The sequence below is a fragment of the Enoplosus armatus genome, chromosome 7 (assembly GCF_043641665.1).
Source record: "Enoplosus armatus isolate fEnoArm2 chromosome 7, fEnoArm2.hap1, whole genome shotgun sequence".
In the NCBI taxonomy this organism is placed as follows: Eukaryota; Metazoa; Chordata; class Actinopteri; order Centrarchiformes; family Enoplosidae; genus Enoplosus; species Enoplosus armatus.
The window spans coordinates 4778019-4850107 of NC_092186.1; the positions used below are offsets into that span (position 1 = coordinate 4778019).

Genomic DNA, 72089 nt, shown 5'->3' on the forward strand with positions numbered 1-72089 from the left:
ACAAAGAGGCAACATGGACATCGAGTGGAAACTGTACAAACTGTGAAGTGCAGATATGAGTCCCCTACGCAGGCTGCTAACAGTGCTGCGATGGTCCAGATAGGAAAAGTGAAACGTTTTTGTCCGTAATGGTGAAAATGTCATCCCAGACCCCCAAACTGCGTCCCGCCGTGTGACTACACGCGGTACGTCAAGTCCAGTCCTGATGGGCTTTGAGCTTTAAGTTTTGGGAGATATGGCTCGGGGGGAGGGGGTGCGGGGATGGAGGAAGTTGGGGGAGGCAGAGGACGGAGGAGGGAGAGGGTGGAGGATCAGTTGGAGGTGTCAGAGTGAACGCTTCCGGGTCCTTCTGTGGGTGAAGTCACTGACGAGGGGGTCGGAGCATCCTGCCAGCCACCGTTTGCCTGAGAGGAAAAGTAAAAGAGAGAAAGAGTTGAGGATTGAGGGGGGCTGAGTGGGTACAGTCTATTTCTTTCACATTCATTACTCAATGCAGCTGGGTCAAACACAGAGAGATACAACGAATGGAAGTCCCGAGGGCAAAGAAGTGTAAGAATGTGGCATGGAGCTATTCACCACAGTCGCACACAGCCTTAAGCCAAGTTGCCTCCTGGATTGGAGGAGAAGCTAACCTAGCTCAAATTACAGCTAATATTTCAGAATAAGACTGACATCAAAATATAATAAAATCATGTTTTCAACCGAGCAGAAATGGAGTGAATTACAGCCACTACCCCATCATACACCGCGCACTCAAATTCATATAATGAAGAAAACACACAGAAGGAACGTCGAGCCGTACGAGATTCTGTCTTGAAATAAACGCCTGTCACTGTCTTTTGAAATAATATGAATAATATATGTAAATTGTATGAAAAGACCTCTGAAACAAAACAAGTACAATCAGCGTCACGTGCACTAATTATGACGCTGACAGCAGGAATTAACATACAACAAGAGCTATGGAGGGCCTTTCCGCTAGCAGAGACGTGCCTGTTAAAGAGCATTTAGGATATTAATAGCAAATTTAAAGCCATCGGAAAAACTGGAAATGGTCCACGACAGCCTTTCATTTCAAAGCCTGTTATTTAGGGCGGCAGACAGTGGTGTGTAATCAAAAGTGGAAGGGGTCAGATTGTGGAATGTCTGACTTTGGTGGCGCTCTGCCTGTTTAAGAACGGTAATTACGGCTGTAATCATCCACAGCATGCATTATGTATCTGCTCAGTCATTATCCAGTCCTTGTATTTCAGATAAGATGTTTCCTTTAACTCTCTCATCATCTTCTAATATTTGGTAAACTGTTTTCTTGGATACAGGGTGTGTTTAATTAAGAATAAACATGTAACACAGAAATTAGCTGTTTCTGGTCTCCCACACACCTTTTTAGTTTTAAAAACAACAAAAAATACCTTTAAAATCTATGATTTTTAAAGCTATTCTGTGCTTTGAATTTTGGGACCTAACACAGGCCAGAAAAGGTTGAGAAACAATGATACCATATAGTGTAAAACATACAAGCTTAAAAACTTCAACAGAAAATACCACCATTTGGAAAAATATATATCAAACAAGTAAAAAACAGCCAGAATTCCTAACTTACTAGCCTTAGCTCCATAAATCACAGGCAAACAGCCTGGCAGACAGATATCCTGCTCTTACATTATGCATTGCGGGGCTTCTTCACAGGGTATAAAAAGTGAATAACACAGCATATTGTGGCAGTGTAAGATGTGGTAGAGCAAGCAGGCGTCCAAGGAGAACCGTATCTGTGGGGTCAAAGGACTGAGAAAGAACAGGGCCTGAATACGTTAGTGGCCTCTCAGGGTTAGCACAGCTGGCTGCGGGATGCGCTCGGAGCGGCCAGAAAGCCCATTTGAATACACATACATGTTTTTTTTTTATATGGGAGACATTTCATCTGATTATCATATGGCCACTGAGGCACGACGACGACAGCGGAGGAACCCAGCCGCGGCTGTGACCGTCCTCGTCCTCTCAGCGCGGCTCGCTGTCAGGGCCATTAGTGTGGCAGGAACATGATCTGAGCAATGCGCTTGGATTGCTGTCCCAAGTCCACACTCTGCTCTCCTTGTGTCTGTCTTATCGATTTTCCCCTTTACGACACGGCTTGTCGCTGTGAATTTCCCTACTGTTTGCAGCCGCCAGCAAGCGTCCCCCCCACCCCCACCCCCCCCCCACAACCCCCACTTCTATACCCGAACTCTGCTGCAAAATAAGACAAACACGAGGGGAACGCGCCCCTATGGCAGATGAGGAGTTGTTTCCGGCGGTGTGAGATTTTATTTTTAGCAGGACAGCAGCGTTGTCTCCTAGGTGGCTTTAATGGGAGCTTCTGGCCCCCGGGGGCCGCTAATCACGGGTCAGGTGGTCAGAGGGATTTGAAGTCCAGCGCAGGAGGTGTCACCTGTTTGTGCAGTTCGCTCCCGGCTGACGGTACGCGGCTGCAGGTGCTACGCCAGACCTGATCGAACATGACAGGCTCAGACGGCGGCTCCGCATGTGTGTGGCCGGCCCCACGCCTGCGTACGTCGGGGCCAGCGTGCTGCCCGTGGCGCGAACTATACAGAAGCAATCAACTAGGTGACCATGGAGCAGAGACAAGTCCTACTAAGTGGCATTCTGAGCCCTATGGCTTTGAAATAATTGGTTGGGAGAGAAAGGAAAAAAAAAAAGGATCCTTACATTGATGGCCTGCGGACTGTACATCTGGTTGGCTGTGAGTCCTTCACTGTATCCGCCTGTCTGACTGATAACATGGCGAAGGGTATCCACCTGAAACATTCAGAAACAACAAACAAAGCAAGGTCAGAGTCAACACAAGAGAAAAGGGAGGGATGACAAGACAACAAGAGACACAACAGGAGTACGCTGCTGCAAGTATATCCTTGGAGACAACAAGGTCCAATCAAACAAAAAGGATTTTTTTTTTGCTTTTTGCCAGTTGAAATAAAAAGTATTCACATGGTGAACACAAAGCAAATATTCTGCCCTTGAGACTGTGAGGAAGCTCTACAGTGGAGCCAGTATAAGCCTGTATAGTCCTTTTCACAACTGGCATTTTGAATTGTCATAGCAGGAAAAACACAGGTACAATTAATAACATATAATGATGGCTCTGTTCCATTTAGGTCCAAGTAAGCTAGTGGTTTTCAAACTGTTGCGTCGGCTCCCGCTGGGAGGACGTGGACGTACTGCAATGAGGGTGGGCAGTACGTTGTGGAAATGAAGTTGAATAAACCTGCTTCATGTGGGAACAACAAACAAACAAGGGGCCGGTTATGCTAGCAAGGCTTGCAATATTTGGGTTTGCGAGACATTTTTAGGTAGCAAAGCGAAATGAATAAAACAACAACTTGGGAGCGTTCACGCACTGTTCCAACATGGTTAGCACCATTGCTAGCCTTGCAGTCACACCATATTCAGTGAATGAATTACCTTGATTAATGTGTTAAATTTGTAGTGGTTGTTAATACGTTTAAACCAAATGCTAACAAACTGTGCACCTTCATAACTATCAGATTCGACTGAAGTAGAGTTAAGTTAAGAGTTATAATGTTAGTAGTTACACCTGTGTATGACAAGTCAAAACGTCTGCTGTTAGAAAGGTCATTTGGGGAAGTGAGGTGGGTCTGGCCCTGTATTATCTGCTGCGCTGCTCACGGCCCTACCTGTGACTGCACGTTGGCTCCCACCTGAGCCCCCTGGTACGAGTCCCCATTGAGAGACTGCACGTTCATGAACAAGTCCCCGGAGTTTGACATGTTAAAAGAGCCAGCAGAACCTGAGAGGAGAGAGGGAGCAGTCGAATCACAGAGAGACAGAGAGCAAGCAGGCCAAGCAAGTCGGCCGGTCCAGGCGGCAAGCCCGGAGGAGCACCATGCAGAGGTTAGCGAGCAGCCAGAGAGGCTCTGTTAGATGAGAGGAACGGAGCCAAGAGGAGACTAATGAACACGAGGACAGAGGAGATACAGCTGTGACCCGACACAAGACGTGTTTGTGTCAAGCATGTTTTTGTATATTCGTGCTTTTAAGAGGTAATTCATGGCTAAGCTACAACCAGGAAAAAAGAAGAATTGAAAAAGCAGCAAATGCCCTTTCTTGCTTTCTTACTTAAGGTCAGATTATCGATATAATTTCATTCAAGTTTCAGTTAAGTACAGAAGTGGGCTCAGGATATGTTTAGCCTAGCTTAGCACCAGCACTAGACGTAGGGGGAAACTGGGCCTAGCTCTGTAAAATGTGACAAAATGTATGGCACTTTTGAATTTATTTGGTGCCTACTTGGTACAACAGGATACAACATGTAAATAAATCAGTTTTGGAAAGGTTTAAGTGTATATGTTTTTAACTTTTTACTTGTTCTATGCTAGGCTAAACATGTTTCCCATCTTGACCTACTGGTACTTTCTCAAAATAATGGGCTGTGGCTTCAAAAGATATGGCTAGCATTATTCTATTCTTATTTTATTATTTTATTGTCAACCAATCTTATAAAAAGACCCAAAACGAATGATTTGGTAGAAAAGTGTAATTCACCGCACTTAGTGGACTCACTGCCATAGAAAGACAGCTAACCAGGCAGCTAAACTAAGAGGGCTACATCAACTGAAAGCTAGCTTCTGAGATAGAAGTTTAGTTATTGATTTTCCCTTATAAATGAAAAATATCCATTTTGATGAACTGACATTTTGGATATTCAGTTTGTTATTCCACATAATTAGATAAGACAGCAGCTAAATCAATTCATGATGGAGGAGGGGGGAAAAAACAGCTAAACTCCTGCTAAAGATAGCTAGCTTAGCAGATCTCAGTAGCTGCGATTACATTTTTTTGACTGAATTTCTTGTGATTTGGTCGTTAAGCATTCTTAAAATTCATTCTTCAATGTATTAAATTGAAAATGAATGTGTTATATTAATTTCGATCTAAATATTAACAGTTCTCGGACAGATAGCAAAACAAAACAAACACAGAAACCCTTGATTCCTGAAAGTTAATTTTCTTAAACAAACACTAGTTCTGGATAAGAAAGCTGAAGATTGTAGTATCTGCATTTCTTTAGCTATGGCAGTGAATTTTGGGGGTAAAATAATCCGCCTAAAAAGACCTAAAATGAAAGCAATACAACCTTTCTGTCTGTGTCACAGTTTGCCATCCATCCTGAAACTTCAAATCTTTTTTCTCTACTTTACTGCTTCTATAGTTACGGCTCTCTGCCTTTGTAGGGCAGTATGGCACAGAGGTATAAGATATACCAGGCAGTGCTTGTTAGTAGATTCAATGCATTGTTGGCTTTGTCTTTTTATGTGAGTTGGTGACAATAAGAAAGACGTATAGAATATCAGCAGGCCTATCCTTTGAATGTCAGTACAGCAGAACATGATGGATACAGAGTTAAATAGTCATACATGAAGAATGTGATTAATTGAGATGAAGACAAAAAGGACAGTAAGCATAGGGAGACTTGGCATGGGGCTCAGGTTGGCTAATCTCTGACACAGCTTTGCTCTAGAACGGTAGTTGTACTTGTTAAGGGGAAATGTTGAACCTGTTCAATATAATAATGGTGCATTACCAGGTGATAGGCATGTTCCTTGTACAAGAACTGCCTTTTTGTTAGTCCTAATTCTTTCATTCCTTACAAATCACCAGCACCAGCATTGAAATAGCCTCAGACCGATATACTGCAATAGTTGCTTAGTTATAGTAATGCACAGAGAGGAGGTACATGTCTAATAGCTGAGCAGAGCCAGGGACTTCCTGTCTCACCTGCAGAGTTTGGAGTTGAGGGTGAATTTGCTTGGCTTCCATGTGAGGATGCATTAGCCGCATTCACGGCAGTTCTCGCAGCGTACATGTTGGCTTCTTCTTGGAACTTACCAATGTTTTTCTTGTATCTGATTCTTTTATTCCCAAACCAGTTGGAAACCTGAGCAGACAAACAAGAGAATGTAGTTTAATTCTCATGACATCTCAACACACAGAGCCTCTCCACATTTGAGGGCAAGCATTCCGAGAAATCAGGGTAGTCTTTAGCTTGCATGGCCTTAATGGCACGTGTAACACTGCAGAGAGCCTCTGTCAGAGGTAGGGGCTACATAGACTGGTGCTGTGAATCTGCATTAGTGCCAGAATGGAATGATTGCCAATAACAGTCTCATTATGTCACCATGACTGCAGCTATCATCAGAACTCACGCAAGCACCAATCAGTCAACATCCGCTAACACCCATTACTGCTAATGGACTCCCAGATGAAGCCAGGGGGGTAATCCCAGCGCTAATGATAAACAACATTAAAATGAAAACCAAATCAATCCTGCAAAGTTTCCAATACACTGAGTAGGTAAACATTCTCCTTTATTATGGCCAAGAAACGGAAACTCTACAAATCATTCAGCCGCCGAGCAGCTTCCACAATCAGGCCCAGATGCATCCTCAAATCACTTGGTATAAATTAATGAAACCAATTGAGAAAACAATCCATTCCCAAATGATGGATTCAAAACACAAACTGCTGTTTACCTTGGCGTTGTCATTGCTTTCCTTATTATCAATTCTCACAGGATTGAAACAACTTGAGCGCTAGAATGCAAAGATGAAAAAAAAACAAGGTGCCTAAATATTTTGCTGTTTTTTGCTCGTCAGCAGCATTGGCACAAACATCTAAGGTGTCTTTAGATGTTTGGTAAATTACTGTAAGCTTTATAGTACATCATCATTGCACTGCACATGCCTCAAATGACAGCAGAGCTACATTTTCAGAGGCTAATGGTCCTGCTAATTACTTCCATGAAACTATTATTTTCACTATTTATCTTTTTTAGTAGTCAATTAATAGTTTTGTCCATTTTTTTCCATTTTACAATGATATGAAACAAAGAAAATCAAAGTGTAGTATGAATAGAATCAATTATCAAGAGAAGTTATTACATATATATCCATTGTATCCATTTTTGTGTCCCAGTACACAGAAGTACTTTTTTTGTGCGTTATAAGAAAACTTCCACTGTATGATAAGATAATATGACAGCACTCTTGTCTTTAGCTTGCGTTACATCAATAGATACAAACAGTCATTGGTCAAAAATAGCTTTGTTTGGTTGGAATCACAAGACAACAAACTTATGACACGGCATATTTATACTCCGAGTCCTTTGTTGTCTCAATGAAAGGTAGCGCTAAAAGATTAGAGGAGCTGTCTGTACACATGACAGTCACAAAACGTATTATTAGGTTACTTGCCAAGACGCTCGCAGCTTCAGATTAGAAATCGAGTTCGTCCCACTGTTCTATGTACAGTAGTTTTCCTACAGGTGGTGTGGTGTTGGGGTGGCACTGATCTGTGTTGTACCTGGGCAACTGTGATGGCACACTTCTTTGCCAGCTCTTCTTTAGCTTCCTCGCTGGGGTAGGGATTACTGAGGTGTGAGTAAAAATACTCATTCAGGATCTCTGTCGCCTGCTTGTTGAAGTTTCGTCTTTTCCGTCTGCAAGAAAGAGCATCAGAGGTTAAAGCATGTTTATGTTTATGTTGATCATAACAACACAGAGTGGATAGTGGATAGCATTGCAATATACTACCACGAGGAGTCACTAAAGTCAGAAATTCAGAAAAACTCATGGGGGCTTTAGTTTGATTGATCCACAAAGTTTGATTCATCAACATCTACATGGCCCGAGTTTGACCCTGCTCAACATTTGTTGTTTTGTTGCTGAAGAAGTGGTTGTTTTTTTTAACCAACATTCGAGATGTTAGCTTGATGGTGTCTTGGTCTTCAATTAATGTGGTCTCTTTAGGTCTCCCTGGTCTTGCTTTGGATGGACATTACTAAGCTGTTTTGCTTTGAGACACTTTGTCAGGACTCAAGAGAACAATTTTGCCCAGAACTGCTTCACTACAGCTTTATTTATGAGCGACTGAAAAAAAGAATTAGCCGAAACAAAAATAGCACAGAGGGCCATTGTAATCTACTCAAAATCCACTATTAGTTGTTGAAAAACTGAAACAATTCATAGTCTGTAAGTTAACATTTGAGACAGGTTTCATAGCAATATGTGCCAATTAGATGATCGCATATATAAAAAACTGAGTTATAAAAAAACAATACGAGGAATGAACTGAGTTTTTGATAAACAGTGAAAACAGTATCAAACCATAATACTTCATTCAGTACTGAATGAAATGTATCCGTATCAGCAAGTACTGAAAAGTCAAGTACGTGCGGTTTGCATCAAATGTCTGGTCAGATTTGTAATCTTTGTTCTTGATCAGATGGTTTTAAATTTAATAATAAACAATTTTGCTAATTTTAGAATGGATTTTAGGCAAAGTTCTTTTGGTACTTAAAGTACCTTGTGGCTACACAAAGAAGTCTGGCTTCTTTTGTTGAACAAAATTGTTTTTCTTTACGTTGTTTATATTCTTTAAACTTGCAATTTTTTAGGCCACTAGGGGGCAGTGCAACAATCTGTAAACACAACATTGACATCTGAACTAAACAAAATTAGCATTCATTTGAGCCGAAAGACGCTAAAAGGTTCCATACAGCTGAGGAAACTGTAGACTCAGGTTATAATTCTCTGTGGGTTTGTCACTACGAGCGACACCTTTCACATTATATATAGTCATTTGATCCATTGTTACTATAAACATGTTAATTAGAGCGGTTTTAAAGCATATCATATTGACATTAGTATCACTAATGGTTACTCCTAGTGTGTTATAGAAGAAATTTGAGTTCAAAGATACAGAATCACTGCGTCTCATAGTAAACACACGATAATCCAAGAAGAAAGTATCCCAGCATGAACATACCCTGTGAAAGCCCCCTGCACAACACCTTAAAGCAGACAGATATCATATGCTGATGCCCATGAGTTGACTGACCCTCTATCTCCTGCACCTATCAGGTCACGTCTGCATGTGCCACATCTAAAGGGGGCTTTGCATAAGCTGGAGGGGAACCCTGTAAAAATCTCTATGCATGCATCCACCGGTGAGGAGATTTGTGCTAAAATCTCTGTCCCGCACTCCAAAAGCCTGCTTGAGAATATGTAAATGTGCGCAGCATGGGCTCCAGCAGCCAGTAGATTAATCAGCGGAGCCGAGCATGGCAGTGCCTCTCAACCAGTGAAAGCTTCCCTCTTCCTCTCCCTTCCCCTTTCCCTCGCTGCTGCACCACCACCACAATAATTTGCAAGAGAATAGATAGGGAGCTTTGTAAGGGAGCGCATGCCTCATTTAAATGTTATGCCTCCAACTCAGACTTTGAGCGACATTTATCCTTGGAGAAATGTATGCAAATCCGAGGCACGCATCAAAAGGAACAAGCGATTACATTAAAAAAGGGAAACAGTTAGCGTCATGGAGCACGCAGGGAACTCTTATTGGCCAGTGTTGCTGGGTATGTTGGTCCAAATGGCATCCATAGATGCACACCAGCCCAGTGTGTGTGGTAAGTGGCAAAACAGCATGTGTTACAGCGTGTTTATAGCATGATAGGCCTCCTACATCAGCCATTCATATGGATATCAGGCTGCGAGGGAAGCACATGATGATTTGCACTGTTGTTAAACTGGGAGGTTATTTGCGGCACGGTGTGTGCACTCACGCACTGCGTACAAGGACACACACCTGGCATCGAGGAAGCGGGAGCGCAGGATCATCACGGCCTCGCAGGTGCTCTGTTTGAGCTGCATCTGGATGGAGCTGAACTTGCGGTGGATGATGTTCACCATGCGCTCGATCTCTTTGGGCGAAATGGGCCGTGTGCGTGACTGCTCCCGCAACAGGTTCATCACGTGGGTGGTGAACTCGTTACATGCCTGTAAGGAGGATATACACACACACACACACACACACATACACACACACAGAGGAATGAATAAAACAAAGCAGATACAAAAACGCTTCCCCTAAGGTCAACAAAACTGTGAACACGACTTTAATTTGTCAATGCGGCCTTGTCAAATTCACCATTGCAGGAACACGCACACTGACATACAGTATTTTAAAATTCACAGATGAAAGAAATCCAGAAAAAAAAAAAAAATCCAGCTGTTTGCTTAATGTAGTTCTGGGGCGAGCTTTCTCACAGAGCCGAGGGGGAATATGAGCGCTGATATATTTCATATTTCATATTTAACACAAGTGGTGATGGCAGTGTGTTGAGAGGAACCAATGACAGCTGTTCCCTTCTCAGGCACACACTTTCACAGCATAGCCACCCTGAGAGACGAACATGCCACGACGTTTCATTCATCCCCCCCCCCCCCCACTCCCACCCCCTTGTGTGACACCAGGCGTGAATCTGCCACGATATTACACTCCGGCTCTGTGTCTCTTACTGTCTCCTCTTCTTTATTTCTTCTCCTCCCGTCGATCCTCTCTCTGGATTTAGCCGTGTCAGGCTTTGTCTGTGTCTGTCTATCTGCGTGTTCATCTGTCTTACTCACATTCATCTGAGCGGGATGCTATTGTCATGGATGCATCGGTTATCAAGGCAATCAGAGGAAATCACACCCCCCCCCCACCCCCCCACCCCCAGCAAACTTTCAAGACTATACTTGGAATACACACAGACACACAACATACTGCATGTGCTGGACTATTCTGGGGTGAAAACACAAGCTAAAGGGAATTCTTACGGAGAGTGATATATATTGAGCAAACATTTGAGTCTACGGTTGCCACCTGATTCAAGGCTGATGTTCGCCTCAGTGAAGAATAAAGTATAAAAAAAGAGAGTGAAGAGTGAATGTGTGAAAGTGGGAAGATGGAGCAGCTCAGTAATGATATAAACAGTCTGTGGAATCCATGTTAACGCAGCCATTAATTGACTTTAAATATTGGCAAAACATTTGCCAAAATGTCACTGGAAATAGTGAAAGAACGACCATCACAATTCTCAAAACTTTCTGACTAATTGTTTCAGATCAGGCCGCAGATTTTAGACATCAAGTTTACTTTTAACTTTATGGTTTACATATCAAGGACACTTGTTGTTTTACGTATTGATGTATGTCTTGTTGTATCCTGTGAGACAAATGTCCACTACGGTTGGCAAATTAAGTTGAATTATTTGAATTGTAATTAGTAAGAGTGCCACTCTGCAATCCAGTTGCATTATGGAAAATGTAGGCTTCCAGTGTTCATGGGTAATGAGCTTAATGTAATGTTACTTCATTAAGTCCAAAACTAGATTGTTGGAGTACTCTTGTTGTTGTGGGGAGGAGGGCAATGTTGTGGTCTGAATGCTTTAATTGCAGAATCTCATAAAATATGTTGAGACAAACATCAGTAAGCAGTGTTACAGCTTCCTCTAGCACTTTTAACAAGCTTAACTTCAAAAATATAACCTCTCTGTAAAGCCCTTCTTTGGAAAAGCACTATATAAATGAGGATTACTATTACTATTAATATTATTATTACAGTTGTGAGATCTGAGTCAATAAATGAAACGTCTGGTGTTGATGTATCCAGTCAGGTCTGCTGCTCTCACCTGTTCATACTTCTCCAGCTCTGTGTGGTAGATCTGTCTGATCTGGGACAGCTTGGCCCTGTAGTCAGAGTGCTCTGCGGAGTTGTCCGCCCCGGCTCCCCCCGAGGCCGCCGCAGCAGCTGCCGCCGCCGCAGAGCCTCCGCCTTTCTCCGGGCCGGACACGCCCTCCGCCAGCAGCATGTTGTCCAGCCGCATGAGCTGCGGATCAGGGGGCTCCTCCTCCTGAGCGCCGCGGATACTCAGCACTGCAATGACAGGAGAAGGTCGGAGGTCAGCCTTAAAAGGTCACACCTACGGTGGCGTGATGCACTGTAACAAGCTGTCAGCTGCACGGCTGACACCGCTGAGCTGCACCCACACGTCCAGCAGCCCAGTGTGTGAGTGATGCAGTATGTTGTAGCAAAGAGACACACAGGCAGGAGTGTCAAGGAATAACTAGAGATGGCTAAATACATAAACAACACTACAGAGATTTGTTTATCCCGTGTTAAATGACATCTAAAGGGGGAAAAAATGTCAGTTTCCATAACTTCCTCCAGAAATGCAGCTCGACACCATTTTAGCAATGAATGTTAGCAACAAATTAGCTGTGTCTGTGTTGTGCGACTGCTTCGCTGCTACACCGGGCTGGGAGGCTGATTTAGACCATGATGACAATGAGTGGGAAGAAGTTTGAAGTTATGCAGGTAAAATTTTAACGCACGTTTTATTTTTGCCCACATGTAATAGCATTAGGCTCAGTACTTAACCCTTCTCCAGGTTTATATAATTGTCAATTGAATATCTTCGGATTTTGGACAAAACAAGACATTTGAAGACGTCATTTGGGGTTTTATGAAACTGTGATTTCTTCACTATTTTCTGACATTATTAAACACTCTGTAAAGCCCTTCTTTGGAAAAGCAAATGAGGATTACTATTATCATTATTTTATACACCAGGCAATTAACTGCTTAGTCGAGAAAATAAGCAGCAGATTAATTTATTATGAAAATAATAGCAACAACTGTCTAGTTTGAGTTACCTTCATCTTTTATTAAACATAAGTAAATAAGTAGATATTTGGGGATGACAAGGCAGACAAATGTTTATTTGTTCTTTCTCTCATCTCTCCCTTCTTAAAGCTCAATTTATCTTCTTTATCTCTTTTTTCCTTCTTTCCATCTCCTTTATTATTATTCATATTATTATTCATATTATTATTATTACTATAGTTACATTACTATTTTTATTATCTATTCTATATGGTACTCTTTTAGCTGCCAGGGTTGTTGTTGTTGGTTTAGGTGTAGTGTGTATGTGATCCTTGTGGACGAAGGAATAAGTAAAATAATAAAACAAAACTGCTTTGTGTATATTAAATACACACGTACATTTCATTAACATATGGCAGCTAATAAATGTGGAAAAATACAAAATGGACAGAGAAAGAGGGGATGGTTGTGAGCTGGGTTCACAGCTAAAACAGCGCAGTAACACAGTCTAATGACTAATATCAAGTGACCTGATGTGAACTGATGAAACAATCGTTATCGTTGTTTTATATAACATTACTTTAACATTCCAGTGGACATCTTTGCAGTTTGCAGTGTTGCACAGTACAAATCTTGAGATTCTTCAACAGTAATCCGGACGGATGCCTCTGCCTTCCACTAGAGGTCTCCCTTGCCATTCTTTAAAAGATTCAAGTCCCACCTTCCATTTTCTGAGGTGAAAGCACTCCCAGGCTCTGACTCTTCTTCCTCCATCCATTTCCATATAAAACACCTTCTCCTCTGTGGAGAGAGGAGCCAAATTGATCCCAACGTGGACATCGAAAGTGCATCGATGGCAGCCGGCGTTATCGTCACAGGGCCTCGGCCACGACGCTAACGCGAGCTCTGACTCGGGTGACTTTACGCCCTGCACGTGTCGATAGCCATTTAAAACGTTACCATTCGTCATTTGTCTCATTGTCATTGAATGAGAAGGGACAGGCAGGGAGCACTTCATTAATTCAGAGACAATGGGAGTGCTTGGTGCATTAACCCCAGACTGCTGTCCGGGTTGGTAGGCCTGAGCAGGGGGTCACTGGGATGAGAATGAGGCCTGCTGTACTAGCAAGAGGAAGAGGAGGGGGCTCCCTCTGTCAAAACCCCCCCCCAGCCTTTAAGTGGACTGGAAATGCAAATATGGCAACTGTTGGCGAGTGGAAGAGGTCAGGGGTTCAGGCCACAGGCTCAGCGGGAGGTAGATTGAGTGTGGGAGGAGTGTTGGAGGAGGAAGGGGGGGTGGGTCTCTTGGGACGGCAGGACTGTACAAACATCCTGTCTCATTACCCAGACTCCTTCATCACTCCTGTAATGTATGAAAGAGCTCGGAGGGGAAAATCTCGGATGGCTTCACACCCGCCTCAGCTCCGCACCGCCGCGACTGCAGCCGCGTTATGACCCGATCAAACCTGCTCCATCAGAAACTCTAGACCCGCCTGTCCGCTTTAGTTAACGTACATCAGCAGAGGCCCCCACCGCTCCTCGGCTCCTGAACACTCACCAGCACGGAGAGCCAGTGTTTCTCTATAGTTACCACCTCATAAATACCAGACTAAAGTGGGTGTTAAAATGAGAGCACACCACAATATCCCGTGGAGGAAAATGAGCTGCACTCTCTGGAAGTAATTTTCAGTACAAAAACAACTCATAGCAGTACATACTTAAAGAAGAAGAAAGCGAACTGACACAATAACTACATCCAGTATTCCTGGGTGGATTGATAATGAGTTACGAAATTCTGTAATGTGTTACAAAACGTCTCTTTTTCCAATTTTTCCAGTTTCTAAATTCGTCCTATGGCTTTGGACAACTCACCTGACCCTGCAACTTGAATACATAGAACAAAATACTGAGTAAAAGCACTATTCAAAAAGCACCAGCACACAAATGTAAGGGAGGAAGCTCTTCTTAGATGTTTCTACCGAAAAGAGGCCAGATGTCTTCCCGAACTCATAAAACGTCTAGACTGTCAAATGAAAATGGAACATAAAAATTCCCCGCGTCCACAGAAATGATTCAATTCACGTCTGCCAAGTTCCAGCTTAACATTCATGAAGTGTTTATTTTACTTGGCTTCAAGCACCTCCAACATCGGTCTTCTAAGAGTGGCTGTTGTGGAGAAGGTCATTTCTTAGGAGATCTCTTGGAAGGCAGAGAGAAAAAAAAAACACTCGTGGGCTGACTTTTGTATTTTTAGAAAGATGGAATACGAAAGGTTCCCGGACAAACGGAAAGCCAACGACTACTTTAACAGGGCTGGGGATTCAAAGCCGAGCGTTGTGCTCAAAATAAATAGGTAAACGTGTCTTAAACTGACAATTAACACACGCTCCGAAGTGATCCCCAGGCCTTGCTTGTTGACACGTGTATACCCTCGCTAATCAGCAGCACATCACATCCTCTGCTCGTACGCAGCCCAGATCCCGGCTCCATTCTTGCTGCTGATCCAGCTGTCTTGGAGAGCATCTGTCAGGAGGGACCCAGGAAGGAACAATGCATTACGCCATGTTGGCTGTGTACTGTCATCCCTCATTGACAGCACATTGTCACACTTACACAGTGTCCTCTGAGCTGGGAACAAGCTAAGTAGCTGCCGCCTATATTATCAGCTCTTCCTGCCGCCTCTTATCGTGCAATCTGATGGGAACCTGCTCCGATTGGGGTTAATGTGGATTCCTGCGAAAAAAAGGGTGCGATGGTGTTCTTTTTTAATTCAAGCAACTAATCAGTGTGACCCTTATAATGATGACAGTAACAATGTCTTGAGATGGGAGACCTGCAGCGTTCAGAGGTGTCGGAAGCGAATGATGATTTATTTATTCCACCCTGAACCTAAAGCACATAATTAAAACCATGGAGGGATTATCTCAAACAAATAAAATTAATAAAGAAAAGAAAGGGATAATGCGCCGCCATAAAATTGGCTTTGCTGTGGGTCATAATTACACGACTCAGTGAGGGCCACTTTATTGGCTAATGGCAGCCTAATTGATTCATCCTAATGTTTTTTCGAGCCTTGGGTCTGCTGGGCACTCCCTGTCCAATAGTGCTGGTGAACTTACTTAGCCACCCGCAGACAAACATTGAAGGTTCTCCCAGGGATAAAGAATTATCTGTGTGTGTGTCAGTCTGTGTGATTCTGACCCCCCCCCCCCCTCCTTCAGTGAACACACATTTTCTGTATGTCTCTAATGGATGCCATTTCCCTCTTGGAGGCGTTTCAAAGATGGCTTGTTGTCAGACGATGCCTTATTCCTCCCTGCTGTTGTTGACAAGCAATTCTCACAAGGAGGCATGCACTGGGATTTATTGCTTTGCTTTATTTTTGTGCGTTAATGCGAACAAAAACGCGGGATTCTTACATTGGCTCTGGTTTCTGATGAATTTACTAATAACATGCAGAACGCAGGATTTTGGTGCTAACATCTACATGTGTTTACTGTGTAAATGCATCTCTGCAATGGATGGACCGGGTCAGCATTCGCATGCACTGGTCCTTGGTTTTTACTGCTCTGTATACACACAGCAAGAGAAAATGTCACTGGCTCAGAAGACAAGAAAAGTAAACTGGAATGGAAGAACATGACATTTATTTAACCCCGCAGCATCTGGCCTTTTACAAATCAAATCGATATTTAATAAAAGCCCGAGGCAATTGGCTTTTGGAGAGGTGGATGTTTAACTGTCTGGTTGTTTATCTGTAAATATTTATTTCATTTCCACACAGCTGAGGGAAAAAAAAGCTTTTGGTCTTTTAGAATAAGCTCGAAATATCATGCTCGGAGATGATTTACGTCCCTATTTGGGGGAGAACAGCTTGCCTAAACCCCCTTCGCCCCTCCTCGTTGCTTGTTTTCAGCAAGCACATGTGTAACATTCTCTGTTCCCCATATATTAGTCATTCGAGAAGATTGGCTCACGGCCTCGTATGAAGATGAGTGTGGGTATTAAAATATTAATTGAACTACTAGAAACGGAGCTACATCATTTTCAGAGCAGCTCTCAGTTTGGGGTGAGTCTTAATTGAACAAAGACCAGAGAATAAACTCCGTCTTCTCTCTGAAGGGGAATGAACCGTGGCAAAACAACAGTGGGTTGGCGGCCCGGGGCTAGCATCACAACTAGCTTCTTTGGAGGAATGTCATCACTGGGGAAGGACACAGGTCCGTTACAGACTGTCACATCATCTCGCCATACATGACAGGGGTTCATAAATGTGAGAAATATTAAAATTGACAGCAAATACAAGCAAGATCCAGGTCTAAAAATACACTTTTGAGTCAGTGACAATATTTGGGAAAGTATCAAAAGCTTGTCAGGGGATTAAGATTTCTTCCAGGACACTGCTTGCATCTTCAAAATGATTCAGTTTTTTTTCATGGCACAACAATATCAGACTCAAAGAGTTACAGCACACCATGCTCTGCAGTCCAGATATCTTATCCTATCAGATTAACGGAAGCAAATAGCGAGCTGTCAAAAACTATTACCATATGTAATCCCCTTCTAGATTTCGGAGGCATGTCGACAGGGACTGTTGGCATGGCAGCCTGTCATGGCGATCGGGTGATTGGGGGAAAGCCTGATGTTTAATTAATGACGTTGGGCTGTTCTGTCACAGTTAGCGAGATGGACGGTCAAACATAAAGGCCTCTGACAGAGATTGGGTGCCTTGGTTCAAACTGGCGGACGCCTTTGGAGGCCCCTCCGTTCTCCACCCAGATGCTGAAATGTGATCCGCAGTGTTACATCACGGGTAACAGCAAAGGAAGAGGTGGCCAAAAGTGACACGCGATGCCAGTCAGGTGACAGCGTGTCCAGGGAGATCAACAACCGCCTGGCTTGACATTTCTAAGAGAGCTGTGATTAGAAAGGTGAGGGGCACAAGACTTTAAAGTCACAACCTGTGATGTTTTCATCACTTTTCTTCAGTTTTTTTTCTGTTCTGTTGCTGAGCAATATCAGCAAATAGTAATTCAGCTCATACACATTAAAATTTTTGCTGTGTCAGGTTGGTTTTTATTGAGAAAAAAGAGAAGAAGTAAGTTGTTGCATCAGCAGCAACCAACATAACGGCTAAAAAGAAAGACATTACGAGTACCCAATAGGTCAGTAACTTTTATTTGGAATTCAAAGTAATGTTCAAACATGGGAACATTTTTATATTCTATCTGTAATGCTCTGTTTGACGTCGAACTTTATAGTATACAGGCAAGGCTATTGTTGTTGTCTTTGCTAACGCAACAATGGTGAACATATATATATATATATATATATATATATATATATATATATATATATATACATATATCAATGAAATCAGCATATGATTAAAATGAATGTGTCTAATCTCAAATGTTTTCAATGATATTCAGCATGTGCCACAAAATAGAGCTGTGACGTAATCTTGCCGCGTATAATCAGCCCATCCTTAAAAACTTGACTTGAAAGCCAAATACTTTTGCATAATTAACCCTTTCTGGTCAGGCTGTGGTCGGCCTGTCTGCTTGAATTTACAGTGACAGCCCTGGCCCTATTTGTTTGCATTGGTGCTTCAGTGGGCACACTTCATTGTGGCTTCAGCAGTTAATAAATCACAGTAGAAGCCCCCTCTCTCGACACCAGCCTGTGCTACGGTGGTCCTGTCACAAGGCAGGCACCAGCGCTGAAGCGACAGCTACATGCTAATTCAACATCGGCATAATTCATTATACAGTCGCAAGTGTACTGGAATGGAAAGAGAACCAACATATACCAGGAGGAAGACGACAGGCATCAAACTGTTAAATCCTGCTCCCCTTAAGTCCCCTCTGTTTGCCTTTGTAAAGACTCAAGCCTTTAAACTCCTGCCAGCAATATAAAATTATACCTCACTTATAAGCTATGCACAAAAAGAGCTTTGGGGTGTGCAAAGAATAAAAATAATTTTACTGCTTTTACTTTCAAAGCGACGACACAAAGTCATGTAATTCATTTTAAGGGAAAAAGGTTAACAGGCGATATCAAAGAGGTTAATGGACAATGAAGACAATTAAGAAGCAACTGAGCTCTTTAACAGTGTTGTTAAAAAGAAATCTGCCTTTTTATATGAAATATGGTAATCTATACAGCCACTTCCTGTAAGGCACACAAAAGCCAATGTGAAAAGACATATCAAAACGTAGAATGGGAGCCACTGCACTAAAGGGGAAATTAACAAAAAGATAAAGAGTCAATTAAACTGATAAGGCCGTGTGCTCTTCAGAGGGTGAAAACCAAGGGGAGTGGAGCTGACAGCCTTCACATTAAAGCGCTGTGCTGCCTTCTCATCCTCTATGTGGCCCCTCTGCTTTGTAACCACCAGTTCAGAGGAGAAAGAAGCATGAGAGGCCTTGTTAAGAAATACTGATCACGCACACACACACACGCTGTCGTCTGCAGATACCACTAATGAAGGTAATTAGAATTAGGTCTGCCAGGGCCTTAGGGCCACTATTAACGACGCAGTCTTCGGCACAGTGGACAAACACTTCCTATTGGAAATTACATGAAAAATGTTTTTCTTACGTAATCATTCACTCTTGTAAAAACTGCCTTATGTCAGATATTTTTGTTAAACTGCATGTGATGAAATGCAGAAATACGCAGGACAATGGAGTAAAACCAGTTCATCCCTCAGTGAAGTCGGACTGGGTTCATTCCACTGTGCAACTTCTCAGCCCACATAAAGGATGGGTAGCAGTTAAAGAGCATCCAGACAAGTGTCCTGCCTGTCCCACATGAGATAGCGAGCGTCCGGCAGCATGCACCAGACCGGGGCCCATCCATGGCCTCGGGCAGTGTGTTGACTGGGCCTGCCATGTCATTAACAGTCGCCTTGATCTGCTCTACCTTATTAAAGCCATTCCTTCAGGAGAGCAGACGAGCATGTCAGTGTGAAACCAGGCCAAGGAGGGAAGGTGACCACACTGCCACCCTCAGCTTGTGCAGGGGCAGGGGTGGGGGGGGGGGGGGTGGAGGGGGTGTAGGAGCACAGTGCAGCGGCTTTGTTGTCAGCCTCACCCAGGACCCCCTGATGTCCCTGTGATTCCCTTGTCAGTCTGTGTTAATGGAACTCACAGTGGTTATGCTCCTTCACATTCTTATCTCCCGTAGCAGGACAGTCGCACAACCCAGCAGTGTCTGTTCAGCCTCGGCTGACCAGGAGACAACTGCTGTGTTGAATATTGACAATGTCTCTCCTGTCAGCAAGAAATATGTTCAGGATGACTCCTATTTAGGAATGCTGAAACAATCTACACATACCTTCAGCACAAACTGGCCTTGCACTATTTGACCAGTATTAACTGATGCAGAGAATTATTAGAGGTTAACTTCCTTTGACTGGTGTGCTCATGAGTAAAAAAGCTACAGCAAAAGCCCACAGAAACACCCGATTGGGAAGCCTGGCGGCTTCCAGCTCTGTCCCATTCCATCTATCTGACTACACACACTTGTGTGGCATTTTTCACAGAGCGCAGCTCTCCTACTGCCAACCAGTTTATGTAAAAGTGATTAACAGTAATTAATCCTTAATCACCATGATTAGCCAAGTCGCAGTAAATTAAGCCACATCTGGAGCAGCTGAGGGCTCGTGAGTGGCAGCAGGCACGCTGGCTGTGAATGCCACTGTTTACCGAGGTCTACCTGAAACATCTGAAAACAAACAGCACAAGGCTCATCTCAACTGCTTTGTGCTGTTCAGTGGCATGTAAACTTAGATAGTAACCCTTAAAATCTGAACATAAAATAAAATTCATACAGTCATAAACATTCTTGATAATTCTTCTTATTATGGAACTATTCAAACTACAGATTAGGGTTGGGCCATATGACAGTATACACCATGCAGAGATTTGGCGATACCGTTTCCAACACGGGAGCTAGGTAACATGATTTGGGCAGCGGGACAGCTTACCAAGTTCTCACGTGACACGAGAGCGACAGTTGGTGGCGGTAATGCACCTCTAAGCTGCTTTGCCAACCACCACAGAAGAAGAACATGGAGGAGGAGAGTGAAACTGTATTTGACACTTTGAGAAATCTGATAACAATATGTCAATCAATATTCATTTTTTACATAAACACATAAGGATGCTCTCTGCTGACCTCAAAAATGACCTCAAACATATCTTTTATTGTCATTCATCGGACTACGATACCAATTTATCTGTAATAAGCTAATATCAGACAATCGCCAATTCACCAATCGGCTCTAAAACATCCAAATGAAACCAAATATGGCATCCTGCAACCTATAAATATTAGTGCATCTACAAACAGTGTTTTCCATCCTGTTATCTTTCCTGCAAAATCAGCATGACCTTGTTTACCTGAAAGCTATTTTGAACTCATTAAAACCTGCTACAACAACATCAGTATTTCCTTGTTGTAAATGTGGTCATTTTGAACTGAGCTTGTGCTTCCAACAAATAGGAGAATATGACTTAAGCAGAAAGCATCATGGTAGTAACTGTTAGTAAGAGTTAATTTCTATTTATTTTAATCAATTAACATACTCGGAAAATACTGAGTGCTGAGTGCTGAGTGCTGATGTCTCTACTCCCTCTATGTGTTTAAGTATAATAATAAATTGTTGCTGTATGACAATCTCACAATAAAAAATGTAGTATCTTAATGATAAGATGAGGTCTATGAATAAATGAGTGATTTCTGAACACTTTTATACTTTCATGCATACATTTGAGGGAAATCTGCGGTGACCAAAACAGCCTTCCAAGAAACCTAGAAACTGACCTTCAACATCTACAGTAAACAGACACCAGAGCAGATTCCCCATGCTCACAAGGACACACACACACACACACAGGCCCAGCGCCCTGTGTGTACCCGCGCTGCATTGTTGATTGGCTGAGTTGCCTGAAGATGTCTCGTGTGTAGCAGCAGCAGCAGCAGCAGCAGCCGCCTCTCTGTAGCTTTTTCCTGCCAGATAAATGATGCAGGAGGACTGGTTGTGTGCCGGGAAACTGGTTCCATCGCAGCGGGTGTGCTGTTCCTCTTAGCCCAATGTTTCTCTTGTGCCCCCCTGGAGAGTTTTCTCCCCGCGCCCCAGTCTCTCCCTGTTACACAGCTCCAGATTAATTACACACTTTAATGAGCTGAATTATTAATGGGGCTCTTACTTGGCAGTTTAAGGAAATGCAGAGGAGAAGACGGCGTTGAGCATCGGGAATCGGGGGCTCTCATTAAAACATCACACGGCGCCTTTTGGGAGCAGTGTTATTTAGCCGGAGAAATAATAGGATTTGGTATTTTACATTATCAGGATCGGTGAGGCTGCTTGAGTGTGAATCCACAGCGAGAGATAGAGAGAAGAGCCCTGCAGAGGCTCATGCACAACATTATGTCATTATGATTGCAGGCCCGAGGAAAATGAAAGGCCATCTAATGCAGCCGCTAGAAAAGGTTTCCTTTCTGATTGTTCAGCACAGATGGGAGCAATATTATCTGAAATGAGGTGGACTAAAGCAGGAGTGGAATGAATGAAAAGAAAGGCAATTTCTAGGTGAATATGTCTCATTCCCTTCTCCCTTTTTTTATCTTGCACAACTGTAACACTTAACGGCGGCGAGGATGTCCATCAAAAATCAGAAAATGTGGGAAATTGTCATTATGAAAGCGGTGAAAAAGCTGCAGGAAAATTAGATTATTCACATAACATCGCGCTGGCTGATAAGAGGATATCCCACAGCGAAGAGACAGGAAATGAAACCAGGAAGCAAGTTCCAGAGTTGTTCCTGCGAGTCTAAATTTATATTTCTGCCGGAGCAAAATTCAATCTCCTCGCCATGTCTATGTCTGACGAGTGTGTACATACCTGTGTGATGTATTCAATAAGAAGGTTACGACGTTGGGAGCAAGTCCAACGCTCTGAACTGAACACACTGTTAAAAGCTCACATATATGATCTGACAGTGTTGTAAAAGAACAGGAGGGTGATTTGTTCTCTGAGTGCACTTTAAAGTGTCGGCGAACAGAACTATCTCTCTCTCTTTATTTTTTTTTTTTTTTGACAAAGCGTCTTTATCAAGAAAGCTGCTCATATTTTCCCGACATGATGATTGTGTTTATCAGACAGGCCTCGCTGTGATGGCTGCATGTCTTGAGAGCACCAAGCGGCTTTCACGCTCGCTCGTGGAATCCACAGTGGGGATCCCAGGGGATCTCTCTCTCTCTGTTTGTGTACAAGCTGCCGCCACTGCTGACTGTTCCTGGTGTTTGGGAGGAAACAATAACAGCCTCATTGCACAGTCAGATTATATTACAGTGCGACGCTCTGCACGGAATAGGACTCTGAATGGATTTTGGCTATATTTGGGAAGACACTCCAGGAAAACTGATGACATAGCGCCTGACAAATTAGATTGAAATCTGACTGATGACTTGGCCCCTGCATCTCGGTGATACAGCGCATTAACACAAGTCACTGATTAGTAATCACCGTGAAAAGCAATCAGATGACCTGGAATGGCCTAGGCGGCTGTGGATGGGACAGTGTCTTTGTGCAGCCCCAGCAGCTCCAGACACAAAGCCCCGGGGACACCGCTACCGCGGCACAGCTAAACACCCCCCCTGTAGCCGGGACGAAAGCCACACAAGTTCCAGCTCAGGATTTAAGAAAAAGTGGCTCATTACGAGGGTCCTATTTGGGTCAGGGAGCAGATGCAAATGTAGGTCAGAAGGAACCCCTGTTGTCAATCCAGAAAGAAGGGAGGAAAGGGCGGAGTAACGGAGGAGGATGGAGAGAGTGTGTCTCCCCCCGGTGAAAGATCGTCCCTGCTGCTCTCCACAGCCCATCCCCGAGGACAGAGGGTATCAAATGATATGCAGAGGAGGGGAGTGGCGCTAAGCTTCAATGAGGAAACTTAATTAGACTCATGCTTGTGGGGTTAATTTGAGCGAACTGACGCGAGTGAGAAAGGCATTAAGATTTGTTCTGTAGCGGGACGGCTCCGACGCCAAGCTCTTTCTTTCCAGTCTCGTGTCACCAGACCATATATCACCGCCCGCACCAATAAAGCTGCTTCCCATCCAGCCCGTCCTGCATGTTTTGCAGTGGGATGATGAGGCTGGTCTGACCTACATGTCGCACGACCTCCAGAGAGTCCAGCATCCAACTCCTCCACCAGCCTGAGAGGGGAGTAAACTGCACACGTTAAGTCACCTTGAAGCAAGACGCGCTGTCACGTTTCCACGCTTGAATTCCTTTAAGATGGGGTTTGGGGTTTCTTTTTTAAGAGCTGAAATGTTGAAGCACATCATCTTTTCTTACTCTTGCACTTTTGGCCAATTCCAGCTCCTCTCTGAAAATCTCAGCAGCAGCAGCAGCAGCAGCTCCTCCAACTCTGTAGCACTTAATTTCACCTCACACTGAGCTTAGATGCAACGCTAACCGCCTAGAGGTTGACACTTGTCTGAATAATGTTATGCTAATGCTCTAGTCTACCTGTATTTACCCCTAAGTGCAGCGAGCAATCTGTTGATTGCGAGAAAGCAATTTTCCTGAAAGAGGGGGAGAGCGGGCCGCCGAGAAAGACTGAATGAGAGGGTAACAAGAGATCTTCTTTAAGCTGCGGCAAAAAGCAATTTACAGGGGACGACAATTTTCTCCGGCTGTGAAAGGAGCGCTCTCTCTAATTGTGCCTACGCAGAGCCATCAAGACGGGGGATGCAGAAAATAGCAGAGCAGGCTCGCACGTATCCCAGAGCGACTTAGAGGTGTACACAAGAAAACAGCCATAAAATCGTCCTTTTATTTAGTCAGGAATCTTTGATAATAAACTGAGACGCCCATTCAAACAGAAGAGCTAACACAAACACAGTAGCAGCTTGGGTACATTGTGTTTTCCAGCTAATTACCTTTAGGTTTCTACATTCTATATAACCAAACGCGATGACATGTATAAGAGAGAATGGCCTCCGTCTCCTCGCTGTTGTTTCTTTTCTCATGCACAGGCACAATGCAACTCCAAATGCTATAATGATGAATGAGGACATTGTCCTTTTAATTTGTTCGCTGGTCCTTGTGTTGCCCAAGAAGGCAGATGTGGAAATTAATTGCTCTTTCTGACAAGGAGTAAGGCTGGTTTGTGTAAATGTGTGTGTGTGTGTGTGTGTGTCTCTATGTGGGGGTGTGACAAGGCTTCTAAAAATAAAGCGGCAGAACCAGTGTGTGTGTGTGTGTGTGTGTGTGTGTGTGTGTGTGTGTGTGTGTGGTGCCAGATTGGGCTCAGTGCTGTGCTCGTCTCGCTCTGGCTCGACTTCTATCTGCCCGTGTGATAAAGCTGCTAACAGGCCTTTATCGGGGAGCAAGGGGAAATATGCTCCTGCCAGATTAGGCCCCAGACTCTGCCAAGGTTATAAACAGCCTGTTATCTGTGTCCCAAACAGAGTAATCCACGCTCTATCAGCACCCAAACATATGGGCCACACAGAGCAGAGATAGCCTCTGATGGACACTCGGTTTTAATTGCGATGAGAGCCAGCGGAGCATCGCTGGGAGTGGGGGGGGGAAAGGGACATTAAAAAGGTCTGTTATTGTGGACATGTCCCAGCCCCGGTGTAGCTGGCCAACATTCACAAAGACCAACCTCGACCTTTCTGCAATGCTGCACCTGCTCCTTCCTGTGCGCCCGGGCGATAGCATGGACGAGCAGGGCAGCGCCAACGATGCATTTCCAGAAATCTATTAAATCCCTGCTGGATATTTGTTTCCCACTCAAATTAATATTTTCCCTTTTCATCCGATGTCATTTGGTGTCTTTGTGCGTTTCGCCGGCATGCTTAATTAGATCTTGGCAGCAGTAAGTATGCATTAATTTGATTAGGCGCTGATGGGCTATTTTCAGTTCTCAACACAACACACAGGCCATTCTTCAGCGGATGCTTCACAAAACACCAGTTCTTCAGACGCACTCTGTCTCCCTAATCGATAACAAACTTAAACTTGCCCGGACGCGGCTTTAGTAAACAAGAGCCACTCAGACGCACTGTCTTTCAGCACGAGACACACATTCAAACACACACTCGGTGAAGGTCTGAGTGAAGTGAGGACAGCAGACAGAGATGATGGAGGGTGGACTGAGTCTTTCAGCCAGGCAGGAACTGTGTAGTGCCTGCGTTGAAAAGACTGCCATAAACATGAACAGTCCTATTTATATTTGAGCGTTACAGCGTTACACCTCACCCCCTCTTTGTTCAAACTAGTTTTAATGGACGTTGACTTCAACATCTTTAAGGCGCCATTCATTGAGTTTTTTGGCCACTTGGGGGCAGTGGAACAAGTTGTGACCATAACTTTGTCCATATGGCGAATGTGTTAGCTAACAGTTACGTATTTACACCTCTACCAGACAAAGAGCAACATTAGCATTCGTTTAGACTCGTGTTTGCGTCCAGCTGAGGAACGTAAGTCCAATATTCACTCTCCTTTTAGCTCGGTTTTTGGTCTCCACCAACTCCTGATAAAAATATCTGACTCTTTAGCTGCTAAATGCTCCACTATGTTCACCAGCTTTGTGAGTGAACCACAACAGCATAGTTGTGGGTTGTAAAAAAGCAAAACAACAAGCTAAAAGATACTAAAATGCTTTGCAGAAAACTGCAGTCTCGGGTGATAATTCTCTGTGGGCTCTTCACTAGTGACTGCTTATACGTTACACGTAGTCTTTTGAGCCAGTGTAATAAAATACTGATACTGACACTGATACAGCTTTAAGGCTTTGACTAAACAGGAGGCAATGGTGGCTTTTGTCAAATGCATGAGCAAGGATGTTAGGTGTTCTCTTATATCATTCCACTATTTCTGTTTTTTTGGATATTATTTTCGTAGTTTAGGCCATCATGCTCATCAGTAATAACACATTGTGAGCTGAGATGTGGGAACGTGGTGACATCGTCCAACTGGGAAAGGTACAAGCAGCCAGACAATCGGAAAGGTTAGCCAAACTTATCTGGGAGAGAAAACAATGTACTGTTTTACCTTTGACCTTCTGTGCTTGCCATAGTTGTAGCAATCTTTTGTGCAATGATTAATTACTACTGATATTTTGGATGTGCTCACTCCCAGTTGTACGTTGTAAGTAAAGTGAACGGGTACACTGTTGGCATGTTTAAAGTGTGTCTGGTCGTTTATGTCGTTTTTCTACATTCCTAGTTCAGTTAGTCTTGATAGTAAACTGAATATCTTTTTGGTTTTGGACTGTTTGTTGGACAAAACAAGCAACTGCAAGATGTCACCTTGGGCTTTAGGAAACTGTGATAGGTATTTTTTGACACGTTATCATCAATTGATTCATTGAGAAATGAATCAGCACTTTATTCGAGAAGTAGCCCAAGTGTTATCATAACGAATAGAAATGATACACAAAACTATCCTTTAATTTTACTCCTTTCAATAATTCTTGTATTTCATCACAGTGTAAGAAAGCGATACTGTACATTCACAACATTCAGCTCTTCCTCTTTGAGGCACGAGCCGTAACCAGCGGCAGCTCCGGCGTTAATGAGGATTGAGGTAAATCAGGGAGAGATTTAGACCCTCTACTACTCTCTGTCTCCTCATATAAGCAGCAGGCTGCTCTTTCTGTTGGCAGAGCTGTGATCTGAATACCTCTGCCTTCATAAAAGATTCAGGCCTTATTGACTTCCTACTTTGGTTTCCCCCGCAGAGCCTACCTCCCCAGCTCCCTTTAAATTCTGCTCTCGTGGCTGAGGATGCGCACCTGCCTCGGGGAAAAAAAGTCTCTCCGACTTAAGACAGGGCTTTTATAGCCTTCCCTGAACCGCGTCCAGAACATATCATTGTCTGTGCCGGAAATGTACACCTCATCTCAGTGCATTATCAGGAGATGACCCTGAAAATAAAGAAAAACAATCCTGTGTATCTGAAAAACTGAAATAATAAACATTAAGGAGCCAGTTCTGAACCGCTGTATTGTTAAATTTACGTATCACTCAGCTGTTACTGTCTTACAGGGTCAGTCAGGGATTATTGGCATTATAAAATGCCACATCACATCTGTTATGCTAAATATTGATATATCATGTTCCTTTTATTTCAGCATCTGTTACCTGCTCTTTACTGCACATCATTACCGACTGACTGCGGCATTAAAACCACACAGGCTGAGCTCATCTGTCTCTCTATACAATATTTCAAACACAACCTACACAAAAGGGCGCAAAGTCTAATAAATTCCTCATTTTATATACTGCCCCCAGATTTCTAAGTCCTGTCCAATAAAGTTTTAAATGCCACGAAGGACCTATATATATATATATATATATATATATATATATATTATAAACCAGAACCAAGAAAACCATACAGTGCTCTGTGACTTATCTTTTTATCCAATAAAGTTTTATATCTTTGAATCAACTATAAAATGGTTTGGAAACTGTCAACAAGGGGATAATTGGCCAACTTTATTGTTATGGTGATATGTCCCAACAGGCTCATTTCTCTTTTCTGACAGTAAATGAGAAAACTGTATACTATACAATGTAATCTTTCAATACGCCTGTGCACTGAATGAATGAATGAATGAATGAATATATGTTTGGGTTGGGATGTGTCTCAATAGAGAAGCTAAGTGAAAATAAGCAAAAAAGCTATGATCAAATGAAATAAGGATGTAGTGTCAGCGTGTTGCCTGTCTAAGAAAATTAAACAAATAATAAATAAATAAAACAATGCGGCGTGTTCTTGACCTCCAAAAGCAGCGCTAACCTTCTGCCCAGGATTTCAGAGTCGCAACAAACTGGCCGAACAAACAAAAGCAGACCAGCGTCTCCGAGGCGCAGCATTTCACACTTGGGTAGAGGCAGAGGACGGGCCTTTAATGACACACAGTCCCCCAGTCACCTAGAATGAACACGCAGCGCTGGAAATAGACCGGAAACTCAGCCTCCACGCGGGCCAGAAACCTGGTGATGCCTGCCTGCCTGCCTGCCAAACAAATCTTTCCACTGCAGAGACAGAGACAACCCCCCCCCCCCCCTCCGACTACGTCTCAATCATACAAACCAAACATGATCGAAGCATGTTATTCGCTGAGTTACAATGCTGACACCACACTGCAGCACGCTTCAGTCAGCTGATGTGTTGTCCAGTGGTGTGTGATAACACTGTAGATGGCACAAAGCCCATCCTTGGACTTGCTGCTGTGTGTGCAGCTACCAACAAAACACCACACTCGCTGTACAACAAAATCCTCATCAAAACCCAGAGAATATGTATGTTGTGGGAAAATTCACTCCCTTACAAAATCGTAAATAGGACGTGAAGTTTATAGTTACAGTAAACCCCAAGGACCCAGTGAGCAATAGGGCTTAGTGGGTCCTTTTGGTAACAACGCCGAAGCAATACGTTTTTATCTTTTTATAAATGAATTCCAGCAGCAACATGGATAGTAGACCTAATTCCCTCTTTAAATATAATATAAATAAACATTAAATCTTAGTTAAATCAACAACGGCAAAAATATCAGAGCTGAAACAACAAGTTGATTACAGAAAAGACGATCGATTAATCCTTTCAGTTGACTTTCAAGCAAAAATGCCAAACTTTCCCTAATTCCAGTTTCTTAATCGAGAGGATCGGATGCCTCTTTTGTATTATGTGGTTATAAACTGAATATCATTGGTCAGACAAAACAAGCAATTAGAAGACATCACCTTGAACATTTTTCAGCATTTTGTAGCATTTTATTAACCACGTGGAATGAAAATAACTAGTTAGTTGTAAACCTAAATAATACCGTGGAGTAACAGCGAGATGTGGCAGACCTGCGTGAATATGATTGGACGTTACGAATTAGCAGCTGTGAACGCGCCAGTGATTGTGAGGCATGAATGAAACAACTTCAGTCTGCCTGAACCAACACTGTGCTTCTCAAATGTTAAACTACTAAATAGAAGAATGTGTACGAGACTTTGCCCTCAATGAAATAGCATTAAGTTCAGTATTTATTTCAGTATTTGATGAAAGAATAATCAAAGATGAGGATGAATTTCGCCAGACGTCTGAGGCCAGCTGTTGGCACTATGTTGGTGGACACATTTTGGTTGGTACCAAAAAAGGTTCAATACCAAGCCTTTATAAGCACTTGTTTTTAGGATTTAGTTTTGAATCACTACTGCCTTTGACTTTTCGACACATTTAACATGAAATATAGGTCATTTATATTGTATTAATACTGAGTGCTTTCCTATTGATTGGACTACCTTGCCAGGGGAAGCGACACGGCTGGTTTGCTGCTTGGAGACAGACCATTTCATACATAGAGTAACTCACCTGTGCCTCTGTGCAAAGACTCCCCAGTATTGACTTCCACCTCCCAAAATGGATCCCCCCCCCCCCCAGCACTAAATTCCCTGGCTTCCACCAGTCTGCTATGACAAAGGGAGTAAAGGCAAGCAGCACTGGGGTTAAGGCTCCAGTCTCCTAATGAGCTTCTCTGTTCCAGTATGTTGCATAAACCCATTACCTCCCAGCACATTACCTCATTCATTTCTTATATGTGGATAGCTTCCCTCTCCCAAGAGCATGGCATTTCAGACACGGCTCATGGTATACTGTATGCACACACGCACTTGTACAGTTTCACAGTAAGAGTCTATAATGTTTCTATTTCACATAGCCATTGACTTGACCCTGAGATATCAGGCAAACACTGAGGGGGGGGGAAAAAAGAAACTCTACTGGCAGGAGATCTATTATTCAGAGAAAAGACAGAGAGAGAAAAACAGAAAGAGAGAAGGAAAGAAAATGTCTCCCCTCGCAGTAGAATTATCTCAGTATGTGGCAACTATTGCAGTGTGGGATGAAAGATGCAGGTGGTAGTGAGCTCGACTGAGCCTCGAGCTAATCTCCGAATGCAATCCAGGATGATCGTGTCCCCAGATTCCCTCTAGAGTACAGTAAATACTCAAACAAATGCAGGGATTCAAATAATGACCAAGTCTCAAACTACAGCATGAACAAACAAAGCCCAGTCGCTAATGCAGGCCGGATAAAAAACACTGAGGTCTGGGCGGGATGAATTACTTCTACATTGCCATTTTTTTCAATCACTGTTAAATTACTGACAATGAAACTCAACACTTTCAAAGTCTTTTAATGTGAAGTTTCATTGACATTAGCTTAACCGTGATCGAAACAACAGCAACATAGAAGCGACTGGAATTTCTCTTTTCAACAGAAATACTGATTTCATTCAGTGATTATTTCCAATTGCTTCTACTTTGCCGTTTCTTTCATCAATGAAACTCAACATGCCCTACCTGTTTTAAACCCACTGAAAGGCTTTTAATGTGAAACATCTGAGCAGGATGTGCTGAGCTTCATTGCTGATACCTTAACACTGACTGAAAAAACAGCAAAGCAGAAGCGATTGGAATTAGTTAGAAAACTAAAAGGAGAGAAAGTCACTGAGTGGTGAGTACAGCATGATTATGTTTTTGGAATTGGGGGCTGTGGAATGTACATTATTATATTATTATCTACATGTCACACAAATATATGTAAAGATTAGGACAAAATATACTTGTAAAACAGGGAAAGGCATATTTACTTTTGAGTGTACTATAAAAACACAAATGAATGTACACATCCTCCAATCTCTATTCATAAGCATGCACACACTTTGGCCCACAAAGACAATCAAATAATCACAGATACGACTGGCGTTCATGTAACAAACCTCTTTATAGAGTGTTGTGCTGATTGATTGTGGATGCCGAATAAATCTTGTCAATTATCAATTAAGTCATACTAATCCTCTGCCTTTTCTCAACCAGAGAATATTTATGCCTCTGGAAGACAATATTAAATTACTGCGACAGCCGTCGCTGTTCGAAGCAGCTTCATGTGTGTTGCAAAAGGACATACTAGCTTGCACTCTGGAGAAGGATTTATTCAAATTCAGCGACACCTTCGTTGGAAATCTGTTGGGCCTTAATTTCAGCCGCGGTGTCAAAGCACTTTATTTTGTCATCATAAATCAACAGTGAGCCCAGAAACAATGGGCCTATTTCTCAAGCGAGCAGCAGCAGCAGCAGCTCATTCCACACTGCAGAGGGAGACTGTGACTCTGAATAAAGTACTCAATATGGCACAAGTGTTTACATGGATATCAATATTTAATCAGAGTTAAAGGCAGCTGCAATTCACAGAGACAATGGATGGAGTTTATATGGAGCGCCGTCGCCATCAGCCAAACAATTTGTGGAGTTTGCACGACTTCCTCGGCACTTAAATGAAAAAAATAAACAATGACATCAAATCAAGGCCAAGTGGGATTCTGCACCCTGAGCCTGCGCGCAATGACTAAATCTTCTTACATTACAAGTGATGATGAGAATAACGTGAGATCCTGCCTCGTGTTCAGTTGATTGATCGCTCATTTCTCCCACTTCTATGGCAACCAGCGCCGAGGACAATGATGTCTGTTGTTGATGTTTGTCGGGCTGAGTCAATAAGTAACGTTTCAATCCGAGCCATTTGGACTTCGTTAAGAGCTCCGACCGCAGCCCTCACACATCAATCAAAGGAAACATTGTGAGCAAATGTGTCCCCTGTTATAATTGGATGCAGCCCCCCCCCTCCTCCTTTTTTTTCTCTATCACACAGTGACAGTGTACGCAGTGCTGGAAAACTGTAACGCAACCCACAGTGAATCATTCTGTTTGAAGAGGGAATGTCTGCAATATGAAATCCATATGAATGTTTCAAAACCTCCTCCCAAGTTTCCATTAAAAAAAATTCTAATAAATTGCCATAGAAAATCGTCTCTCTTCCTTTGGGGGGGGGGGGGGGGGGGGGGGTTGTGCTCGGCTTGGCTCGGCTACTGTCCTCTGCATGTGGCTCCTCTTCTCTTCCAAGGCTAAGTTAAAACAGAGCATCAAAATCCCAGCTTTAATAATTGAGGGAGAGACTGCAGGGTACTCTGCTCAGGCCTTCTTGATGTGAAGAGTCCTTAAAAGATGCATGGATGCCTCCCCAGAGGGAGATGGAAGGGCTTCATGGAGCCGAGGCTCTGTACACTTAAAGATTATGTGTGCATCCGCTAAGGCAAGATGACCAGAAAAATGCTCAGAGGACCATTATTCTCCACAGAGCAGTTTGAGGGATGGGTTCCAAGCTGATAAGATGCTATCAATATTCATGCCTCTAAATCAATTATATCCCCATGTACTTCAAATGCAAATCATCTGGCGAGCAAAACCTTTTCAGAGTGACTCTGCAGACTGCAATAATTGAATGCGGGATATACAAAGCTAGGTAAACAAGCACTTAGACACAGACTTAGCTTTAGAGGAAGAGCGATAAGGATTCCAGTAAACATAAATGTGTCAGCTGTTTACAGCAAACACATTCAAGGGCTTCTAGTTAACTCCGGCAGCCCGGCTGGAGCTCGGGCTGTGCCTTTAAAAATGTAATCTCTGACTCAGATGTATCGCTTTCTCCTCACCCCGCCATTAAGGCTGGAGCCTAAATTATTGATCCTCCCCGGCTTCATCAGCATAGCAGTCACGTCCGAGCGCAGGGGATCTAACTCCGGCTGTGTCCCCGTGCTCCAGCCACCGAAATAATTAGGAGGAGTTCTCATTAAGGGAGAATGAAAGGTTGAGAAAGAGAGGAGGGGAGAGCCGCCTGAGGGGACATTCGGGGTGTTTAATGTCTTCCCCTGGGCCTCAAGATCATCCTGATCAAATCCTGGGGCCGTGTCGAAAGACGACAGGCCGTGCCGCAGGAAAATACACGCACTGTGTGGACAGACAAATAATACATCAAGACATCAAGAGAGAGGAGCGATGCATAAATAAAGATGCTGCACTGTGCAACCAAATTAATAATAAATTGTTAGGGCTGGGATCAATAGCATAGCAGTGCATAACCTCTGCTGTATAAATAAGGCAAAAATGGCTACCATAGATGCAGCGTGTTTGGCCAATGTAGCGGCGTGAATGAAGCGAAGCAATCCCTGCTCAGCTTGTTTTATTTTAGCTGCTGAGGGAATCCACAGGGCTTTGGTGCCCGAAGGTAGTTTCCTTCTTAACGCTTAGTGAATCATACAGCCAAAAACTCAACACTGTGTCTGTATGTGCGCATGTGTGTGTGTGTGCTGTGCTTGGAATGCAAAATGTTGACTCCGAACAGAAAAGGTTGAAAGTTAAAAATGAATAAATTGACAATGGCAGCACAATGAATATTTGATTTGTAACTATTTATGGAAGACGGAGACATTTTAGAATGTGGCTTCCGGAAATAACAGTACGCTATATGTGCCGACGCTACACAGAAGCAGCAGAACACCTTTGATTTCAGTCAGTCCAAGATGCACGACTAAATTAGACCAAAGAGCCAGCAACATGGAGATCTCCTCATTCATTTTGCAGGATGAGAGTGCACTACAAAGAAATTGCATTGTCATGTCTCTCTGTGGAGGGAAATAGTGAAGCAGAGCCTGTAAACTGAGTTTGCAAAGGGACCGACTGAGGAATTTGCATGCTACAGTTCCATCCTTGCCAAAATGGCTTTTGCGAGCGACTCGCAAAGTCCATGAATCTTTTTGTCACATTGTGCTTTCACTGTCGGCTCGCCTCATGCTGCGACTCCTGAGCTTTCTAAGTAGCTCAGTGTCGAGGCCACACCCCTCGTTAGTGGGGAGGGTTCATTATGCAAATGATCCTGCTGGAGCGGTATCAACGAGGCGCACGCTCCGTTATCATTTTCTGCCGCCGGGGCTCTTCTTCTCCCCGATCGCTCATACGGAATCATGGCCTAATAGCATCCCATTAACATAATTGCCAGCACAACTAGTGTTCCGTGTCTCAGAGCCACTCTGCTGCTCTGCCAGCCGAAAAAGAGAGAAGAGGATGGGTGAGGGTGAGGATGAGTGGGGGTGGTGGTGGAAAAAAATTTAATTAAGCCGACGCATTGGCCACTCCCTCCCACAGTAAATGTCTGTTTTCTTTCTTTCTTTTTTTTTTTTCTTCAGAGGAGAGGGCAGAGCTTTTGTTTTTATGAGACCTTGAGAGTCTCCCTGTGCTCCTGAGAAGCAGGCGAGGTGCTCAATATTCCACTGATGAGCTCACAGCAGACGCCAGAATCATGTCCAAACCCAGTCTGCCAGGCAAAATAAAACCCCCATTATTTTTTAATTAATCGTTAATTAAAATATATTACAGCGCCGATTCCGCAAATCTCTCCTAATGTGGAGATGCGGCCCCACCAAGCATATTTACACATCTTTAATTAACACAGCGCATTCTTTCAGTCTAACAAGCTGTGGACTTTTTTAGAGCCAAGGTGGTCCAAAACACAGCACACAGAGATGCTGGGAAGGAGGCCCTTCAGATACTCCCACTAAACAACCGATTGCCCATTGAGAATCTTTTGTAGCTGTGGACCGACGGGTGTACAGTCAGTCAGTCCATTAAGTTCACTGCAGCAGCAGCCACGGCAGTGAGGGGAAATAGTTGCAGCAGGGAGCCGTAATCACGCTCCTCCTGCACGCTGCCATTACCACGCCCCCAGCTCTCCTCTCTGCACAGCCACCCGTGTTGCTCTGATGAATTGATTGACACCATTTTCCATCTTCCAGTGCTGTCAGAGAAAGAGAGAAAGAGAGAGAGCCACACAGGGAGGCCTGCTCCTCTGACACTCAGGCAGCAGCAGCAGCACTGTGGTCACTTCTGAAGGGTCTCCACTGTGAAATGGACGTATTCTCTATAACAGCACTGGCCTCACTTAACCTCAATATGCACCCATATTGGTGCAACCTAACGATAGCTATTTTAACAAAAGCATGCTTGCTATTTTAATGTAAAGCATTTCCCGGAAACATTAAGGCTCACCATAAAGGCTCCGTCAAATGTGGGGTGAACGTAAGAGATCTGCTTTCCCACCGCAGCCTCACAGCTCAATAACACGTCTGGCCTCGTTACGCTTATCACAGTGACAACTAAATAAGCACAAATTAGCAGTCACCCAGGCATCCTCACCGCTGCTGATTTCATTCCCCAAATTGTCGCGGAGATCCCAAATGTTAAAATCAACAGTTCTTCATCAAGTAGCTCGTGATAATCCCGACGCTCACAAACCAAAAAGGAAGGCTAAAGCGGCACGTCGACATCAGACACAGCTCCTTGTATTACAGGATCAAACTCATTTCTACAGCAGGGAGGTGTTTTTTTGTGTCTATTGTTGTTGACTCATTTTCTAATTGATAGATTAAAAGTTCGTTTTGCTCATTTGTTCTCGACGATCAGGGGCGAAAGCAACACTCTCTCAGCATCCTGACTACTTAAAACAAACTGCTGCCCTGAACAAATTCAACCATGCAACAGGGGGGCCATGCATGCGACGAAACAAAACATGCACACATACAAACAGGAGCGGTTCCCTCTCTCTTTTCCCAGGCTGTTTTAATTTGACACCTTGAGCTGGGGTAACTAGGTGGGGAGCGAGGAGCCGCAGAGGAATTCATTAGGCGCGCCACTGCAGGGTCCTGGCTCGGAGCGTTAATGACATTGGAGGATAGGGAAACGAGACAGCCCAGACACAGAATGAAATAAACATGAGGACTGTCAGTTCTGACAGCACCAGCAAAGGGGACAGAGTCATTTGGGCCGGAGACCTTCAGCCTGTAAGATCAGACCAGACGGGTTATGGACCAAAACAATATTAGTGTGGGAGCACAATGATCCTCACTAGGCCCTTAGATTCACATTGACAGACACTGTGTATGTGTGGCTGTGTAAATGTGTGTGTGTGTGTGTGTGTGTGGCGGCATTGATCTTTCTGTGCTTCACTCTTCATATCATTAAAAATATCCATCACTTGGCGCTCCTGCAGCATTCAGATACACGGCTGCAATTAAATTATTAATGTCACAGCACATCCCTACACCACACACACACACACACACACACACACACACAACCCCCCCCCCCCCCCCCCCCCAAACACAAACTGCACTCTTAATGTGGCTGCTGAAAGACATTAAATATACAGCAATCTTTGTCTGGCTTCACTGTGGATCAATTTAGATGACTACAAAAATAACACAGAAAATAGGGATGCTAGCCACAGAGTATGAAGACAGAGAGAGAGAGAGAGAGAGAGAGAGAGAGAAGAGTAGTTAGTCATTTGGCTTTCACTATTTCATGTAATTTCTTTGAATAAAAATGTCATGCACTGGCAGGTAGAACAGCAAGCGAAATATGGACAAATTTGCTTCAAAAATGATGGAACTTAAGCTTCTGTCTCCGTGTCGTTCTCCCTCTTTGTCTCTCTGTATACTGTAAAATCTGTGACTTGAGCTTTACTTGAAAAAATCCTTAGCCAGTTTTACAAGGGGCATTCAATGCCTCAATATCCCAACACTAAACTTTTGCTACAGCATAGATGGCTGACACATTGTATTGCAGCATGAATGAGGTGTTACACATGCTGTGCTACAGTAGCTACCAGAGACAAAGCATTTTTAAATGCTTCACTAAACATAGCTAGGTAGCTAGCTCTCAGTCCTTTTGTAACTTGTGCCCGGATCTTTGTGCTTTAGCGTTTTGTTCCACCACATGTATGTTCCTGCACAACAATATATGTAACAGATATCAGCCATGCTGAAGCTTTCCTACAGCCGTATCGCAGCTGTGTCTGCTGTTACGTTACTGCTGATGCAAACTGAATATTTTCTGCTACTGCTGCTTCACATTTAAAGCCAGACTGTGTCATCTTTGAAAGAAAAGATAACACATTCTTACAAATAGAAACTGTACTAGTCTTCAATAAAACAGACCTGTGTTTAACTTAATACACTCAGGGGTTTTGCTGCTAACCCCTGCCGCCTGCCTATCCTGATTCTCACAGAAATACGTCACGATACGGAAGCTAGATACTCTCGAAATGCTGTTTCATCTCGACTTTAACGTTACACTTTGTTTTAGCACTGATCCTGTAGTTGCAACTTCTGGCCAAAGTGGCCACTGTTCAGCAAAAGTTACATAGGCTTGTTTTAAAGCACCAGCAAACCACTGGGAGACTTTAATTGTGAAGCAGCTTTAGGAAATGCAACGTATTATTAGCGGCGCTTTCAGCTGTGCAACTGCCACAATATAGGGATGTATTGGGTGCTATTTTGTCAGTGGATCTGTTTGACATATGTTTCTCAAACAATAGCTTGGCTCAGCACTAGTTACCCCATATGGAAAAAAACTGCACTGCTGTTATGTTGAATAAGAGCTGAACAACTTTCAGAGGAAGTACTCAGGGAAAGAAGCTAACAAGCTAAGAAGAATTCCTCATGATTCCCGAGTCCTTGGGGCTGAAGCTTTGTAGTCAGAATACAACGTGTCAGATTCTTCCATGACTGCTTTTGTACAATTAGAAAAAGAGTGTTGTCAGCTAAAAGACGTGGACTCTATACAAAGAAGCAACAATGCACACAAAGGAACAAGTGATTCTTCCCGAGCACGACTGAGTATGGTCTGTGTTTGTAAGGCCTCTTCATGAGAGCCTTTCATCCCCGTTCCTCAAAGGACACAATAAAGCTGTCAGTCAGTGTGTCAGTCAGTCAGGACGCAGCCCCAGTCTGTAATGCTCTTGGACTGGGACAGTCTCCTCTGGTGGATGCTCCATATCTGACATGAGCACTCTCACACGTTGACGGAGCTCCGGTCTCTTGCGATATGGCGACTGTGAATGGGTGGCAGAGATGACCCTTCCTTCCGAGTTGCTCAACTTCAAATATGTGGCTCGGTCGCAGCAGGCATCTGCCTGGACGAGCGTGAGGAGGGGGAGGGGTGGAGGGCTGCTGACACCTGTCTCTCCAAGGACGAGCCCGCCTTTGTGACGCGGGAGTCCGGGTTGGCTGTCGGGACAGGGCCCAAGACAGATATGACAGGGCCGCTGACAAGGGCCAGGCTGCACGCTGGGAGCAACACTGCAGTCCAACACAAACAAGACTCCGGCTCTCCTCGCCGGACCTGCAGTGAGACCCACAGCTGGCAGCTGAGAAGCCTCAGCCAGCGTGCAATGAAAGCAATGCTGTGGAGCCACAACAATGCTAATCACTGTTGCATGGTTGGACCTCCAAAACACAAACACGGAGAATCAAATGCAACTTTAACTGTATGTTAGTGGCAAAAGGCTCCGTGCACGTCTAAGACTTCAAAACTCAGCAGACACAAGAGCGCTGGATCTGTTCATTATGTCAACCACGCTTGGCACGCTCATATTTCTGAGCCCCATTCCAAAGCAGACGCCTCCTAATTGTTATCAGGTCTGTGTTGAGGCAGTCTGAGCAGGGAGACGCTGATAACCCCCCCACGGAGCTGATGAGGCTCCTCACAAATAGCTGCAGAACCCGACACGTTATGGACGTCTACGTACCGAGGAGGGTGTGGAGGCATCGGCAGTGCTACTCGCCTTGCTCTCTGACCACAGTTAGAACAATATGACAAATTGGCCTAGTTTTTCTTTTAATTAATCATGCCTTGCTGACAGCTACCTGTGCCACACATCATCATTAGTCGAGGGGAGAGCGAGCCCCAGCTACATATGATAAGAGAGGAGGATACACCTCATCAACTCATTTTCCTCCAATTATTTTTTACTGCAACAAAGCAATCACAGAGGGAATATTTCACACCTGCATCTCCATAAGTGTAAGTAAGCCGATTTGCCTTGTTTATTGGGTGATGACAATATACAATATACGAGTCATTTGGCTATATAGATAGATATACCGTTCTTATTTCTGGGTGTATTTGACCACTGCCTCTCAATCTTTTTTGGCTCGTGGCCCTTTGAGGTTGATCGATAGTGGATTTTTAACGGCTGATATAATAACGATAGTTTGGAGCAGGGAAAAGCCGATAGCCTCTACTTTACAGCCTAGATATGCCTACTTGTGACCCTTTGTCAAAGGCTGTCAAAGACTGACCCTCTCAGATTCCTCCATTTTAACAGTTGTCCCTCAGATTTATACAGTGACCCGACCCCCAGGCTGGACAACCAGTGTATCAGACCATTGTGCGTAATGCTGCAAATCAATTAACAATTAGCAATACTGAACTTTTGTATGATTTTTTCATCAGTGGAAGTACTGTAATTTGACAGGTCATCTGCTGGATTAGCAAAGAAGTATTTTATCCAAATCACCCACACATCTGTTTCAAGATAACGTTTTGACAATAAAAATGTTACAAGTCAAAACTGTGTTGTGTTGTAGGTTTTTAAACCATAAAGGATAATTTTGGTTTATTACAACTTGAGTTTAATCATCATAGTTTTGGCCAATATTCCAGTACTATGAGTAATAACATTGTACACACCAAGTTAATTGGTGAGATCTGTGTACACGGCGACATCACTAAAAACACGTCTGAGGTCAGTCCTGAATAAACTTGACCGACTGTGCTTATTGTAATAATTTGGCTAAACCGTTCGTTTATAACCTGTGCGAGTGTCTCACTGGTTGTGTTTCTTTCCCAGTCAGACTTAACAGTAGCAATGCAGCCATGTTCCTTTAGTGAAAACAAAATTACTACAACAGAAAGACATGAAGGGCAAAACTACAAAAATAAGACCCAAGCTGTAATAAACAGAATTCATCCCTTAAAAAACATTTCATCCAAAACACAGGATCTAAATGACCTCATCACTATATTGTTAAACTGTTTGGACAACCATCTGTGTGCCTCCCTTTAGCTTCACTCAGGACGACAGGATGAATTTAATTAAAGGGTAACACACTGTCCACAGTGTCGACAGAAATGCACATGTGCGACAACAAAAGTCATTGTTCCAGTCCCTCACTGAGAAACGAAGCTGCCTCTCAGGACTCAGGCAGCCTGCGCATGATTGACAGCTCCATCTTTATAGGGGCCATCCAACAAAAAGGCACTAAGGGAGAGGCCATCCCCGCCCACTGAGCTAAATGTGTCGGTGAGATACAATAAAAAAAAAAAAAAACAAGACAAACGAGAAAGAAAAGATGCCTCTCCGACACTAATTTATGTTCAGGAATACCGATCATAGGCATCATAGTGGTTTATCACAGTCAATTCAGGTTTTACCTTCCATGCAGGCACTTTAACAACTATCCATATGTCGTTTAATGTAAAGTATTTGGTCTTATCTGACTCATAAAGGGATAATTACCAGCTTCATATGGCAATAAACACCTCGTTACCTCCAGGTTCTTGTATCCAGAGATCATGTGCCCAGGATAAACACACTTTAATATTGCCTCACTTCCATTTGCAAAGGAAGGATATTTGAGGTGAGATAGACTACCTGCATGTGGAAAATGTAAAAAAAGCTGGTAGGGTAATAGCCTTCCTGAACTCATGCAAATAAACGATCCACAGCCTGTGCTGACATAGTTAAAAATGAAGAGGAATGTAGCAAAGTGAAATTTCTCTACAAGCTGTTAATATTTCATGAGTAGCCATTCTGACACTCGGTGTATACCTAATTTGTATGGCATGCAAGGAGAGGGGAAAAAAGGGGGTGGGGGGGTGGAGAGAAGTGGGAGAAATGGAAGACGATATCGGATAAAACTGGGAAAGTGTCTCCACAAAGACTTCAGCGTGCGCCGAGCTGGCTGACGGTGAATTTTTTGGAAGTCAGCATAGTACAAAGAACATTTGAAATGGCCCATTTAACAGCACTGTACTTCACTCTCAGCCGGTGCCACCATTTGCATACTTCATATCAGATGAAGATGGATGGCGGAAATCAATGTCACTGAGACGAGCGTTTTATCAAGGTTACGCTATCCTCCAAACTCCTAAAACCTCTTTATCTCGTCTCTGTTGTCGGAATATTAACTTATCAACACAATCTCTTTACAGCAGAGGCAGGACCGGTGTGAATCTATCAGCGGGGATAGTGATGACAGGGTGGCCAGCTGGCTTTTAGAACTGCACCTCATGATTATTTTGATTATCAATTAACCTCCCGATTATCCTTTTTGATTCATTCATTAATCGCTTCGGTCAGAAAATAGTAAAAAGTACTCATCATAATTTCCTAGAGCCCACGCGTCACCTTTGAAATTGCTCAACTTTTCCAACCGACAGCTCAAAACACAAACATGTTCAATTCACAATTATATAAAACAGAGAAAAGCAGCAAATCCTCACATTTGAGAAGCTGGAACCAGTGAATGTTTGGTATTTTTGCCTGATTAATGACTAAACGACTAAATTGATTTAAATGTTATAAATTGAATGTATTTTCTGTCCATCATTAAATCAATGAATTATCTAATAGTTCCAGCACTACTGGTATTTAAGGGCTGGTCCCAGAGCGAGCCAGTGAGCAATAACCCTGCGCCCAGTGTCCCCCATGCAATGTTACCAAGTGAAACCAGATACAAACAAACGGTGTGTAGCGCCTACAAAAATAGATGAAAGGATTGCATTGGTGTTAATGTTGGTTGTTTATTTTCATGTAGCTGCCAGTGGTGGTGCTTTTGCAGCCATTTTTCCAACAGTTTGTGGACACGTCTGTAGCTCTTTCCCGTCTCTTTTCTCCGAGCCGGAGGCTGAACGTTTTCTTTCCCACTCGGCTGCTCGTATTTAAACCATATATGGAGTGAACGCGGCGCTAGCCAAACTGCAGAATTAAAACATTGGCTAGCAAGTGTTCGTTGCATTGGTTGGTCAAGAGAGAGAAAACGTCACTCGTCTGTTTGCTGTCAACAAACAATACGACATTAGATAGCTAGATGAGCTCGTTGCACTTTATTTTCCAGCTCTGTGCGTTGATAACAGTAAAGGACTGAACAACAGCTAAACGCTGGCAGACAGTAACTATTTTTAAGCACATCATCAGTATCGGGATGTATTCAATTTTTGTACTTTTTTTTTTCATTCTTATAACTTCATAATTTCCTAAAAGATCTCATTTGTTTAATGTAATTAGTGTAATAAACAAAACTAGCCCCATGTCTGATATATTATGTCTAATGTCAGTTCTCATATCATTGTGACATTATTTTGTAGCCCTCAGTGGGTGCACAGTTTTAACAGTATTGTTTACTTTCCTGCTTGGATGGAGCAGTGACCCCCCCCCCCCCCATAAAAGTAGTAATGGGCCCATCCCACCCCCTTCCAAGACAATCCCGGCTCCAACACTGTTCAAATCACAGCCCTATCCAGCTGAGCTCTGCAGTCCATGTTTAGTGAAACATCATTATACCTCTCTCGCTGTCAGGCTACAGAATCCTTCCCTTTGTCTGCATGATTAGCTGCTGGTTCCTCATTATGGAGGTGAGGACTGAACTTCCATTTCAAGCCTTTGCGACTCCCACCTTTACTTCAGTTCACCAGCCATAAAAATGTCATGGCAGCTACAGAGCACGCCGGCCACACTGAGACCTAACAGGAATCTCAGGCTCCGCGTCGAATCCAGCAGGGAAGACACGGCCAGTGGTTACAGCTCGGAGGTCGGCAAGGGACCCCTGCATGTGACTTTCCACATGCTCACCCTTTCCAACTTCCTGACATCAGCCTGAAAGTGACTTCAACCACGTGCACATCCTCCCGTTGACTCTCCTGGTGTAATGTTGCACCGCAGAGAGAAAATGACAGACCATTTATAAAACAGGAAGAGGAGCTAACTACAGTAAGCACAAGCTATTTCTGGAAGAGGATGTCTGCAAATAACAAAGGGCTGTCAAAAATCTAACAGGTCCACAGTGAAATAAAATCGCTTAAAAAAATAAATAAAAGCCTACGTCAGTGCGGAGAAACTCCGAGCTTTGCGCCTGCGATCCCACCTGCCGCGACCCCCGCTGACGCCGCAGACGATCACGCTCCACGCTTTAAGTTCCCCCGCCATGCCACTGGGAAGGCGTCCAAAACCACAATACATTTCTGCTATGGAACATTTGTTTCCTTTCAGGAGGGGGGCCCAACATGCTCCGACATTTTTCTGTCCTGCCACATTGCATGACAGTTTTATTTTGGGAAGCGCAGGTTGGCACCTGAGACACAAAGCTGACAAAGCACCCGGTGTCACTTCAATGAGGCCAGTTGGTGCCATGACAGTGCCGCTGGCCATGCAATGCTGCAAGATGGACAACACCGCGCCGAATATCTTGGCAAAGTGGGGAGAGAGGCATCAGCTGCTCGCACAATTTCATCTTCACAGGGGAGTAAAGCAACATGCAAATCTCTAAATCTGAGACGGTTGCAGGAGGGATTCCGCCTCAGATTACGGGCCGTGGATGAAATCTGAACGGCTGTGATGGACGGCTCGCCAGTTTCAGGGTGTTTCCCTGGCCTCCGCCCAATGCACGCTGGGAATAGATCCAGCACATCTAGCTCCCTTGATAGGAAAAAAGTGGGTAAGACAATAGCTGGATGAATGAGTATCTGAGAGTATGTAAAAACTAAAATTGTAGAGTTCATGATGCTCGCATTTTGAATATCAGATCTTTTAAATTCATTAGATAAATCGACGTTATTCCGTTTATTCGCAGTCCTCTGCAGTAATTTACAAACCCAATGGAGCGCTGTGAATTTAGATTTTTGAACAAATTATTGCAGACTTACAGAGAATATACCATTTTTTTCCCCATATTTGAAGCAATTATAATTTCGAATAAAAGTGACCGCCCTGTCAGATCAATATCATATCATGAATTAATATCAGTGCTATTTTATTCAGGATTTATTTCTAAAAATAAAATCTTGTTGAGTTGGTTGTGATGGATTACGACGACAGATACCATGTTGCAATCACAGAATTAACAGCTTAAGTGTCCCTGAAATAAAGGAGAATGACGAAGTGAAGTCTTTTCCCACAATCACAATATGTGTAATAAGCTACTGAGCTTAATGTTATGATGGTGGAGCTCCACACCAGAAAATGTGCATTTTTATTTTTGACAAATTTGTTCTGCTTGCTTCTTCCCCATTTGATGTAATGAATTCTTTGTATATCAGCACAAAATTGAATATGTATCACGATATGACAACAAACCAAACCAACCGGAGTGAACAGTAACTCATACACATCACAGTCGTAGTAATAACAGGCACGAAAACACTGTTGTTCTCTTCACATCATCACAGTCGATGTGACTCAGTAACGTCCTACAAGAACAGCGTCATTTGCTGCACATTTACGGCTGAGATGTAGACACTGTTTAATTTTAGGCATATTTCTTAATAATGATCCCTCTGAGTGCGTTTTTTAATTGCAGCCGGTGGAAGGAGATGAGCAGCAGCGGTGGAGCTGCGGCCTGCATTAGCTCGGCCAATTATGAGTCTTTGCGGGATGCTTGATTTGCTGGAGGGTGCTGCTGGTGAGGGAGGAGTCAGCAGGTCTGTGGAAGCCACTGCTGCCAGTCCCAGAAATCCAACGAGTGTTTGTGATACATAGCTGACTGAACACTGTATACTTTATATGCTGATAACTTCTAGCAGGACCTTGGAGTTCAGTTTCCCTGTGGTGGGTATTTTAAAATCCTACTTTCCCGAAAATGAAGTGTTTTATAAATACCTGACACACACACACACACACACACACTCAGAGCTGAGCAGTGCATATCCTGTTTCTCATAATGCAGTGGCGACCGAGTGCAGATAAGATTACTGAGTGAAATGACTGCTTCAAAAACACGCACGAACAAAAGCGCGCGCACACTCGCACCCCCCCCCCCCCCCCCGACACACACACACACACACACACACACACACACTCATACTGTAAAGTGACAGAGCAACTGCTTTGCCGTGTTAAATATCAGATGCAAATGAAAAGAGAAAATCTATCATGACTCTAATGTGGCCTGATAGGAGGGGGCGCACTCTCCTCTGAGGAGCCGAGCGGTGTGAGGAGGGTGATGTATGGAGGAGCTGGATGAGAGGTGAAAAGCGTAGCGAGACGGACGAAGGGAGGGGTGGATTGCTGGGAGGGAAGGGAGGGAGGGTTGGGTGTGGGAGGGGGGGGGGCACACAGTCCTGCCAGACTCCTGAGAGCCCAGGGCAAAAGTGGAATAAATGTTGATTAGTGTTGATTTTGTCCAACGAGCACCCGGCAACTGACAGTGGGACTAAGCTGCGGCGAAAGGGAACCATTAATCTTGGTCTGGTTTAAGTAGTGTATATTAATTTGTGTCATTTCCACTACGTGGAGAGAGGCCTCTCGCTCTCTCCCTCTCTCTTTTCTTTCTCCCTCCCCTCCAGTGTTTGAACGCTGTGGCAGCCGAGCCTCCTTCACACTGAACATACAGTGGGAGCCTGGAGGTGGCGTCGGCAACTAGCAGCAGGGGAAAGTGGAGGAAATGAGATTCCAAACACTACATTATGGAAAATGAACTCCTGGGGGGGTTGGTATGGCAACCACATTCGAATGTGCCATTGCGTGTTCAATTTAACGTGCATAACAAATTTGCAGACTTGATTAAATTCGTAACATATTAAGAAGGGCCGGTGTGCAAAAAAAAGAAAAAGAAAAGGCAGAGCGAACCTGCAGGGACTGAGATTGCAAAGGGAGCCGCGAACGAGGTAAATGGCAGAACAGTGATATTTAAGCAGAGCGCTCAGCACTGGAGTCGGCATTCAGGTACTAAGATTGAGGCCCGCGCTCTTTTACAAGTCTACTTGGATCCTGCCTTCATTCTGTAATCTCCACACTGGCAGGGCTGCTCGCAGCTAAATGTAATTTTTCTACAAAACTGCATTCTAGTGGCCTTCAGCGGGGAGGAGAAACATCATTCATCAGTTCACGGAAATTCTGAAAGCATATCAGTTAAAAAATATAAAAACAAAGCGGTGCTCGTTCACAGGGATGAAAGGAGACTGCCGGGGAAAAGAAATAGATCCCTTTCCTCGTACATGTGATGTCAGTGTTAATTAACAAATGGCAGCACAGTAAGATTCCTATAATTAAGCTCCTTAATATGATTAACATGTATCAATTAGGCGACTGACAATTTGCATAATGTATAATGTAAGCACATTGTGCTATACTGTAATGGTATTAACACACCATTTACAATGCTGTCGTTCACAGATGATCCTGTGATTATGATTCTGCAGCAAACACAGGAGAAAGTCAGCGCATGCCTTCTGCTGGTTAATCAAAACACATTTTTCCACAGTTGTCTACGTCCTCGGGAGCAGAATTAGGCTTCAGATCGTCCTCCCCTCTCTCTCTCTCTCTCTCTCTCTCTCTCTCTCTCTCTCGGTGGATGATTAAGCAGAGAGATTGTGGGGAAACAGCTGTGGCGGCGGACTTGGCAGTTCAAACCCCCCCCCCCCCTCCCCTCCCAAATGCTGCTGTATCAGCACCGAGGAGGAAGGACAGGAAGGAGACAAAAAGAGTCGTCGCTGCCCCGTGACACGATGCTGGCTATCAGAGCAGACATCTACTTCGCCTCATAACACAGAGAAGCTACACTTTTACTACCTGCTGGTTCACACAGTGAGCCCCGACAAGCCCAGGAAACCTCAGTGCAGACGCTCCTTAAGACGGATCTTTGATGGTAGTTCGAGATGCACCTGTCAGCTAACCTGAAAATCTCCTTTTGTTCTGTATCACCACATTAGGGCTGCAGCGAACTATTAAGACCTATTAGAGGGCTTTAGACTTTTGGTCAGACAAAACAAGCGATTGGAAGACGCCGCCTTGGTCTTGAAGAAATTCTGATTGTGAAAAAATTGCGATTTGTCACCACATTCTGACGCTTAACGGATGAAACGATTAATCGGTTAATCAAGAAAATAATTGGGAGATTAGCTGCAGCCGCTTTTAGGGTTTGTTTTCAATATAAATGAAGCTGTTGGTCATTTTTTCAATTCGTTGATCAATCGCTTGGTCCATAAAATGTGAACGCCGAAAACAAGTCTCCAGAGGTGATGTCTCGCTGAAGCTGCAGTCATTTAATTTATCAATCAATAGAAACTATTTTGAAAATGGATATTTACCGTACTGTTTACAGTAAGTCATTTTTAAAAGCAAAAATTCCAAAAAGGTGATGGTTCCAGGTTCTCCAATGTGAGAATTTGTAGCTTTTCTTGGTCTTACATTATATACATATAATATTATGAATAGTATTACAGAAATTATACAAACAGGACATTTGTTGAAGTTCCTTTGGGCTCTAGGATAATGTGCTGCACATTTTCCACTGTGTTCAAATGTTTAAAAGACCAAACGATGAATCGATCAATCATCGTGAAATGAAATTGGCAGATTGATCGATACTGAAAATAATGTTTAGTTGCAGCCCTTGTTTTGTCAGTCCAGTAGTCCAAAACTCAAATATATTCAGTTTACAATGATATAAAACACAGACAGGCAACAAATCCTCACACTGGAGAAGCTGGAGTCAGAGAACGTTGGACATTTTCGCTTCATAAATGACTCAAATGATTAATCACTTATCAAAATTGCAGGTGATTCATTTTCTGTCAATAGGCTGATCAGTTAGTCGACTAATTGTTTCAGCACCACTAGACTGTATCCCGTTTGAAACCGTACCTGTTTACACAGTGACGTGCAGGGCTGAGCTGAGTTCAGCCTCTGTAATACAAATAGGCAGATGCCAAGCATCTGAACGGACTGACAAGTCAATGTAGTGTGGGCTTCCATGCACCTTCCATAATCAGACCTCTGGCTCATTTCATCCTGTCAAACACTACCCGGCTGCCCTCCGTAAAACACCCTATTTTCACCCTTCAAAAAATAACATTACATCACTCGGCTAGTCATTTTTATAAATGGAGGATCCCCTAGGCTTGAAACCTTACACTACACAAACACGGTGCCACGAGAGAAGCCGGCCTTTTGTCGGGGGGTTGAGAGGGGGAAAAAAAATTAAACAGCGAGTCAGAGCAGCGCGTTTACCGAGCAGCTCAGTCAAAGCAGTGGTTTTGTTTGACACTGCTGGAGATTTATGACGCTGGTGAAGTGTTTACAGAGGTCAAGGCAAGCTCATTTTCTAAATCAGTTTGTCAAGCATTTGCTTATCTAAAGAGGCCTTTTCATCAATCATAAAAAAAACTGATGGTGAAGACTAAAGAGAGAGCAGTCCACCTTAGAAACATCACTATTTTCAAATAGATAGATGGATGGATTACATAAAGAAAGCGAAAACTTGGATCAAGTTGGGTGATTATTTGATATTCCTACCTTTACCAGCTTGTTAACTTAAATTCAGTCGGTGGAAGGATAAGGTTTCACGGGCCAACAGCAGTGGAGTCAAATAGTTTGGATATATTTTTGGAAAGTCTTTGTCCGAACAGAGCTAACACAGACACAACCTGCTGTTTTTACCTTCGCTCCACATGTTGGACACATCCAGTCATATAATTAATATGCTTTATATATGTTACGCTTCGTCTCCTCTTAGGAATGCACTACGCCACGCACACAAACACACACACACACACACACACACACACACACACACAAACACAGAATCGTGCACAGCGTCTGAAAAAAAAATGCATTCCTTTGAAGTAAAAAAGACAACCCAAATATGCCTGGAATGAAACGGGGTAAAGACGAAGCTGATGTCTGTCAGAAGAAAAGAGGTTTAAATAAAGTGTTCCTTCCTTGTCCTTTCCTGCCGGGTGTCGCGGCACCATTGTGCTTGTTTATACTGCGCAATATTTCTGTTGGCCGTCCCCTTTACTTCATCCCAGTAAAAATACACAGAGTAGGTCAGGAGTTCAGGCCCTAGATCAACACTGGCATTGTGTCCTGCAGGTGCTGTCAGCCTCTCCGGGGATGGAAAAATATTTATATACACAAGCAAACAGCAGCAGCTCTGTGGATACACACTGTCTATGCAGCCGGGACAAAATTACAGCGGCTCAACAGCAGCTTTGAGGAGTAGCTAAAGCAGTTGGACTCGGCCAGTCGACATACTACTCTACTACATACTAAACATTTAAATTCAGCTGCTGGTACGAAAGGAGGAGACAGGAAGTTGTTTCAGGTTTGTTTCCTAATATACTGAAATAACGACAATAACACAAAATTAAAACCGAGCATTTTGTGAAACGGCAAAGTTACAGCCAACAAAGCATGATTTGTTCTTTCTACTCAAGCCTTAATGTACAAGAAAACCTGAAAGCCAACTGACCTCTTTCGCTAACACAGAGCCAACTTCAACACTACAAATCTCATGATGCTGCCAACAAGTAAAAAGGCCATTGACCATCACAACTATAACTGAATTAATATTAAACCTGAACCAAAGAACAACACAATAAGAAATACAAATAAGTCACAAACATATTTTAACCCTCGCCAGCCGCTTTAACACACGTTTTAATTCAATTTCAAAAGGAGACGAAACCACTAGAGGGAGCAACAAGCTGCGACGTATTCTGAGAGTTTTCGATAAGTCGATTAATGTCGATATTTAGTGCAGAACTGGCATGTTTTACAGAGACACGAGCAAAATAACTTAGAAAGTCCAAATCTGGACTGTTTCGCTTGTGGAAGTGAACTTCACAACAGTTCACCAGGACAGTAAAATACCATTCAGATGAGTGGACCTCATGAAAGAAGAGTAAAACACAACATTGGAATCTTTCTTTTCTAATGTGTAAGAGAAATTAGGTTTTTGGACAGACTTTGTATGTGGACTTGGATCTTTTTAACACTCCATGGTATATTTACAGTGAATCTGACAACACTGACGACGTGTTGAGACTGACGAAGATGAACCAGCGTTTGAATTCCTCTGATGCGGCGCTGATGGTGATTTTTACACCGTGGCAACAAGCGAAGAATACCAAGTGAACTTGGGATTAACAGACTTCGACTTATCCAAATGTGTGAACTGGAAATTTAAAGTGATGTGAAATAAAAAAACAATCAATCTTGAAAATTATGCCAGAATTAGAGAAACAGATTTAACTGTGTTAAATGTGAAATGTTTCTCGCAAAATCTTACAACAAAGCCAACTGGATGAAGTCAAAGTCTGTAAAAAAAAAAAAAACACAAGACGAGCAGCAGACCTCCTGTGTAAAGCTGCACCTTGTGTTTATAGGTTGCCAGCCGAGAGAGAAAAAGAATGGGTGTGCAGGCAGGAAGAGGTCCAAGTTACTTTGTACTCTCAGCAGAGCCGAACTTTGGATGAACTCAGAGAAGCGCCAGGGAGTAAAACACTACGCATAACTGTGTCACCACCCCCCCAACAAAAAAAAACCTACCAAGACAACAAAAAAAGAAGAGTGAGCCAGCAGGCTTCAAAAGCCCCCCCCCCATGCTCCCCTCCTGAGGCAGTGGCCGATTCAAGATAAACTGAAGGGCTTGAGGGAGGGGGGGTTAGGCGGCGAGGTGAACTTCAATGGAAGCATCAGGCGAGGGTGGGATCTCACACACACACACACACACACACACAGAAGAAACAACATAAACACACCAGTCGACGCCGCCACTAAAGGTCAAGTATGAGCAAGTGCAACTTTGGGGACAATGAAAACAATATCTCCTTCCTCCTCCGTCCATTCCATCTGATTTCACGCACTAATGAGTGTGAAGCGCACAGAGAGCCTCTCGCAGTACACTGGCATGCTTTGGCAACTCAATATCTCAACGGTGCAAGTTTTGAAGAGTCCATGCAGCACCATCAGCCCGAAGACAGGAAAATAAAAGATGAGATGCACGCCATCAGTCTGAAGTGCGCCGAATTCTATCTGTGCCAATTTCAAAAATGTCAGGGGGGGGGGGGGGGTGAGTTGGAAACATGACTTACGCCTCCTATGTTACGTGATTTCTCTCCTAGCAATTATTCTGCTGACACGCTCTCTCACAGCCGCTTTAATAGAGAGACACAATGCAGAATAGAAAGAGACGTATTCACCAGACTTGACAGTTAACTCACAAGGGGAGACATCAGCGTGCTTGTGACAATTTTTGCTCAATACTCCCTATTATTCCACAATAGCATCAAAAAAAAAAAAAAAGAAACAAAAAAAAACAAAAAAAAAAACAACCTCATTCATATTTTGACACCATAATTGATAAGGACTGCTTGCGGTAATTGTCCACAGTTCCTATTGTGAAAGAGTTAAAATGTGCAGACTTTGGAGCTGCAGGAGGAAACACATGTCCTGCATGTCAGTGAAATTTATATGGTGAATTGTGTTGTGACTGAATATCCAACGTCAGGTTCACCAACGTGAATGTGAGTCTGAATAGCAAATTACCCTTTGATGGTAAAATAGCCCACACAGAGCTGGTACTGTGCCTCTTTGGATAGTTGTTTCCAGTGTGTGCAGTATTGTATTCATTTAACCTGGTCAAAGACACCACGTCTTGTACACATTGTGGGGACAAAGACGGTGCAGTGTTTAGTCTCTCTTTGGAGTGCAGAATTAACATGAACGTACCTGTTTTTTCTTTGATTTCGCACAAGACATTGAACAGAGCTGGCTTCATTCTGTGACAGTTCAGAGCGTGCTTCCTGAAACAGAGAAGTGGCTCCATAAGCAAACCACAGAAAAAAAAACATTACATCTAAAAACTTTATTGGCTGCCTGTTATCATTTCTTTCTTCTTTTTTTTTGACAGATGCTATAGTACCATTACAGGCACAAACACTATTTCAAATAGATGATTAACACCTGTATATGTAGGTACGCATCCTGCAAGCTATATCAATGTACTTATATATATATATATATAAAATATTTTATACAGCTTTATCTGTGGCCCTGTGATGATAAAATTTTACATTTCTAATATAAATTACTTTTTTTTTCCCTGACCAACTCTACCAATTAAAGAAAACATTTGAAATGTATAACTTTTGTCGGCCTCTCTGTATTTAACTACACAAGATGGATGAAACCTTGAGTTGTGCATCAGAAGTATGAAAGTTCACATCGCGTCTGCTCAGCTGTAAAAGACAGCCTGAAGTTTTAAGTCATTTCATATTTAGAAAATAAAACATCGGCTGCATGTGTTTTGGTCTCGTGAACGCACCACGGCTGCATTAACGTGTGAAGCGCTTTTAAAAATACTCTCAGCGGGCGACACGTTGGCATGTCACAGTACCGAATAGCGATCATGCACTTTTATTTTACTCGTTAAGGCTGTCCACTTATTTAAATGTGTAACTGTGAGTGTTTTGCAGGCACACCATCGTTGTTTTACACTGTTTTTTGCGCAGGGATGTGCACATTTAGAGTTCTATCTACACCGCGCTGTATTGTAAATTTAAAAAAATATCAATTCACATTTTATTTTCTTTCCTCTTCTTTTTTAAATTGCCTATCTAATTTGCCGCCGCCTCCTCCCGGCGGTGCGCAGGAGACGCTGGATCGGAGCACATCTTTACCTGGCTTGGGCTTCGTCCAGGCTCTGATCCGTGATGGTCATGATTTGCTGTAAAATGTCTCCAATGTCCTGCTTCCTTCCGTCGCCGTCCGTCCCTCCGGTGCCCTCCTGCATGTGCTGCGGCAGGCCGGGGTGCCCTGCCATGCCCACCCCCGTGTGAGAGTGCATCAACCTCGGCTGCTCGTCCATCTCTTCTCCTCTCTTATCTAATTCTCCGCGGCGCTCTCTCTCGCAGCTGAAATCCTGCAAAAATACATAAAAAGAAAAAAAAAGGAGGGAGGTAAAAAAAAAAATCCCGGTAGTGTTTTAATATTTGCGCCGCGCACCCACTTTTTCCTCGCGGGGGCTTTCGCCGAACAGAAAGGGGGGGTTATCGGAGATCCGAGCCCTCCTGCTCTCTGGCTGTCTCTCTCTCAGCTGGTCGGGAGCTGAATGTGAAATCTGATCTGAGCCGCTGCTGCTGCCTTCACCGGAGCAGCCTGTGCGTAAAAAAAGAGAGAGAGAGAGAGAGAGCTGCTGGTTTTCTACCACTGACATGAACTGGGACACGTTTTTCTTGTAATGTGGCGCGGTGATCCAAAACTCCACTCTTCCTGCCAGATTTCAACAAAAAAAAAATGTGGCTGTGAGAAGTAAGAAGTGTGGGTTTATTTCACTCACTCCATCCTCCTTGCTTTTGTGTCATGTACAGTACAGGCTGGGCGGGCGGGCGGGCACAGCACAGAGCGCGAGAGTCAGACTCCGCCTACGCGACATGATTGGGAATATAAGACCATTTAGCCCCACCTTGAGGTGCCTCTCGCGCAACGTCGATCATTGGACTGTAAAGGTGGGATGCAGAGGGGAGAGAAGCCGGGGAGATGTGGCTGCTGCCTTACAAAGCAGAGGGGGGAAACACGGTGATGAATAGAGCCTGAACTCCAAATAAATAATAGTGGCTGACACCAGAGGTCTGCTTCAGTCTCCCCTTCTGACCTCAGCAAGAGCCCCCACTGGCTCCACAGGAGGCCATTTTATGTCAATGCTGTGCCATGATATAAAGTGCACTAATCAAAACTATTGGCCAGAAAGATAATGCCATTAAAGATTTATGGTTGGCAAAAAACAAAAATCCACCTTGTGAAAAAAAAACACCTTTGTGATATTAATATTTCATTTTGACATCACATGATAATATAAACAGAATCTTACAGTCAAACGTGTCTTTTTGTTGCAGCAGGCAGTCGACTTTGTTCATTCATTTTCAGGTATGTTGCAGGGCTCCGCTTGGCTGACTTTGGCAGGGTCCTCCTAATGTAAGGCGGTGACCCATGTTGCGCAGCCAAGCAGCAAGGCCCGAGTGTGTCTGGCCAGGCTGAAAAGTGCCCTTCAGGCCCAGCGCTGCCTCACTGCCGCTGCTCCCCTCCACCACTTTTCTGAGAGCCATTCAGAGGGAAGAGAGGAGGAGGAGGAGAAGGAGGAGGAGGAGGAGGGACAAAAAAAAAGCTCAAAGTATGAACAGTGCTGTGCAAATCATCAGCCTGAATGTATACACTGTGTGACACACATAACAAGGAACGTATGTAAATGCTTAAGAGTGCGACAGTGTTTTATTGTGAGCGGCTTAAAATCAAACCAGAGCTCACCGAGATGTCGAGCGGCTGCTACCTGCGACTTCACTTTCCCTGCCATGAATTCATTTTGACATAAAAATGTCACTTCGTAAACGATGCCCTGCTGACCCAACGCATTTTTAATATTGATTAAAGCCGCCCAAAAAAATCTTATCGTATCTTAACGTATTTCTCCGAAACATTGAAGGCGCCTTGTGGAGTTTTCTTGTAACGCGTCACCTGTGCGGTTGTGCGCATGCATCAGAACAAAGAAAACAAGGACCCACTTGTGAAAATACTGCTCTATAGTGTTGCAGGCAATCAACAACTCCACAGGGTACATTTAAATATTCATGAGTAAATAAACAACAATTAAAAAAAACAAAAAAACATCCTTAGGTATTTTTATTAAGAGTCTGGTCGCAAGAATTTGATCCAGATGTTGCTACATCCTGATTGGTGCACTGAAGTGCATGACATCATCGTGTCCCAGCTGAGGCCCACCCACTTTGAGAGGAGTGAGAAGAGCGCAGACAAAAACACAAAGACAGAAAACGCTCTTAAAATAACCAGTTCGGTTCCAACTCTGACAGAGAACCGTGTGCTTGTGTCGGGGCCCGTGGCTCGTAGTAAGAAGCTGATTGAGAAAATAGGTTTTCAGGGTCTTTTAGTGACAAAGCTAACTTACATTTTGCAGCATATTTTTTGAAAAGGCAGCAAGTGTAAATGCATCAGTTCTGAAACTTGAGGTCCTGGTAAGTGACAGGCTGTACATGCAACCACTCCAGAAAACAATAAAAGCCACTATTTTACCATCTTATTAAAGCTGTTCCATAAAACATTTCCTGATTGATATTAAACTATTTAAAAATCACCAAGCTGCAGATTTGACTTCCTCACAATTCAAAATATACAACTGGGATGCGTCCATTGGAATTCCTCTGTATGACTATTAGCATATTTGATTTTGAGGTGCAGTGGCAGTGACATCTCAGAATGTCTCCCTAAGCCTCAGGTGGAGCTGCAGAGCAATCCTGGAGTTAGGCACTCTCCCTGTAGGAGCTCCTGTGAAGCACCGGCTATGTAAATTGGGAGCAGAATATGTATGATGGATAATGGTAAGTGTGGTAAGTTTCCCTGCCATCTGCTCAGTAGTAGAATAATGAGAATACCTGAGGGGGTCTCTGTTACACCAACATCCATATGACTCCCTAACATCTGCTAAGTTACGTTAGCGGGGCATTTAGAAATCTAAATATATGCTGATACTTTCAGGCTACATGGCAAGGCAAACAAATCACAGAGCTGGAAGTGATCTTCATCCATTCATCGCCAGGCTGATGCACGATCAGCCACTCACTAGTGATAAAACAGGAAGCGCTTATAGACGTCCTGCAAAATGCTTAATTTGCAGCTGAGACGTAAGCAATGTATATATTATGAAGCGTGGGGCTGAATACATGAATTTCCCATGCCAGAGTACCATCCACACTAGTGGGATAATGTGATACCGTCACAGTTATTAAAAGTAACAAAGGCAGACTCTAACAGCGGTGGCAAATATAGCGCCCAGGTGTGGGATAGAACAGCAGCTTTGCACTGTAGATCCTCCAGGGCACTGGTACTGTGCAGGGGACAAAACCTAATACATAAAAAGATTATGGGCAGATCTGTGTCACAGCATAGTGAAAGTCTACATGAACAAAATGAATCCTTCTGAAGGGTGGATTCATTTTGGTTTTAAATTGTATCATTTATTTATTAATGCATTAATTTCTTTGTGTATGTCAATTCTGGTTTCTGAACAACATGTCCTTTGCAGGGTTGCCAGAGGCCTGGAGCCTATTTCAAGAGGTCAGGTACACCCTGGACAGGTTGCTAGTCTATCACAGGGGACATAAGCCCCATTTACAAAGGCAAATTTGGGATATTGGGTTATATAAGTAAAGTTAACTTAACTGCATCTCTGTTACATCATACGTCATCAGCCGGATTGCATCGGTCTTGGTTTTCCCAGGCTACATGCAAATCAGGTCCAGTCCAACTCGAGTCCAGAGGATGGTGATAATGCACCTGAAGCTGATTGCTAACAGCTAAAAACACCAGAAGATTAGCTAGGTAGCTAACAACTCTCCATCAACTAACACAAACACTTTGGTGTCTTCAGGGGCCCAGACTCACGCTGCTCCCCAGGGTTAGTGTTAGTTGCATTTACTGTGGTAGGATAACTATCCTATGTCTAAGTTACGTGTAAGTGGGGCCCTACACACAAGACCTACAGGCAAGTTAGTGTTGCAAATTCACCTAACCATGACTTCATGTTTTTCTCAATTTGTTTGAACTTTATTTATTTACTCAAATGACCTAATGCGTCATGTTTGGGCCTCCATACATGGGTGGTGTTTTTTGTCATTTTTTTATTTAGAAACAGACGCTGTTGCATCATTAAACAGAAGAACCAAACTTACATTCTGTATTTGAGAGAGAAGAGACTGAGAAGGCCATCACAAGGTTTAGAAATGTGTTGGTCATGTGCGTAAATTAGCCCTGTGTAGCATAGTGCGCTAGTCGCATTATATTTGAGATTTCAGTTCTGTAGCATAAGTTAAAACCCTACAGAACAGAGTTCTCACAGCGTCAGAATAATCTGTTTGAAAATTAACTCAAACATTCAACAAGCCTGAGCGTTGGCCACAGATATCTCCACAGGAAAAGCACAGAGGGCGACTGGAGGACGACAGGACAGACAGCCAGAGGTGGGCTGGTTTCCATGGCACCTGAGAGAAAGACCTTTCTACTCCCGGGCCCCGGGTTACACCATGTGATGGGGTTGTGCAGATAAATCCTCCCTTTCATCCTCCTTGGCTTTTGGCCTATGCGGAGGCAGCACTAATGGAGTGGATTCACACACATAACCCTCTCTTTGATTCTAACACGTTTGGACTGGGAAACTAATGCATGGGCGCTCCACGTCCGCTCTGTTTTCAAACATACAACACGGCATACATGCACGGCAGCGACCGATGAAACGAGAGCTATTTCACTCTCATAGACGCCTACTTTTATTAAAAAGCAGGATGTGACTCATTGGCTACAGTTACCTGTGTTTTTTATATAAATTAAAAAAATCTTTTGCCTCTGTGTAAGACTACCAATGAGTCACCATGGCTGCAAGTGAGATTATACTCTGAGTGACCTGGCAATAAGCGACAGTTATGCTTCCTTTTCATGTCAGAATATGGAGTGTTACTTGAAGATGAGATAAGAAAATGTACCCTCACCTGACAATCCCTATAGGTTTCTTATACTAGAGTATGATATATGGCCGTGGATACATGGAGGAGACAATAAATTGATCTGCCTGTCATTCATTGTTTCCGTATAAACCATAAAAACTTTCAAGGATGCAGAAGATGTGACGGCGAGCAAAAAGTTTGAAGGCTGATAGCTTAAACAACTAAATGTACAGGTTTTTAATTGCTCACTAAGTCATTACAGCTGAGTTGAAAATAGTCTTTTGAAGGCCGGGATTTTCTATCTGCGGCGTGTGAGTAAGCATCACACGAAGATCCACAGCACAAGCTGGTTTGAGCAGAGCGAGCGCCAGTGGAGTACATTCGGGAGGAGGTCTGAATGGATCAATACATCACAGAACAAAGGGTAACTGTGCTTCAGCAGGGGCCCCAGAACAAGACAGGCCCATTGCTCAACCACTGTCACAGCAGTGTATCACAGGCATCTCACATGCATCTACCAGAACAAGGATACAGACAGATGTGAGGATAGGTGGATAAACAGAGGAAACTTGGGACACAACCAGCGGATAGACAGATAAACTAATCCAGGGACGAACAGAGCTACTTTGGATAACGTGGTTACTTTGTTATATAACTGTTTATTAAATTAAAATTAGCATTTTATTGTATTAGAATTAAGTTGTTTTAACCAAGGTTGGACAGTAACACCATACTTAATAGTAATGTGATTACTTTTTCTCAGTGATGAGTATTATAAGGGATTACAATTTCAAATTTGGTGATTACATTACAGTTACTAATCGCAGCGACGGTATGTTATTTTGACATTTTGGGGGTCTGCTTGTTTGCTGTCTTACCAAGATTTGGAACAAGTGTCTCATTTCATCTCCATGCAGTGGAGACACTGGTCCATGACGCGTTAGCTGCTAGCAGCTAGCTTCCACCAAAAGACTGGGAATACGTACTTTGGTAACTCCAACGCTGTCTTCTTTACACGATGTGCCTTTTTAGCTGGCTGGTGAAAGTTACCTAAGGTAAGCCTACATTCAGGAACCCCTGGTCTTCTGTCCGGTCTTCACGTATGAAGACAGGACTTCTGTATCGCTGATGTGTGTCGTCATCAAGACTAAGCTAACTCGATGGCCATTAACTCGCTCTAAACTGTAGGCTAGACTAGTTCAACATTTTGGGAAACTGTGACATTGTCAGGCATCAGTGGAGACCATAGAAATAGAAATCTCTTAAACCCCCCTATTTTACACTTTAATGTTAATTAGTACATTTTACAGGTCCTGGTAGGCTGATTTTGTAACCCTTGGACAGAGCTAGGCTAACCGTTTCCCCGTTTCCAGTCTTTTTGCTAAGCTAAGCTAATGGCGGCAGTTTAGTATTTACCGCACAGTCTTGAGTGAAGTATCAATCTTCTCGTCTAACTCTTGAACTTCCCAAAATGTCAAGCAATTCCTTTAAAACCCCAATATCTCATTTTCTATTTCTACACAGCTCTGTTATTCATCTGGGCTGAGTAATGTAAAGTAATGTGACTAATGTCATTTATTCATAATGAGTAATTGATTAAATTCTTTTAAGTGACATGCCCAACACTGGTTTTAGCTATGATCGAATCATAGATGACTAAAGGCCTCGGTGTGCTTCAAACCGACTTGTTCGTATGATGTATCATAAGACCATGTCTAATGGCAAAAGCATTTATAGCTATTCTGGATGGCCGAACTCGGTCAGTTTGGAAGGGCTCTTTTTGAAAGCATCCGTGGTGATGCTCTCAGGTTGTACTCAGGAGAAGTGGAGGAAGAAGTCCAGTGAAGAATGAAATGGAGAACTTTAGAGGAAAGTTCAAACCACACCTCCACACACCTGGGACGTCGCTGCATTAACTGAGCTTGATTGTTGGATAGTTACGGAAGGAGGGGTTTCACACGCTGATACACAATCCGACAAGCACTTCCGTTGAAGCACACTAAGGCCTTAAACTGTCTCAAACTGTGTAATTAGAAATACAGTGCAGTGACTCAAATTTTAAATGAACTACGTCAGGTCATAGGGAATTACTGACATAGAATTCCTCTTTTTAGAGCAAAGCATTAAGCTGTGCCTGATCAGTGCTTTTCCACCTGACCAATCCTTAATGTGATAGATACAATGTCAACCCATCACATAAAAGGTTACTGACAGTCTAGTTACCCTTCACACACCAGTAGCTGCATGCCCTTTCTCTCATTCATATTTTAAGACACACACTCATTTTTTTTTTAGCTCCCTGTCATATTTCTTACAATATTTTGTTTGCCTCTCATGTCAGTGCAGGTCTGGCGTGTTTTCACAACACCTTATACTCTAATCAATGAGTTATTATAAAAGGGAAAAGATCTCTGAACTGAGCTCTGAACAAACCCCTCCTTTCTTTTAAGTCCAGCCTGTTTAATGTTTGTGCTGGTGGGCTGCTGGAGACTTAAATGAAGCTATAATCAAACCCCAAGATAAATTAAGAGGCAAGCGTTGACTCAGCGTTTTGTTGCCCTAGCGATCCATTGACCCTGAGGGCCGGCAGCGAGAAAATTGAGAAATGCTTGTTTTAATGCCTATCCAATATATACGGCATCTACCTCGAGATGGGGCTGTGCAATCAACCACTAATCCATTAGACAGAGATGTTTTTCAAAGATTGACGCGTTATTGTGCTGCTGTCTGCACTGGCTCACGTTCAAGGTTAACCTTTTAGAGAAGCCTGATTGTTGCTAGAAGGTTAAACAACACATTAACATGCATTAAAATATTAAATTATGGCTCCATTTACTATATGAGAGAAAAACAACAACATAAAAAAGGCTTTTAAAATTATGAAGGCAATTGATAAAGTGGGTGGCGAGCGCAGGCGCTTACTCTGGGGGGGAAAACGGGGTTGTGGAAGTGAGATGGTTTTCAAATGGGCAGACCGGGTGCAGTTCTGGCAGAATGGGGGCTTCTTTTATTGCCGGGTTAATGAACTGATGGTGAGGTCAAGTATTGAAGCCTTTGCAATTAAGGTGACTTTTCCCATAAGAGCTGGCCAACGCACAGGATGGAAACAAATTGAAACAGCCATCTCTCTCGCTGACATCTTATTCCAATTTTTATAGCAACGTGCATCACAATGGAGACTCCCAGAAGTAGCTACAGTCTGTACATCTATCCTCCAGCAAGAGTAGAACCACACTGCAGGAGGCCGGAGAGCAGCCCTTCTCTGTTATAGTACATTGACAGTGGGAGGACTCTGAATAAGTGATGCCTCCTGTCTGCTTGAGTGAAATACAACCTCTACCTTGTTCCAGAGGATAAGCAATTAACTAATCTGAGTGCTACAGTAGAGCTACAGTGGCAGCGCGCGCTCCTTCCCTATCTCATCCATTTAAGTAATTTAAGGATTGGAGAAGCCGTCCCATTTTAAACATTACAAGGAAGCAATCCCATCATGCACGTCTTCACCCCTGCGGTCCCATCTCATGCTGTCTCCCATCAAATGCCTCTGACTGACAGCGTTTCCTTTCTAAGGGTCCCACAGCACACCAAGTTCAAGTTACTTTGTGCGGTGCCAATAGTGGCCAGGGGTTAGGACGCGCTGTATCCGAAGCTGCAGCGAGGTCTGGAGGAGGAAGAAAGACGAGCTCAGAGAAGGGGGGGAGGGGGGGGGGGGGGACGGACAGAAAGACAGAGAAGGAAGAGAGAGAGAGAGAGAGAGGAGACCCTGTCACTTGGAATCACCGTCACGAAGCAGGTGAAGAGAGATAAATGTCAAAGGACTCTCGGCGAAATAAAACAACAACTCGCCTGCACTCATCCAGGCAAAGCACAAGTCAGCCACAGCTCGTGAGTCTCCTGGCCTCTGGTCTAAATAGACACACGGAGACACAGCAGAGGAAAACAAATCCATAGGAAGGATCGAAAAATAGAGGGCCGAGGGTTTGACTAATATGGACTCGTTTTAACGTAAGCAATTCAATAGCTTGACCCTAATTAATGCTTGAGTGTATTGCTGTGAATGAACGTAAAACTGCGAACCATATTTTAGGATTGTAATCTTTTTAATCTTAGGTAGAGTTTGAATGTAAGAAACACTCACTTTTTGCGATGTGAGGTATTATACCTGGGGAGGGCACCTAAAAGTGCAGGAAAGGCTCCAAAATTTGGTCTAGGTCCCATGTGTGTGGAGAGTGTCACAGCTGCGGTGTGACAGGTCCTCCTGCAGGCCCTATTCTCACAAACACTCCGAGGCTGCTTTTATTAACAACACCCCCCCACCCCCCCCAAAAAAAAAAAAAAAAAACAGAGAATAGAGTCAGGGCTCTGGAGCCAAGTAGCTGTTGCTGGAATTTTTCTGGCCTAATTTGCATTAATAAAGAGGCTGTTCCTTGTCGGAATGTGTTTTATCCAGCTCAAAAAATCCCTGGGCGATCCCTCTCCGTAGAGCACTGGGAGAATCCGACTGTCAGAGCCGACAAGACAAATGAATCCTGGTGTCAGCGCCGAGTGGCTCCGCGTTGACAGATTGAGAAGAACTGTCCCTCTGTCGACAGGCATGCTTCATTTTCAAATTAATAAATCTGAATAAAATATTTTACCCTTCATTATGAGTGCTGCCGCTGTGACAGCTTTGCTGAACAGGGCTGGGATGGGGATGGGGGGTGGACTGGGGAGGGGGAGGGTTGCTGCCAGTGAAAACAGCTTGCACCAAATCCACCTGGGCTTATGCTGTGTATATTTATAATGCTTGCATGTGTGTGTGTGTGTGTGTGTGTGTGTGTGTGTCTTTATGATGTGCAAGTGTGTGTGTGTGTGTGTGTTTGTTTGCAGTTTGTCTTCTTTTATGCACATGCACATTTTATGCGTTTTTTTCCATTGATCCTCCTTCTCGCACATTTTCTGCTCAGCGCGCTCCCCGAGCCCCCCGCGTTCCCACCAAAGAGGACGGGACAAACAAAAATAACTAGCGCCGCTGCGGTACAGTAGTGATAGATTCCTCACATATTCTCCCCTCACACCTGTACAGCCATATGGAGACACGTCAACGTGGCAAGAACTTTTCAATGAGGCCGTTGAGCATGATGTAAATGTTGAATGTAGCTTCTGGCTAATAGCAACAAAAGGAAATGTGTCTTTTTCCTTTTTTTTTCGGCAACGTCAGTTCAAATGTGCGCGACATGTGATGTGATTTTTAACCACTTACTTACAACAATTCTCTCTTCATTCTCCAAACCACAGTCGATCATGTGCAGGAAAGTAAATGAGGATTGATCAAAAAGTCAAGTGTTTAGCCGTGAATGAACAGACGAGTCTCCCGGCAAAATAGCGCGGTGGGTATAAGTGGATGTTGAATGACAGATTGATGGGGTGAAAGGCATAATTGCTTGAGATAAAAAGGAGTAGAAAGAGGGGGGAAGTATAAATATAACACACAGGACTCATAATCCTGCAATATTACCCCTCCAGGGCGAGAGAGGAAGGCATAAAGGAGCATGGTGGGTTGTATCCAGTCAGTCACTCTGGATGCTAAATTAATATGCAACAGCAAACAGTAATATGCCCTTTGAGGAGGCCCGGCATATTGTGCGAGACTTTAAGCTCGTGAAGTTGCCTGAAGGCAAATTCCTATGAATAACATAAAATACAATACCATGCTCTGTAAATTGTGGAATGTTTATGGTGCTGTGTACCCTGTCAGTTGCCTCTTGCTGTCTTCTGCTGCCTATTTTTGTAACACTTACTACAAATTTCATAAAAATGATGACATAATGTAATATCAGTAGTCAATATTTGCTGGTATGAAATATGAATTGCTTGTAATTTAGCCAAAAACACACTGACAACAAGAAGAAAAATAATCTGTATTTTTTTTATACTGATGGCAAATTTAAAAGATTCAACTTTAAAGTAATAAAAATAATGTACACTACATAAATCCAGTGCACATAAGCGCAGTAGTGATCTGTTTAATGTCAGTGTGTTTCTGGTCTTAACACTTGTGATTTCCGGGAAGCCTACACAGGAGCCATTTTTGAAAGGTATCACATTTCCTTTAATCAGCGTACAAAAAAAAAGAGTGCTATCCAGCCAATTAATTTACACCAGCCGACGTGTATAATAATGACAGGCAGCACAAAGGACTCCGTGTTCCTCCTTGTGTAGGCCTTCAATATTTAAAGAAGAGTACATGTTTTTTGGCAAGGCTACGGCGATGCGTGTCAGTTAAACTTCTTAGACGTCAGCCTATCCCTGTGAACATCGCAACATCAAAGATGACATTTCATCAACTAACTCAATAAATAATAGAACACAGTGCCTGCCATTTGAACCTTGGGTGACAGCATCTGAGGAGATTGTCACCCTGTAATTTGTTTTCTTATGTCTTCTGTCATCTTTTATTAGAGTTATCACCTGTATATGCAATGTCCACAGTACAGTATGTCTGTGGTTACCGCAAAAGTCAGAGTGTAAACATTATAATTATATCTGTAAAGACGGGAAAGGAAGCTGCCCTCCTTAAAAATGTTCAATAAAGTAAAAGCTGTAGTAATATTTAAAAGACACCCACAGAGCCTGACTTGATTTGACATCCTTGCTTTGACCAAAGATAGATGGAAATCAAGTAAACAGGGCAGACAGGGAGTGACACCACTGTATTTGTGATCTCTTTCCAGTGGATGGGGATTGTTAGGGGAGGGGAGCGGAGAAATGTGCCAGCCCTAATGCCTTATGGCAACCCATGCTCAGCTGATAAGACAATATTTCATGTAGGGTCAGTGCCAATAAGGAGCCTTTTCAACACCACAGAGATGAATAGGGCCTGACTGCCATGATTAAAATGCCAGCTACACAAGCAGTCCAGAGGAGGCTGGTCCATAGAGGAGGAGGAGGAGGAGGAGGTTGCTCCTCCTCTATAGAGGGAGATCACAATATAAACGTAATTGTTGTAAGTGGATGAAATAGATTACAGTAGATTACTAAATCTCAGAATCATTTACAAAATAATTTTACTCCATTGTCGAAATTCTGATTAAAATGCTTCAACAGCGACACCTGCAGGTGTGTGTGTGGGGGGGGGGGTCCTATTATATTAACGTACTTAATTCATTTTTAATGCTAATCGTGCTGCACGTAAAATTATGCTCCAACAGAGGACATCCTCCCTAACCAATCAACAACCAGGATACAATACTGACATTGCGTGATAATTATCCTAATACGATGGTAATTTGCAAATTTCATTTTTATTCTATCTATTAGAAAATAAATTATAACGTGCAAATTGCGAGCTACTACTTTTAAACACGTCTAGCTACACATCGAGCTACTTGCTACAACGCAACAGTTAGCTTGTTGTAGCAGCCCCGAAGCACTGTTCAGCTAACAGCCAGAATAGATTTGGACTGGGGGGGGCGTGGATGGAGAGCTCCACTCTGTTAGTGCAGCCTCGCTGCCTCAGCTGTCCAGCTACAGTGGCAATGCGGCTCACCCGGAACTGGATTCTGGTCTGGGTGACGGACTGCTGGACGGACTGCTGACCGGGCTGCGTGGCATGGAGGATGTTCAGGTGAGTCAAAAGTCACAGCAGAGATTTACAAGGTTAATATTATTTTCTAGGTCCATTTATTGTGATTTTTAATTTTTTAAAGGATTTTGGGATCACTTTACTGGATAAAGGTAAATGTAATTCTTTATGTGTTTAAAAGTAGTTTGCAATTTGCACTTTTCTAATATGCTACTGTGTGCAATTATGAATCTATCACTTTACCGCCAGTTCATCACACTGCGTTGGTTTTCCTCCTGTCCTCTTGAGTCACCAGCCGCCACTGATGCACACACACACACACACACACACACACACACACACACACACACACACACACAGTCCTGAGAATGTAAAATGCGTGGGAGGGATCAGGAACTTACTGATGATAATACATACCATCACAAACTGACTGAGAGGGTGTAATCAGGTCAGTGTGTGTATAGTGAAAGCTGACAAGACTAGCTGACATAACAACGGCTTGCTTTGCTGTCATGTCGAAAGGTGAAAGCATACACAGGCGAGGGTGAGTCTTCAGGGCCCTCCCCCAAAATACTGCTTTCATTTCTATTTTCTGTTTTAGCCTACTGTTATTTAGATCAAGAAGAATATAGGTCAGGGCTGAGGTATAACATCTGTTTATATTAGCTTCTATATAATGAGAATTAAAAAGACTTCCATGCAATCATCACGCAAATCCAAGTTTTAAAGCCTAAACACAACCACTCGCCCATCCAGTGACTAAACTGCCCAAACATCACTTCTTTATAGTTATAAATGGTTACAGTTGTTAAATGTTGATATGGCCAATGTGCTTATTTACACATCCAGCAGACACATAACAACAATAGCATTCATATGAAGTCATAGTTCTGGTCACCTGATGAATGTTGCCGTCGATGAAGAGTTTGTCAACACTGGACTCGCTTGAAATGCAGAATTATATGATTTATACTGATAATTGTTTGGTTCATATCAACACAAAGTATATTAAATACTTTTTAAACTAGTAAAACACAACATTTCAATGTTAAGCTCCTATAAATAGATCTCAAATTCACAGGACAACCACAATTGCTGGTGTGATGAGAATTTCAGGAACTAAAATCTCATGAAATTATTAAAATATTAGATTACAGTTAGATTAGATTCGATTTACTATATGGCCCAGACCATGCTTTAGTATTAGTGTACATAACGCTGCTGTATTCATAAGCAATGATAAAAATGTAGATATCAAAATATTAATCATGGTCACATGGTCAACAAACCCTGTTTCTGTGTTCTGATAATTGGATTACAGGCCAAGGAAGGGTTAAACCTATAAAGAGATATACGTACCTCAGCTGTGACCCCTTGCTCTCTAAGGTATCTCCCCTGTGCAGGATTCTTATTCAACTTCAAACTGACAGTGTTTTTAATCTTTTCTTTGCTTCTCTCCTGGAGATTGGGGAAACAAAAATCAATACACTGTGGCAGGCGATCTAGAAGCCTGTGAATTACAAGGCCTGGATCCGGCTGTGCCGCCTGCCCGGCAGCCTTGAGCAGGGGGGGGCCATGGGAGTATCATCAGAGACCAAGGGGAGGTCACAGGTTCAGGTCAGGAGCACGGGCAAAAAAGCAAGGTATTTACTGTCCGTGCACGAAAATGAGAAATAAGTTCCACGCGGCACCAGGGGAGCCTCGAATCTTCTCTCTTCATTTTTTTCCCCTCCATACCGCTTCTCACACCACACTTCTCTCCTGACTCCCCTTGGATGATATACTGGGCCTGAGCCTGTGATAATGCCCACACTACAAATCTGAGCGCAGAACATATCGACACCCGGGTCTGTCATTATCCGTTAATCACGCCGCTGACGTACGTTTCAATCCAGGCTCCTTGGCAGCCCACCAAGCTACAAAAATGACCTCAGATAAATCCACGGGGCCACAGAGCACATACTTTCATCTTAACTCCAGACACTGACCAAACTTACTCACCGAAACTTATCATCCTGCTTATCAGGACAGATGCACAGAGCCTACAAATTATGACACTGACTATAAATTAAACGTGTGAAATGAGAGTAAACTTAATTTAACAGTCCCCTAAAGAGAAATGAAGTTTAACATCGTCATTTTCTGTACTTCTGACTAGAGTTAAGATAAGATGAGCCTTTATTGATCTCCAGAGTGGAAATTTGGGTGTTGCAGCAGCACAAAGACAGAAATAAGCACAAATAAACAGAGAAAATAAAAATAGAAACTATACAAGACCAATTCAACTCAAAACTACAAGGCAAGTAGTATACATACAGTACCCACGACGAGTGTTGTACTTGAACTAATGATGCAACACTGTCTCAAGCAAAGTGATGTGGGTGGTCCGAGTGATGTCAAAGTTGAAATAAAAAATTAGATTTCACCCCTCAAGTTAAATCTTTGTGTAGATGTTGGGTTAGAGGAGCAAAACTGATCAGAAGCAGTTAATGGTTTAAAAAACTGATTTGACCTTTACTTTACCACATTGTTGTGACAACCACCTCCACTTCTATTAAAGTTCATTGGCTTCTTGATGTGAGGAAAACTTTTTTCTGAAATTGGATTTTAATGTTGCCAACTCTAATCAGCTACAGAAGCTGAATTTTGGAAACACTGTCAATAAATTAATAGTTCCAATACTTGTACTGATAATCTGAACAAATGAGTTGAATAAAAGGTATAAAGTGTATTTTTTGGCTAAATGGAAGTTGTCACCACATTGTTGGTACATATGATTACACTGAATATACATTGTTGAACTGATTAATGAAGGATTATCATAGATGTATTGGCTAAACAGCTACACATGTACTTGATTCTTATGTAAAGATGGATTCTAATAGAGTTTAGCGACACAAAATGAGGTGCTTTTGTTTTCTCGTGTCATTTTTAGATGTGAAGCCTCTCTGTGAGCTGCAGGTGAAACTCACTCACTCACTCACAGGATCACGATTAGCTCGCATGATTACGACGACGCTCAAAATTCAGAATGAGGCAGGAAGTGAAAGGCAGAACGGACGAGATGGAGGAAAGCCCGTACTGCGCTAGTTATTGTTTACTCATTGTGTCGTCCCAGTCAACATGTGTGTAAATAGCAATTCATTCTTAAATTATGACTAAAAACCTGATGAAAATGGGAATCTTTGTGTTAAAATCACAACATAACTTGACCTGTTTACAATTACACTTTGTGGTTGTGGCTAAAATATCCACTGTTTCCATGGTAATATCAGTGGCAATAGTGGTGATATCCAGAAATCTGTGACTTTCTGACTCAATGACCGGACTGTGATTAGAGCGGCTCCTTTATCCTGCATGTCTCCACATCATTGCACAGTGCTTCATATACCATGATGTCATCTTATGTTGCTGGCGTTAATCCAGTATGAAAATATTGCTTTGTAAACACCACATCACATCAAACGTGGAGCGGTTTGAGATTTCATATTTTCCCACAGCAAAAATAATGCCTGATTAATTTCTGCTTGAGAGTCCAGCCCTAAGCACTTTGATCAATATGTGTGCAACTACCTGCCAATGCTGGACTGACTGAGTAATTAGCCAATGTGCTTGGCGGGCCTGACGGGGGTAATGAAGTCACACAGGCTAAGAGCTGCCAGGGAGAAAATCAGCCTGTTATTCCAATCCTAATAAAGACGGTTTCCCTTCAAAGCTTTGTATGTATAGATGGATAAATTGAGTGAACGCCATAAGATGCTCACAACAACACAAATCATCTTTGTCCCCACATGGCGCTGACAGAAGTAGAGAGCCCATTCATTTGCACGAATATTAATTCCATCCAAGATTGAGGAAGAGCGCTATAAATATCTGTGACCGTCTGATTGCTCTGGGAAGATCAAATGGAGACAAACAATGTACTTTCTAAACAGTTTGTTCTGAGAGAATTATGACAGAAATAACTGACAGCTCTTGATGAACAGGAACATCCAAAGATCAGACAAGTTTTTATTGCATCAGAAATTAATTCTAAAAATGATACATCACTCAATAGCGCATTAAAAGCATTCAGCTCCCGCTTGAAGAATTTTTGATTTCCCTGACAACGGAGTCTAATTAGACCAAACACGTCTCTGTTTGTCTGACTGAAATAACTCAATTATAGAAACTCCAAACATCTGGCTGCACACTCGCAGAGTTGATTAGAACAAATTTTTTCCTGAAATGATTAAATAAGACAGTAATCACTTTAGAGCCAGTTCATTCTCCATTAGAAGTATGCAGAAGTCAAAAGATGTGGAACCTCAACTAATCCAATCACTGCTGAACCCACACTGCTCATTATGCGCTGTTACATGTGAGGATGACAAATAATCAAATGCAACTGTGTGCACAAATGGGTTTAGAATCGCAGCCACATCATATCTTGACTGGTTGTAAGGTTTACTTGGCTTCTTCTTTCCACAAATTCCTATTGCTTTTATTTTTAGGCTGTTTTGTTTGTGACAGATTGCACAGAGCTGGTCTCTAATTATGATTATGTGCAAATTACTGTTGGCTACATGCTTCACCGATGAATGCCGTGATTGCTGTGAACATTTCTGAACACCAGAGCAATTCAGGCATGCTTTTCCAAACATGGCTTTGGCCTGTGGGCTTGTTACCTCTTCTTCCTCCTGTGTAGCCTCCGCCATCAACCCCATTACCCATGACAGGACGGAGCAGAGGAGGACAGAGCAGAATCCACCGTAGCCTTTAATTTCAGGAAAAGACAGAAAAAGAAAAAACCTAATTGAAACTTTCTCTCAATGATTTGCTACTTGATTTGACGCTGGACTTTCCCATTGTCACAAAATCGATAGAGGCAAGACAGGCAGGGCCTAACTGGAAAAGGCTTTTGGCTTTTCATGCCGAGCAAAGGCGAGCGAGAGCGTCGGGGTTAAGTGATGTGTTTCTGACGCTGAGTGGGTCTGGGACACCCCATTCGCTCAGCAGCCCTCTGGAACTTGTGGGCCTAATGGCAGGGCAAATCACTGGGGGGAAGGGGACCGACTCGCTGTGATGTGTGTGTAAGTGCGCATGAATCTATTGTTCATGTGTGGCTGTTTGTTTCTGTGTGTGTGTGTGTGTGCAGAGGAGAAAGTCTCAGGGGCATTGGATTGTTCATAAAAACCAAGCGAGGGCAGCAACATAATGACTTCACTCACCTCCCAAAATCAAAATTAAAAAGTGGGACATCACAATGGACATAGCTATTATCATTGTAATGGGGTAGCCACAATCTGCCAGCTGCTGTGTGTGTGTGTGTGTGTGTGTTGGGGCCATCTTTGTCTCTTCCCTTGGGTCACCTTTTATCTAATGAATGAATACAAATACAAGACAAATACCACTGCTGTCAGGCGAAAATCTCCAAAATGTCAACTTGACAGGAAGCGTCAGTTCATTTAAAGTTATAATCCTTAAGATTTTCATTACATAAAATCCAGTTTTTGATGCTAGTTATGGCTGTTCTAAATGGCCAAACTCGGACACGAAGGCCTGTAGTCATAGGGGGAGGAGAGACCTGATAATAACCGAAATGGCGCTCACGTTTGGACAATCTTTCCTCGAAAGTGGCAGAAGTAATTGTGTCAAAAAAATTTATACAAGAGCTTGAAACAAGTTCCAATCTTGCTTATTCTCTCATCTCTGCACCTGGCCAATCGCTGCACGTGTGTGTGGACGTGCTTGTTGGATCGGCGGTTTCGGAAAGCTTCGCCAATTCCAGACGTCGCCCAACCACCCGACAAGCCTGTCCGTTGAAGCATGCTGACACATTAAAACTCTGCATAAAGAGGACGTCCTGGTGGATGAACGGGTCGCTCAAGTGTCAGGCTTTGACATGAGAGACCACTGTTCTTTCCTGTTTCCTGTCAGTCAACGTTTGCTTCTTTTGGCTGAGACCAGGATTGTTCTCTGACCCAAACCAAGTAGTTGTTAGTGTAACCACGACAACGTAGTTGTTTTAAGTCCAAAACACTGACTTTAACCCTAACACCTGAACCATAACCAAGTCTTTTTTGTGCCTACATCTAACCGAACTTAACTAACAAATGTTCATATGAATCATTTTGCAACATTTTGGAAAAAAGTATCTGCCGTATTTGTATTTCTTTAAACCAATCACAATCGTTCTGGACGGCGCTAAGCCCAGGATGCAGCGACGGTGCCCTTGCAAAACAGTAGCAAGCAGATAGCGGAAGGGGAGGAGAATCCCGACTAGTTGGCCAATGGCAGACTCCCTAGAGCCTCCATCCGGTCAGTCAGACTAGGGTGTGCTTAACCCATAGAGGACCTTGTAATCCATCAAGGTAAAACATGAACATTTCAAAGGTTTTCCCTCAATAGTCACAGTATGCAAAACAAAACACTTAGGTTGACATTGCAATGAATGATAGTAATGAAGCAACTGACACAGAGTTGGGCATAAAGGACTAGTCAAAGAGGATGGAACCAGGAGTATGAATTCCTGAGAAGCCTGAGTAAATGCTCTTAGGCAAATAGAGAAGGCCATAGCCATTTGGGTAAGTAGGGAGCAATTACACACGAGGATGATTTAGGGGGATGCTGTCAGTGTGGTAAGGAGCCGGGACCTCTGCAGATGAAATGAAAATGGCCCGTATAATGGCAGAAGCGACAACGCAGCCACTTTGGATGGACTGACTATTACGGCACGTCAACACAGGCAAGAAAAAGAGCAAAACTATGAGGACGGCAATTA

At 43.2% G+C, this 72089-nt stretch overlaps 1 protein-coding gene across 1 annotated transcript; it reads right to left on the reverse strand.

The window, feature by feature from the left end:
• Positions 1 to 265: 265 nt before the first annotated feature.
• Positions 266 to 53296, reverse strand: LOC139287410 (pre-B-cell leukemia transcription factor 1). Its single transcript, XM_070908428.1, has 10 exons — positions 53265 to 53296; positions 52936 to 53177; positions 51986 to 52059; positions 11528 to 11772; positions 9661 to 9851; positions 7378 to 7513; positions 5794 to 5953; positions 3693 to 3805; positions 2707 to 2796; positions 266 to 404 (listed from the first exon to the last, which is right to left on the reverse strand). Exons 2-10 carry the CDS (start codon positions 53121 to 53123, stop codon positions 312 to 314), a joined length of 1290 nt encoding a protein of 429 aa, XP_070764529.1. The 5' UTR covers positions 53124 to 53177; positions 53265 to 53296; the 3' UTR covers positions 266 to 311.
• Between the last annotated feature and the right edge of the window lie 18793 nt (positions 53297 to 72089).

Bases quoted from the DNA above. Each gene is read 5' to 3' on its own strand.
- LOC139287410 (XM_070908428.1), bottom strand. From the start codon at position 53,123: ATGGACGAGCAGCCGAGGTTGATGCACTCTCACACGGGGGTGGGCATG. The intron at 5,954-7,377 runs GTACAACACAGA...TTGTCTGCTCAG, and splicing joins GTGCCATCACAGTTGCCCAG to GTTTCCAACTGGTTTGGGAA. The intron at 405-2,706 runs GTAAGGATCCTT...TTTTCCTCTCAG, and splicing joins ACAGTCCGCAGGCCATCAAT to GCAAACGGTGGCTGGCAGGA.